At 46.3% G+C, this 71,786-nt stretch overlaps 2 protein-coding genes and 1 long non-coding RNA gene across 11 annotated transcripts in view; 2 read left to right on the top strand and 1 right to left on the bottom strand.

The window, feature by feature from the left end:
* The window catches only part of LOC101936734 (urotensin-2 receptor), a 5,126-nt gene extending 2,898 nt beyond the window's left edge, over positions 1-2,228 (top strand). For 3 of the 6 annotated variants that reach the window (XM_005297576.5, XM_065563376.1, XM_065563378.1), the window contains exon 3: positions 466-2,228. In XM_005297576.5, the coding sequence (XP_005297633.2) occupies positions 642-1,790 (1,149 nt within the window). In that variant the 5' untranslated portion in view covers positions 466-641 and the 3' untranslated portion in view covers positions 1,791-2,228. The remainder of the gene's footprint in view (positions 1-465) is intronic. The other 3 variants (XM_065563375.1, XM_065563377.1, XM_065563379.1) reach the window with 1 other exon arrangement.
* A 15,546-nt stretch (positions 2,229-17,774) lies between these two features.
* Positions 17,775-68,562, top strand: LOC112058986 (uncharacterized). 4 transcript variants are annotated; one of them, XM_065563372.1, is made up of 4 exons: positions 17,775-17,857; positions 17,990-18,159; positions 52,548-52,721; positions 57,882-68,562. In XM_065563372.1, exon 4 carries the CDS (start codon positions 59,874-59,876, stop codon positions 60,843-60,845), a length of 972 nt encoding a protein of 323 aa, XP_065419444.1. In that variant the 5' UTR covers positions 17,775-17,857; positions 17,990-18,159; positions 52,548-52,721; positions 57,882-59,873; the 3' UTR covers positions 60,846-68,562. The 4 variants fall into 4 exon arrangements, with proteins under 4 accessions (XP_065419444.1, XP_065419446.1, XP_065419445.1 ...); XM_065563374.1 differs by lacking the exon at positions 52,548-52,721; XM_065563373.1 differs by lacking the exons at positions 17,775-17,857; positions 17,990-18,159 and adding an exon at positions 41,621-49,618 and having other exon boundaries at positions 49,661-52,721.
* On the bottom strand, positions 34,672-37,443 carry LOC122172266 (uncharacterized). The gene is made up of 2 exons (XR_006172398.2): positions 37,282-37,443; positions 34,672-35,290 (listed from the first exon to the last, which is right to left on the bottom strand). It is a non-coding gene; the product is annotated as an uncharacterized LOC122172266 (long non-coding RNA).
* Positions 68,563-71,786: the final 3,224 nt, after the last annotated feature.

Raw genomic sequence — 71,786 nt, 5'->3', positions numbered from 1 at the left:
AGAGAGATTTGGTTGCAGATCGTTAATTGAAGGCTTGCTATCCCTCTTCTCGATAGCTTAGACTCCTCCATATTGGGAAGTTTAAGAATTGCCAGAGCAGACTGGTTTCATAGTGGTGATGGCTGTTAACCCTCAGAAGACCATTCTTTTTCATCATCAAATAGAAGCCTGTCCAGTCTTGTGGTAGTGGTTATAAAACCCTTTAGTGATCTGCACGTCCTCCTAAACTTCCCTCTGACTAGCAACCTGGGAAATGGCACTATAGTGAGGGGTAGGGCCCTCCACAGCCTGATCTTGCAAAAAATCACGTGCATCTTTGCACACGCAAGTAATCCCATTGCAGAACATCTGCAGCCTGCACAAGCAGTGCAAAAATGTACCTCAGAGTGGGGTGGCTACCACGTAATAATCTCTGTCATTTTGCCAAACATCTAACTCACTGTTTTTCTGATACATTTTGCCTAGTGTAGAAACTGGGATCTATTGTGCAGATCATTGTCAGGGAGTCCTTTCTCCATCCGATGAAAACCTGCTAAGAAATGATCCTGCTTCTCGTACCTGTTCAACTCCGCCGGCTGAAAAGAACTGACCTGGGAATGCCCAAGGTATGAGAAGAGCCGCTGAGTTAGCTATTCAAGAGGATGTCTGTAAATGAAGAGCTAGAGAGCAGGTTTTCAGCAACCACCACGATGGCCATGGAGGCAAGTGAAGGGAGCCCATTCAAAATCAGCCCCAACATTTCCTACAATGCCACCTGGGACAGTGCTCCAGCTGCCAGTTCAATGGAGGACATGATAGCCACTTGCACCATCGGGACTATCCTCTCCATTATGTGCGTGATCGGTGTGACAGGCAACGTCTACACCCTGGTGGTGATGTGCCATTACATGAGATACTCTGCCTCTATGTACATTTACATCATTAACCTTGCCTTGGCAGATCTGCTCTACCTGCTCACCATCCCTTTCATCGTTGGGACATACTTCATCCAGGAATGGTACTTTGGAGACGTCGGCTGCCGCATCTTGTTCAGTCTGGATTTCCTTACCATGCACGCCAGCATCTTCACCCTGACGGTCATGAGCACAGAGCGTTACTTCGCGGTGCTGAAGCCCCTGGACACGGTGAAGAGGTCCAAAAGCTACCGGAAAGCCATTGCCATCATCATCTGGGTGGTGTCTCTGCTGCTCACACTCCCAATGCTCATCATGATCCAGCTGGTGCAAAGAGACAGCAAAAGCATCTGCCTGCCCACCTGGAGCAAGCTGTCCTACAAAATCTATCTGACCATCCTCTTCTGTACCAGCATTGTGGGCCCAGGGGTGATCATTGGATACCTTTACATTAGACTAGCCAGGACCTACTGGGTGTCCCAAACAGCCTCTTTCAAACAGACCAAGCGGCTGCCTAACCAAAAAGTGCTGTATCTAATTTTCACGATAGTGCTGGTCTTCTGGGCTTGCTTCTTGCCCTTCTGGATCTGGCAGCTTCTCTTCCAATATTACGAATCCTTCCCGTTGTCCCCCAAGGCCATGAGGAACATTAACTATCTGACAACCTGCCTGACCTACAGCAACAGCTGCATCAACCCTTTCCTCTACACCCTGCTGACCAAAAACTACAAGGAATACCTGAGGAACAGGCAACGCTCTTTCAATAGCAGCAGCGGGTACTTCCAGAGGAGGAATCGATTTCAGAGGATTTCTGGGAGATCCCTTTCCACAAGCAGTCAGCATTGCACAGAGACTTACGTGCTCACTCATGTTCCTGTGGGAAACAACAGTGCCTGAAGGTAAAACACATCTCCAAGGAAAAAAAAATCAATATTGACTTCAGTGTTGCGTTGCTTGAAAGTGCAACATTATAAAGGCAAAATCTTAGCAGATTCATAATGTGTTAACGCTGAGTCCAGAGATTGTGCCATCGCAATCTGCACTCATTTATTTCCAATGCCATTGATTTTGTTTCTCACCCAAAGCCTTTTGGTTTTTTAATTCTTTTTTTTTTTTATGGTGTATTGATGTATTTCTCTCCCATCTGTAATGACAGCCTGTAATATTGACACTTTTTTATGATTACAGCTGTCCCACAACATTTTAAAATTAAGTTATTGAAATATTAGTTTAGATGGTTTTTTTTTTTTTAAGCAACAATGCTAGACTAGACGTGGCTGGTTGTATAAGAAGTGAAAACAGTACAATTAAAGAAAAAGCAGCTTGTGTTTCTGACATGTGTGTTAATCCAGTTTGAATTTTGTAGGGAGGTTACTGGAGGGTTTGAGGGAAGCGTGGTTGGTTCTGGACTAACTCACCCTGGTTTTACAGTGGTATAAATCCACAGTGCCTGATTCTCCTTCATTCTAGTTACTGTAATGGTTACTGGTAGTAGCAACCTACTGGTGTACATGGGAAGAGAATCAGGTCTCATGCGTGGGTCTTACCCCATGCTTTGGTCAGGGAACACACAAATGAGAGTCCTCAGCTGTCTCCTGTGCACTGAGTCAGAATACTCGATGGTCCAAGGTGGGATGGAGAACTTTTCACTCACCCCCCGGGTGACCTTTCCTTCCCCTCCCCCAGTAATTCTCCTCCCCCATACACAAGTGAGAATCAATGGCAGCTGACACCATTAGCACAGACGGGCATCGTCAATGTTAGTAACACCCCTCAAACCAAGCACACGTCTCGGAGAGTGGCATTTTGAGCTTTCTCCAATGGCGCCTAAGACCAGCTTCCCTTAGATGCTCACAGAACGAACACAGGAGTCCTCCTATCGCTTTGACCCCTGTGATGATAACGCTATGCCATGCAAAAGGAATTGCAGCCGAAGGACAGAATTAGAAGCAAATTAAAGGCATGGGGCCAAACTCGGAGCTGCTGTGAGCGAGGAACATTCCGCTGGTATGAACTGCACTCACTTATCCAATGTAGCTGGTAACCTTCTGTTCCCGAACAGAGCATTTTACACTGTGAGTGGGGATAAGAGAAGCTGTATCTATAACACTTCTTGCGCATTTTTAAAAAGAATTCTCTGCATGGATCTAGCAACCCCTCCGCTGAGGTCTCAAAGCATGTTACCAAGGAGGGGAAACATTATCGTCTCCGTGTTATGCACAAGGAAGCCGAGACACAGCGTTTCATTGACTTGCCGTCACACAACAAGTCAGCTGCTGAAACAGGAATAGACCCACATCTTCTGAGTCCCAGTCCCCTGCTCTAGCCACTAGGCCACACTGTCCTTACAGATGTAGAGGCTCTTCAAGGCACAGCAATTAGTGCTCTTCATAACTCGCTCTTCCCTGATTTCAGATAGTGAAAGGACATAATACTAATCCCTGGATCTTACATAGACCCTTTAATCTGTAGCTCTCAAGGCACTAGACAAAAGAGGTCAGTATCATTATCCCTATTTTACATATGGGGAAACTGAGGCACGGGGCCGTGCCGTGGCTTGCTCAAGGGAAGCACTTTATCCTGACATCTACACGGTGCTCGCTCATTTTACTTGTGTCTTTATCAAGGGTCAAGTTTTAAAACATGGCCTCGAGTTTGGAGATCCACCCCCATTTCCAGGTGCACCTCTTGACGGCAAAAGGAGGCTCCGACACTGAGCACCTCTGTCAGTCAGGCTCCAGATTTTCAAGACGGCGCAGCTCCCATTTAAACACCTCCATAAAATGGCCAGGGTTTCCAAAGGTCTCAGCTCCCAGCAGCATTCATTGTCCTAGATGGGAGCTGCCAGGTCCTGAGCACACTTGAAAACCCAGCCTCTCATTCAGACACCTCAGTAAGAGCAGTTGGGTGCCGAATTCTTTTGAAAATCTGGCCCAAGGTGTCTAACATTGGACATAGGCCCAGTTTTCCAAAAAAAAAAAAGGCCTCTAATTTTCTATCAGGCCTCTGCAGCCCAAAGGGGGATGCTGGAGGGTGGTTATTAAAAGACAGAGGATCAGATCCTCACCTGGCAAAAATCAGCATAACCCCATTGCCCTCAATGGGGTTGTGCCAAGAATCTGGCCCACTAAAATCAAAATGGCTCCAAAATATCCCACCCTTCATAAAATACCGAAGACCTAAAACATCCAACGCTCCCGTCCTACATGCAACAAAATCTGTGCGCCACCGAATGCTTGGCTGACCCAAAAGCCCTGCTATGTAACGTGAAGCTAGCCAGCTGCGGCTTTGACGGGCAGTCTGCGGGGAGCAGGAAGTGCTAAGTTCTCCTGATTTATGCTGTGTCTCCTGGCTGTATTCTGGACTGAGGCCTCATTGCATTCTTCCCCACAGTGCTCCCAGGGGACAGGACAAGATGCGCTGTGCTAGGATGACATGTGAAGGGCAGCAGCCCCGCTGTTTTCTATTTCTAACCAGGCTGGGGTCTCAGTGGGAGGGTCACAGTTAAAGCAACATGGACACAAAGTGACGAGAATACCAGACCCCTGCAGACAAGTGAACGATCACTGGTGACATTTCAAATCCAAGACACTTCAATGCCCAATGATGGCACGTTTTATCTGAACCTTTAACCTTCCTGGGCACTCGATCTACTTGACACATTCACATCTATAGCAGCTGCATGAGGGTATCGAGGGGAGATTACTCTGTGTCTACAAAACAAATGTAAACCTGTGACCAGTCTGGTTATCCCCATACCGCAGGTCCGTTAGGTTTGCACCCCCCAGGAATTGCTTGTGGCATCAGTTGCACTTTGATGTAGTAAAATGGATGCCCGGGCTTTGCTCAAAGCCAGCAGGCAGTAACTGGAGAGAGCCTGCAAGCGCAAAGGACAACCCTAGCACCCGAACAGTTTATTACTGTCTGCGAAGTACAAAGAAGGAGCTGCCTTCTTGTAGACGGACATAAACTATTTGGTTAATGATATCTGTAAAATCACTATTGTGCCCTTCTGGCAGGAATCTATGACTATTCAAATACTTAATGGCTCAGTTCTGACCTCATATTTGCATGCACGGATCACACACACTAGAAATCAATGGGAACTCTGCAGGGGGATGTCCCAGAAGTTGTCCGCACAGCTGTATACTACTTGATCTGAGTCCCCATTCCATTGGCTCAGACCAGGAGCCCTGTCATCCTCCTGAGGTCTTACATTTTCACCTGTTCTGCTGGGGGTTTCTGCTCTGTGGTGGGCATTGCAGTGACTAGAACTGCAGGCCAGGTGGGGGCCTTCATGGGTGCAGAACTACCCCAAGCCAGGAGTGTTCCCAGGAGGCACTGGGGCTCAGAGACATCCCTCTGAGGCAAACCCCTCTTCCTGCGGGAGGAAGGAGGGGTAGTAATTTGCTGGTGGTTTATACATGCAGTAAATTACACCTACACACATACACACATACACACACACACACACACACACACACAGTAAATTACACCCACACACACACACACACACCAGTGTGGCTGTGCTGGTTGACAGACTGTGGAAGTGGATCCAAGTGGCCTGGGACAACCTGGTTCGAGTCCCTGATTCAGAGCAGAGACTTGAACCTGGACCTCCCCCATGGTAAGTGAGTGCCCTAGCCACTGGGTTTGTTGGCTGTTCTGGGTCTCGCTCTTGTTTTGACCAGAAATTCCACTTTGGACCTGAGCTACTTTTCCAATGAAAAATGTTTCATCAAAAAATTCCTGCTCGGCTCCAACCAGGACCCCACTGTGCTAGCCACTGTGCATACACAGACCAAAAAGACAGTCCCTGCCCCAGGGAACTCGCCTTCTAAGGAGTTCTCAGAACAAGAACCCATCCATCACCGATCATCAGGCATGTCAATGTGTGACAAACAAACCAGGAATGAAACCAGCCAGTTCGCTTGCCCCTCTGCTACCCCAGAAATCAGCACGTAGCGTCTTTCCGGCTGTGAAGGTGAGCTGAGCTGTGAACTCACAAAGGTGTGTGTTATTTATCAAACATATACCTGTATATATGGTATGAAGAGACCTGTGTGCTCTAGACACACTGACTATAAGCTGGCGGATAACTCTCTGGCACCCATGTGATTTGTTGGCAAGAGGAGATGTGCGCTGGCTGTTATATCTGCCAGGGCTAGCTGAAATGTACGCTAGGGTGTGCTAGGTACCATGCATGCCTATGCATGCCGTGAGTATGCTGTGAATCACAAGGACAAAAGCATGTCCTTCGTGCGCGCCTGCTGTAGGTTTTATTGATTTAGGTTAGTGTCAATAGACAATCAGTGCATGGGGCCAAACTCTCTTCTCAGTCACACCACTGATCTCCTCCACTTTAGCCACCACTGAAGTGCTGTCACGAGGAGAATCTGGCTGCCTGACTCCACAGGCCTTTGACGGCAGCTGTGAATCTAAGCCAGGCCCCTTTTATTTCGGTCCTTAAATATGGATTTAGAGTCCAAAATTTAAGCACCGAAGTTTGAACACTGCACATCTGGCCCTTCGTCTTTTATAATAGTGTGTGCCCTTCAACGTACGTAATGGTTAAGACGGTTACTGGAGCCCAGGAGGGTGTTTACATCTTTCTTCTGAAACACCTGGGCCTGGCCAAGATACCAGACTTCAGGGGCCATTCATTTCTCCAGCCATTCCTACAAGGAGCTAAAAACTGTTTTGCTGCAGCTGCCTTTCGCTCTCCAGGCTGGAGACTTGGAACACGGGAAAACCCAAACCAGCTCCCAGCGGGAACCCCAAACTTGCAGGGGTCTCACTTCACTCCCCACGGGAATTAAAAGGGTGGGAATCCTTCCGAAGCTCATTGCTAAAAACACTTGGCTCTTGCTCCTCGTAGAGAATTTGGACAAAAATAATCAACCTTTATAGTTTTGTTTCCTTTCTTAAAGCCGGATGTTCATGGAGTGGATGGATTAGGAACAGGGATCTACAGAGCCTTTCATCTCTAGGTCACTAGTTCAGTACCAGGCTGGGTCAGTGGTGCTACCATCTGGATGCTGATGGGTGGCCTGTATTGAACAAATTTGTGATCTCAATCCATTTCTGAGTGGGGAGGGGCGCATGTCACAAAACAACCCACACTATTTCATTCGCCCCTTGCTGGCAGTCTCCGTGCAGCAGCCAAGGTCTGAATGGGCCTTGGATACCAAGCTGTCCCTGGAAGAGCCATCTGGAGAAGCTCACTCCTCCTGATGTGCTGTCCCTGTTCCACAGATACATGGTTCAATATTCAACTTGCACGGCTGTCAGGCTGGGACTTGTCACCACCATTAAACCAGCAGCTGTATATAAATACACACCAGCCGTGACTGTGAACCCTAAGCATGAGGCTGCCTCGTTGCTTTAGTGTGCACATCTGGCTGGGCTCCTTTTTTATTCTTCTTCAAAATACAGGGCCAAACCCCGAGGCCCTCGCTCTGGTTTTCCTCATTCAGTCCAAACTCCTCCTGGTCTGGGTAAGGGCTGATAAACAACTTCAAGACCCGTGTCCCTTGGTAAATAAAATCTGATTGGCCATTTCTCTCCGGGATCAATGCAGCCCTGGAATTAATCAATCAGAAGTGCAATCTCTTCACAGTTCTCGAGCAATTTATTTTCAAGTGAAGTGCTTCGGAAAGACAGGGGCCAGATCCTCTGTTGTAATAGATCAGCTTTGCCTTAAAGCCTCCTTGGCATATACCCATCCCTTATGAAGATATGCCGAGTGCTGCTCCAGCCACAGCTGAGATCTGGCCCCACCTATTTGTGTTGCTTTATGCCACCTGTCTATTTCATGTTGTATGAGACACTAGAGATGCTGCCAATGGCAAACAATGCCAATCATTCTGCACTTCCAAATTTAATCTCGTGGGTGCCAATCCCTGAGAGGTTTTATGCCAAAACATAGCATCTGAGTTTTACAAAATGGTTGCGAGTGAAAACAGAGGCTGGATTAATCCCTGCAAGGATTCTCCCATGGATTTGGAAGGGATGGGGCCCCATACAGTGACCATCTCCTCCCTCTGTCCACTTCTCTCCCAGCTGTGCCCAGCCTCTCAATCCCCGCCCCTCCCTTTGACCACAGGTGTGGGAGCTTGCACAGAGTCGGGAGGGGGTAGGATGTCACTTAGGCAAACTCTTCCCTCCACTCTCAACTGAAATCAGGGCATTTCCCCTCTGTGTTAATAAATTGAAGGGGTGGTCTGCCCAGTTCCATGGCCACCATGGCTAATTCATCTTTACACACACACATACACACACACACACACACCCCTTGATCGCACGTCCCCTGAAAATGCTGCTATGGGCCTTATCCAAAACTCATTGAAGTACATGGAAAGATTCCCAATGGATCAGGCTCTATCAGTGCATGTGGTATGATCCAAACCCCTTCCCCAGCAGCCACCCCAAGTAATTTGGTCAGATGCTGGGGAAACTCCATGGGGACAAAAGCAGACGGAACCCTCCCAAGCACATGGAGCAGGAGCGGGGCCATTACAGCTTAAGGGGGAAGACCAGACGATACATATAACAATGAACTCTCCAGTTTCTGTCCAAAGCTACATTGACTCTACCAGCTAGGGAGTGAGTCCCAGCTTGCGTACTCGCGCTAGTGCTCATATGAGCTGGCATGATAAAAATAGTAGCAGCACAGGCAATGGCAGCATGGGCTAGCCACCCTGAGTACGTACCCACAGGGTTCAAGCGGGTTTGTACTCGGGGGACCTAGTACAGTGCTGTCGCTGCCCGTGCTACCGCAGCTACACTCCTATTTTTAGCATGCTAACTCCCATGAGACCTAGCGCAGGTAAGTGTACACGAGCGGGGAATCACAACCACAGCTTGTGGTGTAGATGCAGCCAGAGAGTCAAGCCATGCAGCCCACCAGAGCTGCGAGTGTAGACCCCATTCAAGCTCCTGCAATGCTGCCCCCTACCCTGTACAGCAGAACCACAGCAGATCCACTGTATAAAGCCCCCGCCCCCCCTGCACCCCAGTCTGTGATGCAGGGACAGGTTTGCTCCAGGCTGAATGTGCAAATGTGGAGATTAAACTGAAATCCCTTCCTTGTGCTCTCCCACTGGAGTTCCACTTCGCAGTGTTAAAACAAATTATCCATTTAAAATTCATATATTCCCCATTTTTTTTTGCATGATTTAAACTTCAAACTCTACAGCCTGTAGCTAAGTGTCACTCACAGCATCACAACGGAGAATGAAAAGAGTAGGCCATGTTAAACAGTTATTTTAAATGACAGTTTGATTTTATTTTGGTTTGCCCACAACAAAGCATCCCATAAGAGCATCTCTGACTAAAAGGAGCGTTACTATAACAGCTGGGAAATAATTAGTCAACACATCACTGAATTAGATTAAGTTTATGTCTCAAAATAGGCTCTTACTGCTCAACTCGGGCCTTCCAACCATTTTTCATCCAGAAGGCTGGTTGTGTGTCCTGGGAAGTCATGGTTTTGCCAGGACAAAAACAATTGCCAGCATCCCCAAGTTAGTTTTAAAAAGGAACAAGCCATGGCAGTCAGAACTTTAATTGCTATTAGTTTTAGCGTCTGTTAGCTAAGTGGTAAGTGGCTGCCAGTAACAGTTTTAAAATGTCTCTAAAGATCACAAAATCCCAAGTTAACAACCAAATATGTAAAAGTCAAAGGAAAAGCCTTGCTCAGTAATAGGTGCAGACAACCATTGATATTTTACGTACAAAGCTGAGAAGTCCAAGCTTTTGTCATGGAAATTCTGGCAGTAACAAACATATACCCTGGTTCGCCAATAAAAACTGTTGGAGAACAAGCGTGTATGTAACCTTCAGAGCGTGAGACAATGTTTTGGCACCAAGGGCCAATTCTGGATGCCAGCCTGGAGACACGTGAGGCCTGATTTTTCAGGTTTGTGAAATACTAAAGTTGACTCGAGTTGGGCACCCAAAAATGGAGGAACCCCTTTTGAAAACGTGAGCCGAATGTTGGCATCTGACTGGGAATGTGGGTTAAGAGCTTTCAGACCCAAGGGTGAGAGGACAGTATTTAACTACAAATTAGTATTTCCCCTCTTAAACCTTGGGCCCACTCTTCAAAAAGAAACCTCAAGGCAGCTCCCTCTTCTACAGCCTATTGGCAGAGCCAATCCCCATTCCTTGGGAGCTGAAGGCAGCATCTCTCCCTTTCAGGCCATGTGCATGTTCCTTTGCCAGAACAGGTGCTTGTTTCGATTCCCAAAGGGTGATTTCGCTCTATGCCTGAAACTGACAAAAAGCAGTCGGCAGAGGGCTGGCTGTGCTGAATGGTTTCCACATAAGCAAGGGTGCACTCAGCCTCCATTTTTCTGGGGTTTGTTTATCCCCAAAAAGCAGAGAGATGTATCCACCCAGACTCGAGCTGATCACTTTGTCTGCCTACTTCATGGCTTCCTGCTCGAAAGAGCCTAAAACATTAACTACCAGCATTTTTCAAATGGAATTGTTGCATGCAAAATGGCTGTGAGGGTCTGTGAGTCACTGGTATTCTGTGATACCCCCTGGACTTGAGTCCTAGTTCTGTTTCCAGAGTATGGCTTGGAGAGAATTCAGTGCCGAGGACAATGCAGCTGAAGGTAGCAATGCAAAGCACTCTTAGAATTGGAACAGCTGGAATATCATATTTTGGTATTTTCAGTCAGCAAACCATCTTTCTGAGGGCTACAGCAGTGCGACGGTGTAGTGCACTAGACTTTGGAGATAGTGGGTTTGAGACTTCTGAGTTACACCACAGTGAGAGAAGAAATGCCACTGAAGTCAAGAGAGAAAAATAGGCTGGTGGATCTCGTCCTAGTCCTTGCATATTGGAAAACCTCCAGATAATTTGGCACAACTGTAGACTCAGCCAGGGGTGATGGAACTGGGGGGCTAGTGCCCCCACAATGGACATATTGGGGTGCAGATCTATGTTTCCATGACCCTCAATGTTTTCCACCTCTACAATATCTCACAGAGGTGAGAGAGGGACTCGGCTACGTTCCACCCCCTCCCCCCCACACACATGCACGCAATGGGGTGAGTGGCAGAGACAAGAGTGGGACCTGAAGGAGGGGCTGGACCCGGAGAGGCCCCCATGATTCAAAAAAATCAGGCAGGACTTCCTGCCCCAGCCTGGTCCCATCTTCCAGCCACTGTGGGTCCCATTGGAGACACCCAGCCCAGGGGAGGGGCAGGAACTTGCATGCCAGCCACCAGGGGAACAGGCGATGGGGGACAGGACAATGGCACCTGGGTGGGAGGCAGGGGTGTCGGAGCACAGGCAACCAGCTCCCAGGGAGGTTACAGGGTACCAGTCACTGAGGAACTGTCGTAGGAACAGCAGTAGGAACTACCAGGACTCCCTTCCCCCCACCCTGCTCGCTGTCAGTAGCTCCCCTCGCTCCCCCTGCTATCCTCTGCCCCCGCCCCCCCATTCACAGGAAGCTTCCCCCTTCCCTGCACTATGCATGAAGTAACCCACGACTGGAATAACAGGGGGGTTATTCAGCTAGTGTTGGCTGAAATGTGTGGGCCCAGGTCTGGAAAAGCAGGTCATTATTATTGAGGGACGTTGGCCAAGCTGTCTGGGGAGACCAGGACTAATATACAAGGCATAGTACAGTACATGATCAAGGGGCATTAGCAGATCCAAGTGAGTTTAAATTTGCATAGTGCCTGCTTATGCCATGACTCAGACCAATGCTATGAGTCCCTTACTCTCATAAGCACTATATTCACCCAGAAAACCAAGGAAAGAGAAAAAATGGTTTATGGGCCAAATTCTCTGCTGGCCTAGATTAGTGCTTCTCCACTGGAGTCAATGCAACAGTACCAAATTCATACCAGACCAGAACGTGAGCCTCTCTCTCTACTAAATGCACCATTTCCCACTGTTCTATACTGGCTCAATAGAAAGCATCATTGGAATACAAATATCCCTTGCAGTGATAACAGTCATCTTGGGGAGTGATAGAACAATCCATTCACTGTGAACTGCTGCATTAATATGTGAGGTGTGGCCATAAGTCACACACAGACTGAGGTACCTTTGTACCAGAGTCCAAAGAGCTCAGCAAGATGACAAGCCGAGTGACATTACAGCAGACAACAGCCTTTCCAGTCCTTGTAGTATCAGAAATCCGTCAGCTCCAACTTCGAGTTTCCTCTCTCTGCTGAGAGCTTATATCACAATTTATGATTCCAAAGGAACCTGAGCTGTTAAATTCTCCCAGGCCTTGCCCTTACTTCCTGGATTGTCATTGCAACAGCATGGTGCACCTGCCTTCATTAAGAACATAACCAGGGCCAGATTTACCCCTTTCACGCTCCTAGGCACAACATCTTCAGTGCACCCCCTGCCTACAGCTGACCTTCATGTTGTCTTCATGTTCAAAAAATTAATTGAAAAGAAATATAAACACAGCCTCCCTGGTAAAGCATGAGACCATCCGCCAGGCATGGCACTCCCGGCCAGAGCCGGGATGCAGCCCACCTGCCCCACGTGAGGCACAATGGGGGGGGACTGTACCTCTCCCCACAGCGAGCATTCCCCAGTGTCTTCCCTCCCACAGCCGGGCGTGGCAACCACGCTCCAGCTCTGCCCATGCAAGTGAATGGGGTTTCGGCCATGCTCCTCCCTCTCCCTCCCCGGCATGGGGCGGAGGCAATGGGGCAGCCATGATTGGGAAGGGGGCTGAGATGCTCCGAGCACCTTTTAGCAGCCGCCCCACCCGCCCACAGCTCACAGCGCCCCCAGGTGGGCTGACTCAGACACTCACCCTGCTCCAGCCCCACACACTGGGCAGCCACCAACCCACGGCAGGAGCCCAGCCGCCCGCAGGGGAGCTGTATGTATTAACTTTTTAACTTGTAGGTGCCCTAGAATGCCAGTGCCCTTAGACATGTGCCTACTGTGTCGAATTGGAAATACATCCCTGAGCATAACTATGTCCCTTGTTTTGCTGGCGGACCAAGGGTAGTAAGAGCATGTTCCCATTTAATAACCGTTAGTTTGGCTTGTATTCAGTAGCTTGATTGCAATTTAATTTGGCTGCTCCAAGCTCTTTAAAAAGAAATTGTGTTTTTATAGCTTCCCGGGGCTTGATTCATGTTCAGCCATAAAATGCTTGCTTGGCTCGAAATTTATGTCTAGGGGAAAAAAATCTGTCCTTAGAACATGTCTTGTGTCTGAATGTGAGCACTGAGGGTTAAGCCTGTGGGCCTACAGTCACTGTCTGCTTTCAAGCTACAGAATGAGCTGAGCTTTCATCTGCACTGCGCCAGATAACCTAATGGACCTGGAAACCCAGATAATCTCTGAGGGAAAACATCAGCTTCATAACTCACTGACTTCAGACAATCTCACCTGCCTTCCTAGGCATCTGATCTCTGGGCCTGGCAGGATGGCGTGAACCTCACAACTGATTCACACTGCGTTTTTCAAAGGAATAAAAAGTAAAGCCCCAATCCTGCCATTAGCCCAGTGTGGGCGGATCTCTGAACCCATGAGGTGTCCCACCAATGCAGGGATTCACCTCCATAGACCCCACTACAGGAGTAGGGCCAAAGGCTCCTTGACTAGACTGTGGAATTGCCATAAGCCCGGAGCAAGGGGCATTGCAAACTGCACTGCCCCAGGATCTGGCCAGGGAGAGTCACATTTTGGTGCCTGGTTTCTCCTTGTTCCAGGGCAGTTAAGCAGCACCAGCCCTTCACCTGACACAGCTCACTTCTCCATAGGTGCTGGCTTGCCTGTGTTGCTTTGCATCGTGGACTTGGGCAAGTTGTGGCACCTCTCTGAAAGCCTTTGTCTGCTGCCTATTTAGACTGTAAACTCTTCAGAAAGGGCTGTCTCATCATGCGTCTGTACAGTACCTAGCACAATGGGGCCTCGGTCTCTAGCTGCTATCACAACAACAACAACATGGGACCCCTTTGACTGAGGAGTTCAGCACATGAATTTTTATACTCAGCCCTTGATCCAGGTCACTTACAGTCCCACTAACAATAGTCCCATGTCCTTACATCAGGTCTCCAGCCCATGACTCTCAGCCCCATGGTCCTCATGTCTCATGGCTTTCCAAGTCCATATCCCCTTATATCAGGGAGCTTCACATCTCTTTCCCCACTGGCTAGTAGAGAAACCCAGCCCCTCTGGTTCCAGCCCAGAGACCCCGTTTCACCCTGCTACCTCCTGAGCATCTTTCTATCTCAGTTTGTCAGCAGGCCTCTGCCACAGCTCCTTCCTGGACCCACTGAGTACCCGCATTTCTCTCAGGCTCCACAATCTCTCTATGTTCTCAGGCTCCATAAGCCCTCTAGGCTCACCCTTCTTCCAGGGCTGGGGCTCACAGGGTAACCCCTGGAGTCCTCCAATAAATTCCAACTGAAAATATAAACTTAACCAAACTTCTGCCCTCCTTGGCTTGACGTTTCATCCCTCTGAAATTTCCCTTGCCCTGTTCCTCCACTGAATGCCTCCCAGGGCTCTCCCCCTGGATGTCAAGATCCTGCCCTTTTATCAGAGCTCATCACAGAAGTTTATTCCACCCCAGGGGCTGCTCTACATCTCTCCTGACCCTTTTCCAGAGCATCTTCTCAAGACAGCATCCCAAGGCCTACTCTCCCCTTGGGCTCCTCTTCTACCTGCAGTATCTCTACTACCACGAGAGGGAGGGGAGCCCAACCCAGCCCCTCTACTTTGGGCTTCCTCTCTGTATACTCACCACCCAGCTCTTCCCTCAGATGGGACTCATCTTGAATTGGGCCTGGCCCTCTCTCCAGGTTCACTAATTAAGATCTCTAGCTCCCCTTAGCCCTGGCAGTGCCAGTGTGGGGTTTACACCCCATTGTAATTGATAACAAGGGGCAACATACATACACACTTGCCCACGTTAAAAAATATCAGTTGCAGCAAGAAAGATTGCCCCATACAACTCACCAGCCCAAACCATCCTTGGAACACTTCCTAAAGGTTGACACTCTCAGACTATAGCAGCCCCACAAGGGGAGCAAATCCCAGATTTAAGGATCCTCCAGTAACAATGTTCCATCTCCAATCCTCAAGAGTTTGGATATAGGGACTGCCAACAGCTGTGCCTCATTTTATCTCAATACGCATAGGGAGCCATGCAATCCACAGATAGTCATGACCAGAACATGTAGGGTTCTGGAGAGAAACATCAGAATGTGGGAAAGGATGCTGGTAATGGCTTTACCATCGTTTGAAGTGTATAAAGTGATCCACCTGATAACCCGGAAAGCAACATGAATAACAGAAATCCAGTTTTAGATATACTTGTGCATGGATTGCCAGGTGAATCCCCATCTCTGCATCATGAACTAGAAGTCTGAAAGGACAGAACAAAGATCGCGGAGGAGCCTTGGAAGCTCAGAACTGGATTACAATGACACTCAATGTATGGTGCAGGCAGATGCAAAAGTAGTAAGATTGCCATCAAAATGGTGTAGGTATCTGAAAGGGCAAAGACACTCCACTTTTTCAGGCGGGCCAGCCACCATGATTCTGTCTGAGCACCATTCAGTCTGACATTCTGCTCTCAGTTGCTCTAACGCAAGGCAGTAGCACTGAGGCCCTTGTCCACATGAAAAACATTTGCTGGCATCGTTATGTCAGTTAGGGGTGTGATTTCTTTTACCAACACACTGATAATTATATTCAGGATTGGGAAGGAATTTTCCCCCAGATTGGCAGAAACCTTGGGGTATTTTTGCCTTCCTCTGCAGCATGGGGCATGGGCCACATCCCAGGATTATCTGGTTATATCTCACTTAATCAATTCCCTGCTACTGCAGGCCTCAGGCATTGATACACCTCTATCCCTGCTGTTCTCTGCCTGTGGTCTCTGGACTGTGATACTTTGGTCTAATTCTAGTTGTTGCCTTTGTTGTAGCAGAGGCTGGGAGGTGTTTAATGGCCTGTAATGTACAGGAGGTCAGAGAGGATCTCCTGGTCCCTTCTGGCCTTAAACTCTGACATAGCTATGTCAGCAAACACCCTAGTATAGACACAGTCATACCAATAGAACTCTGCTTATGTCGGTTTGGGGAACCGGTGTACACTGTACCAGCATAAGCGCAGTTTTGCCAGTATGGCTGCAGCCACACTAGGAGCATTTTGCTATACCAATAAGGCAAAACCTTCCCAGACAGTCTCAGCTTTCTCAGTAGTTAAGGAAAGTTAAACTGAACTTCATCAGTCACTGATAACTTCAGGCCAAATGGAAGCTGAAGGGGACTTAGAGATATGGAAAAGTCAGGCTCCTCGCTAGCGTGCTGAAATCTCCTGGGGGCAGCCATGTGTGAGATGTGATTAGGAACAAAGCAGATAACCAGAATTATCCTTGCTCCACTAGGAGCAAGACAGAAAAAAAAATGCCCTTGGTTAATATCTTCTGGCGCTTAAACACAAACACTTCTCTTCTGAAAATAAAAGAAATATCAAACAGTCCCCAATCCCAAACGGAGCTATGAATTCAAAGCCTGAATTCCAATATATCTGCAAGGGCTCCGAGAGTAACATCCTGCAAACCACTCATACTCACAGAAACATCTGACAAACCTTAAGGCATGCAAAGGGCTAGGCATCAAAGCTCTACTGCTCACAGTACTCATGAGAGTGAAATTTAACAGTCATGTTGGGGCGACCAAAGGAGACCAAAAGAATGCCTTTTTCCTGTTCTCCTATCTACCAAATCAAAGCACTTCATAGAAAACATCACCTCCTGTGGTGTGCTGCCCAGATTTCGTATTGCCTGAGGATTTCTTGGATGTTTTGAAAATACCCCCTTTAGATATTTTTACTGGGGGGAAAAATAGGTAGGAGAATATGGCGGTGAAAGGTTAAAACTCTACAGCATAACCTCATGGCTGAAATGGCAAGAGAACTAAGGATAATTCCAAGCGACAGGTTCGCATTTATTTCTCATACTTACACAAACAGTTCATTTCTTTATGGAACAAAGAGGAAGGATGATCTTGTGGTTATGCAAGATTTGCTAGAGATTCTGGATTCAACTCTTGGCTCTGGCCTGGTCCACACTAACCCCCCACTTTGAACTAAGGTACGCAAATTCAGCTACGTTAATAACGTAGCTGAATTCGAAATACCTTAGTTCGAACTTACCGCGGGTCCAGACGCGGCAGGCAAGCTCCCCCGTCGATGCTGCGTACTCCTCTCGCCGAGCTGGAGTACCGGCGTTGACGCCGAGCACTTCCGGGATCGATTTATCGCGTCTAGACAAGACGCGATAAATCGATCCCAGAAGATGGATTGCTTACCGCCGGACCTGGAGGTAAGTGTAGACCTACCCTCTGACACGGACTTCCTGGGGCTCTTAGACAAGTCCTTCTGTGCTTTAGTTCCCCACCTGTAGAACATACTTCCTTTCTCCCACCCTGTGTCGGTCTTGTCTGTAGACTTTGTGGACAGGGACTGTCTGTCTCTTCCTATGCATCTGTGCAGTTCCTTGCACGATGGGGCTACTGTCATGCAATTCATGGCACAACAGCTAATGTCGTGTGTGTGTGTGTGTGTGTGTGTGTGTGTGTGTGTTTAGACAGATGAGCTACTCTCGGTAGACACATCATTCTAATACAGAGAAAAGATGGAGAAGGGGTGTCAATCAGTTATATTTGCAAGGGTTAGCAGGGAGCATCAGAATCCCTGAATGACAAAGTAAATGCAGGAGTGTTGTTATGTCTGCAGCAGGTCAGACTCTTGCTCACACTGTACAGTGTTTATTCTTGTGAACGCCGTTGGAGTGCTCATATAAGGACTACTCGGCACGAGTAAGTGTTGCAGAGCCGGCCCCGTGGTCCACGCATGAAGTCATGTGTTATTTAAAAATAAAGCAGGCTCTGTGCCCTACTGAGAGAAGAACGGACTTCTACGAATGTACGTGGACGTAGCTGGTCAGGTAAATCAATCATATGTATTTTGAAATGCTGCCTAAATAGCTCGGCTATCACTTTCCATTTCCTGGCGCTGGTAAGTGAGCTTGTGTTACACGCCCTTAATGTTATTTCAATTATGTCGTTTCTCCTTCCAGAGGAGGGCCCAATTTTCAGCCTTGGGAGCAGCAACCATTCCTGAATTTGGAGTGTGGTGCTGGGCACCCTCGACTCCCACTCCCTTCTATGGAGCTAAGAGTACACAGCACGTCCCAGGAGGTGCTCAGCGCCTTGCGGGGTCGGGCCGTTGGGCACTGAATCAACACAGGTAACTAACATCCATTTTAAATACTCATGTTCCATTTTGTGCTTCGTTTCTGAGATTAGTTACAAAAAGTGGGAGCTCAGATGGGAAAGGACCTTTGCGACTTTCACTACAGAGTTTGCTCCTCAAGAACATTACAGTCTGAAGAAGAGGGGTCGATTTCTGCAGGAGCCTATTAAATTCCTCCTGAGGCCGCACTTCTCAACGTGCCAAAGCCCCAGTGTGTGACAAAGACCTAAAATGAGAGACACAGCATGTTATTCATTCAGGAGACCAGGGTTCTATTCCCACCTCTTCTGCTGCCCGGCTGACCTAACTCTGAGAGGATGCCAAACTTGTTGCGTCACTCTGGGACCCAAAGGAGGGAGACTTGAGAGACCTGCTTGAGACTGAGCAAAAGCATGCTGGGGAATGGCTGCACCCCACGCGGGTTAGCCTCTCCCCTCTGCAGGAACCTGGCGAGGGTCTCTTGCATTGGCAGCGTTAAGAAGAAAGCTGCTCAGGGAGGCAGCTGAAATGCAAACTCCGCTCAGCGTGCTGGGGCTCCCGCAGAGGCAGGACAGCATGTGATTCTCTTTGGCAGTGCTCCCGGCGCTGAAGTGGTGGTTATAAGTGAATGAAAAATATAGACAAGCTGAGTTAAAGGGCAGATGTTTCCTTACACTGTGGCAGGGACGGCAGAACAGGATCGCACTGGCACCACTACCAAGCCACCCTGGTGTCTTAGTTTTTGGCTGTGTAGATCCTTCAGGACAGAGGGTGGGAGGGGGAAGCACAGGCTGTCATGCAGCCCGCTGACAAGGGAGACGTGGGAGTATGGAGGGGGGAGAGGACACATGGACAAATTTCCACATGACCAGCTATAGGCAGTGCCATCCGTTAGCACATTCACTTGCCAGGGAGGTAACATCGAAGGGACGGCTCACTGGCGTTCAATGGGGCACTGTGTTCTGTGAGATGATGACGTTTGCTTAGGAAGTTTGCTCTGCCCCGAAGGACTATGCTGCAGCAGGAAGCAACGTCAAAAGCAACGAAGCGACGTCCCAATGCAGTGACCCCGAGGACATGATATTGGATCCAGAGTAACCCAAGTTGCTTATGAGCATGTTTGTTTGTTCACGGGGGCGAGAAGGGAGATGTGAGTGTTGGAAGGTTTGAGAGAACAGCTTGTCTGCTTTGGAGAGAGAGGAGTGAGTGTGTGAGCAAGTAATTTCTCCTGTACGTGTGCGAAAGACGACAATATTTGGAGGAAGAGAGTCTTCTCCTGTAACTAGATTTTGGGGAATCACAGTGTGAGACAATCAGGATTCACCAGCACTGCTGAATTTCATTCCGGGGAGTTCCCAGCACTTCCATGACTAAAGCTGGTAGGCCCTTCCTAGGTAGAGATTATATACTATATGGATAATATACTAGCCTAGTCATTTTCAGGCCTCTAAACAGCTCCCAACATGACATACCAGTTCAGCTCATCTGCATCTTTTTTCCGAAAACAGGAGCTATTTAATAACAGCCCCTAAAATCTGCAAAGGGGCAAAGCAATTTGTCCATTATAATTCCTGTCACATAAAGCTAACACTGGCTACGATGGATTTCTGTGCTTGCTGTGGTTTTTTAATTGAAAAACCAAAAAACAACAGGCAGCTAGTTACACATGGGTGAATCCAGTCCCCCAGGCCAAGCTGAACTGGTGAGGAATTAGTGCCTGAACCAACGCACTAAGGGAAAAGCAGTTCTTAAGCACCTTCCTAAATCTGAGATAATAGGAATGCACCTAAGGATTTGAGTGGCTTTCGGCTCAGGGCCAGACTAAAAGCTCTGGCTATTAAGTGGATGCAGAATCCTCTCAGCTTCTCCATCCGCTGCTCCTGAGAAGATTAACTCAGTGTCCATCACCTTCCACCCTTCTCTTTTTGTCGGTGTCTCCTATGGGTTAGGACGCCCCTAGGCCTTTTGAACAGGGATTAGACATGGGGGTCCTAAATTGCGGTATGTTTCTGAAGGGCTGCTGGCCTGTCTCCCTAGCCCAGGAAGGATTAACTCTATGCCCGTCTCCCCGCTTAGCACACAGTGTATTAATTAAAACAAAACCTCACCAAAAAAAGCTATTCCACTGCCTGGCCCAGCAGCTTTCACTCTGCCACAGGAGCCTCTTCCAACTGGACTGTCTCAGCCTGTTCACAGGCATCACCTGACCCCTTCCCAGCTGGAGCTGATAATACACCTGGCCTCAGACCCCCTCACTCTTAAAGGGGCAGAGCACCCTGTTCCAGTGTACCCTGGGGTACGTGAGCATGAAATTCCATCCATTCACTTCACGACCATTTTTTAAGAAAGTGACATGGGAACCAATAAAGTTTGGGAGCCGCTGGACTAGACCGTTATCCACACACAGCTCTAGGACAGGTTAGGACGGCGCAGAGGTCAGACTATTGGCATGACGGAGCAGTTGATTTCATTCATACCTTTGCAGCTAGAACCGGAGTTACAGAAATCTCGGTTTGCTCTGGAACCCAGTATACAACAGGGATACTAATCCCATCATAGCTAGCAGCAGCCTGAAATCTATGAGCAAAGGTGGCGACAGCAGAGCAGTAGCATCGACATCACACAATACTTGCAAGATGCTGCATCTTGCTCTGCCACGACACAGTCAATGAGTGTCACATCAATATGTATCACAGTGCACGCTGTCCCTGCAGCAAGTCAGCCTAATTCGACGCACAATACCATCTAAGCCCTATTCAGAGCCTGAGGAAGTCAATGAAAACTTTCCCATTTATTTCAATGGGCCTTGGATCAGTCTCCAAGCTACTGCGTGTTCCTGCAGTTTGCAGAACTTCCCAGAGTTCCACAGAGCACAGGTACATCTCAAATGGCCTCAGCCCATTCATGTGTGAAATGAACGCTCCCCAGCGCTGTCCAGAATACAAATGAGGACAGCAGGAGACCATACAGAGTAAGAGCACATTATTTGTTCCTCCTGAGTGTTTATGGCAATGATATCTTGTCTTCCAATGCACACACAGTTAGAGAAATTGACTGCGCAGGCAATTCGAGAAACAGAAGATCTGTGTGGGAGAATAAGCACCCATTCATTCCTACACTGGTGTCATATCTGGAGCTGGATATTAGAGACAGGTGGTAATGCCAAAGCATGCTAATGAATTTCATCACAATTACAGCTGGAGGGATTAACTGGACACTTATTACACCAACATCTACAAGTAGGAAACTCATGTTTCACCTCTTACCTATAATGGATGGATGGCATGTTCCTATGGATATTCTCATCCACAATCAAAGCTCTCTCAAAAACTTGGAGATTTGTCTATCTATTTATACAGCCCCCATCACAGGGGTTCGGGCATGGGTGCTCAGCACTTGCTGAAAAACACGTTCCTTTCAGGGGTCTCAGGTTGAACATCCAGCTCCCAAACTCCTAGTCCCCTGCTCTTCTCACTATGCAAAACTATTTAACGTGGTCAAATCACCGCAACAGTCTAGCCAAGTAGTTTCCATGTGCTAAAAAGTGGAATCCCATCCAGCTTCAGAGAAACATTCTGCAGCAATTTTATGACTGTTATAAAATAACCTGCAATTTTATAACCTACAAATAACTCTGAGCGTTTGTCAGCATGACCTTCAATACAGGGGTTTTTAAAATGGGCTTTTTTATTGTTTGGTCTTTCCTTGGACAACTGTCCCTAAACTAGGCGTAAATGCCAAAACTCTTTCCTGCCCATCAAAGTCAGCTCGGTGTTCAGACATTTTTAAAGAGAAACAATCCAAACTCTTTAAGCAAGACTCTGAAATTGCTTTGGGATTAAATCCCTCCATTGAGCTGCAGTATTTCCACTTGGGAATAAAAGTCAGCAGCATTGGTTACTTGGAAGCATCATTGAGTTGATCCCATGGAATATACAGTCCTTTCTATTGAATGCAGGGACAGATTGGCCCAGGTTGTATAAGATGCTGAGAACATGCTGGTCTTCTTGGTAAATGACCTATATTTTTCCTGACTTGAGGGACAAATGATGATTTCAAGGCATGGCACCAGGGAAAGAAACTCAGACACTGTGGCAATAGATGCTGCTATAAGATTTTAGACTGAGATCTAGAAACTCCGGCCATTCAACACTGGAAAATGGAGCACTGGAATCTTTCCAGTGATGGACAGTTTTTTCTAGCTATGGAGCTTCATGAGATGTCAACCCTTGTAATCACACTGTCCTTGCCTTCTTACTTGCACCATTGGTTTGAACTGAGCTTGGTAGTTTAAACTTTCTCCCTAGTGGACATTTTTCCGTCTTACAAAGTCACTTGCCACCATAAAGTAACATAGTTGGTATGTATAGACAGCAGGGGCTGGCAGAGCCATGTGTGTGAGGAGGAAACCAGAACAGTCCCAACCTCTAACAAGTGCTGCAAGTTCCTCACTTTCACGAGCAATAAAATTTGCTCCAGGTTGGGTTTTTTTTTAATGATTAGGAGTCTCCAATGTGTCTTTTGGTTTTGGTTTTCCCCAGTCAGCAGCAGCAGCTTTTGAACTGTGAAGACTAGAGCGAAAAAGCAGATGGTGGTGGAGGGGAAAAAAAGTATCTATTCTAAATCCAAAAACGATGTCATGCTCTGCTGATAGCTAAAAGAATTCAGTGGCCTGGTATCATTTACTTTCAGAAGGGCAGTTGTTCAAAAACACCCCAGTCTTCTATGTTCTCAGGAATTCGGTTTTGATCCACGCAGCTGATGAGTGGAGCAAACTCCCTTAAGCCCTTTTTCTGTCCATCCCTTTTCAGAATGTGGGCGTGGGGGAGAGGGGTTCATAGAGGTGTGGTCCCCCAACAACTCTGCAATAGTTTTAAGCCTTTCTCAATTTACAGTCCTGAAACCTGAAAATTCCACCCCTCCGGGAGGGCAATTTATGACCCGCAGAGAGAATTCCACTGAATAACACTGAGTTGCTGTCACAGCACAGGTGGAATTCCATTGCTCTAGGATTGCTGTTCCAAACCTGTGTCTCTCTCTGTCCTGCAGTGGGGGTTAATTCCAATTTGCCACTCATTTTTTAGGTTGTGGTTGGGAATTTCAGACCCTCCCGTTATCCTCCTGCTTGGGAACGGGGTGTTCACGTTGACTTAAATGATGCTTTATCTTGGCTCTTTGCACAAGGCTGACTTTCAGTGTTTAGGGGTAGAGGCAATCGCTGGACACTGGAAGTCCAGTATAAAGAAAAACTAAAAAGAACTCACATTATGTGCAAATGGACCTGGCAGCACATTATCCTCCCAGCCTCGTTGTGGGGCATATTCTTCCATTGTTCCACGAGCAAGACTCCCCTTGGCAGCAACAGGAGTTCTGTGCAAAGCTAGAGGATAGAATGTGGGGTCTTGATCTGGTCTTCTACCTCCTGCACAAAGGGGAACATGTAAAGCCACTGGCCCATCTCTCTATCTTGCTGAATGGCAACTGACAATGTTTCTGATGCTAGCCAGATGGTATGGTCCAGTGCCTAGGTACTGCCACTCTGAGCTTGGAAATGTCACATTGCACGGTATAAGGGGAGACTGCAGTAGGATTATCTCATTTACAGAGGAGAAAACATGCATGTTCTCCACATGTTATGGGAGCACACATAGGTTCAGGAATTCTAGGAGAACGTATCATGCAGGATTAATAAGGACAACCCTCTCATTTTATTAGGGAGACTTTACCAATTTGATAACCATATTATTCTCAGTGAGTCAAACTCACCCTTGTGCTTAGGCCTAGCAAAAGGCCTATGAATCCTGTCCCACAGCACAGAAGTGAATATCACCCTAGAAGAGCTGGTCAAATAATTTGCTACTAAGAACTCATCTGACAAATTTTGGCATTATGCATCCAATAAATTGTCTCTCCAGATGGTCAGATAATATGCAGCAACCAATTTATTTAGCAATTTTTTCCATCAGTCATCCAATATACTTTATTTAGCCGTCACTTACCTTTGTAAGAACAAAGAATGGCCATACTGGGTCAGACCAATGGTCCAGCTAGCCCATTATCCCAACTCAGAGAGTGGCCAATGCCAGATGCTTCAAACAGAATGAACAGAACACAGCAATTTCAAGTGATCCATCTCGTCGTCCAGTCCCAGGTTCTGGCAGTTACCGGTTTAGGGACACCCAGAGCGTGGGGTTACGTGCCTGACCATCTTCTGTAATAGCCATCGATGGACATATCCGCCATGAACTTATCTAATTCTTTATTGAACCCAATTATACTTCTGGCCATCACAACATCACCTGGCAATGAGTTCCACAGGCTGACCCTGCATTGTGTGAAAAAGTGCTTCATCTTGTTTGTTTTAAGCCTGCTGTGTATTAATTTAATCAAGTGACCCCTGGTTCTTGTGTTATATGAAAGGGCAAATAACACTTCCCTATTCACTTTCTCCATTGATGATTTTATAGACCTCTTATCTCCCCCTTGGTCGTCTCTTTTTTAAACTGAACAGTCCCAATCTTTTTAATCTCTCCTCACATGCAAGCTGTTCCATACCCCTAATCATTTTCATTGCCCTTCTCTGCACTTTTTCCAATTCCAATATATCTTTTTTGAGATGGTGCAACCAGAACTGCACACAGTATTCAAGGTGTAGGTGTACCCTAGATTTATATAATGGCATTATGATGTTTCTGTTTTATTACCTATCCCTTTCCTAATGGATCCTATCATTCTTTTAGCTTTTTCAACTTCCACTGAACATTGAGCGGTTGTTTTCAGAGATCAACAATGACTCCAAGATCTTTCTTGAGTGGTAACAGCTAATTTAGACCCCATCACTTTGTATGTATAGTTGGGATTATTTTTTCCAATGTGCATTACTTTACATTTATCATCTGCCGTTTTGTTGCCTAGTCACCCTAGTGAGATCCCTTTGTAACTCTTCAGAGTCAGCTTTGGACTTACCTATCTTGAGTAATTTTGTATCATTTGCAAACTTTGCCACCTTGCTGTTCACCCCTTTTCCCAGATTATTTATGAATATGTTGAATAGAACAGTTCCCAGTACAGACCCCTGGGGGACCCCGCTATCTACCCCTCACCACTGTGAAAACTGACCATTGTTTCCTATCCTTTTTCCCCCTTGATCTTTTAACCAGTTACTGATCCATTAGAGGATCTTCCCTCTTTATCCCATCACTGCTTAGTTTGCTTAAGAGCCTGGATCGCCTTTGTCCACATGCTTGCTGACTCCCTCAAAGAATTCTATTTAACTTTTCCCTCAAATAACATTCTACTGACTACCACTTTAGTAGTAAAAAAACATACTCTGCTCATATGGTAGACTGAGAATTACTGGCTTAAGAGTCTGATCCTAAAACCATATTGAAGTCAATGGGAGGCATTCCATCGATCCCAATAGCTTTGAATCAGGTCCTAAGTGATTTGGCAAATTTATAAAAAAGGAATATTCCTTTCTGGATCACAAAGCAAGCAGAATTCAGAAAGATGTGCTCTGTATTTCTGGAGCTTCCCCATCAGTTGGTTTTTATAAGCTGTCTCTGCATATCAAGCACCTCTCTTAGTTCACTCAGTGTTGTATATTCTTTGAGCATGCATATATTACATGCTGTGCTTTTGCATTTCTTTTCAGATTTAAAAAATACAAATTTTAGACCAGAAAAAGCAGCACTAGCCAGAATACATAAGTACCTATGTAAGAAAGCTGTAGCTTTGTGACAGTGCTCTAACAAACAGCGGGATTGCCACTGAATTTAAAAACCCATTCAGATATCTTTAGGGCTGAACATTTATGGAATCCGTGATCCCTGGGGGGGGGCTTCGGAATCCCCATTCCGTCCCTCCATTAATCAGGAGCACAGAGATCTTTCCTCCCACAGAGGGACGGGATAAGAATTTCTCTGGAGTTTAATATCACTACTCAAGGGTGTATGTACGTGGGATGCTCAGGAAAGTGACGATGAATTGCATAAAGTGGTGAAGTCAGAACACTTTAAACCCCAGGGTGGATGCTCTCATTCAGAAGTAAAGTGGCCTCTGTTTGCTGTAGCTTAATCTTCCTTGACAATGAACCAGAGGGCTCAGAGTGACTGAGAAGCTGAGTGTTCTGAGGCTGGGCGAAGCCTGCTGGGCTCCCTGAGGGCTCAGCAGATCATTTCCCAGCCCCTGCTGGTCTAGGAGGCAGAGCTGGGCCTTTGTTACATCCTCCTCACCTGACCACTGGGCTCATTGTTTTGAGGTTCAAGTCCCACTGGACAGCAGAGAGCAGTGTGATCTGAACAGTGGATTGGGACACAGGAACTCGCTCTTTAGCATGGGGCAAAATTCCCCCCAGTGCAGAGTTCTGATCACCACATACATGAGGGTTTAAGGGTGCGAAGGCCTTGCCCTGGCTCACTGCAAGGGAGCGAATCTCATCCTTAGTCTCTCCCCCAACACATAGACTCCCAAAGAGAGGTTAACAATTCCAGCCTTGCAGGGCTGCTGGGTTAATTCATGCCTATAAAGGAATTTGAATATGAAAGTGAGTAGTACTTACTGCGGACTAATAATAGGATTTAGGAATGAGAGGGGCAGCCTCTGATAAATCCTGAAACACCTAATGAGTGAAAAAACAGGTGGTACCATACGGTCTGACTCAGGTGATGTGTCTGATCTTGAACCTACTGCAAGCATCTCATAACAGCTTTAAATGTTGCCATGAGCCATACACACACAGAGCACGTGCTGTTGAACATAAACACAGTTTGCTGGTGACATTTGTATTCCTTTCTCAAGTATTTACTGAAGGATTGTTTTCCCTTTTGCATTTGAGACTCTTGGAGTCCATCAGAAAGTTACATAGGGAGGTGTAGCTTGCAGTATGAACAACAAATAAATCCCTCTTGCTGCACAGCCACCTCTGCCTCTTCCCATAGGAGCTGATTAGGAGCTGTAGGTTGTCTTGACCTTCCTTTGTAGAGAGGGGCATTGCAAATACTTAAAATGGGACCACTCGTTCTTTTCCACCCCCTCCTGCTTGATCTTCTCTCAATAAGCTCATCCGCACTTAGAGACAGACACCAAGACACTCATTAAAACTGCCAACACAGGGAGTCCTCCCCGTGTCCCCTCACATAATGAGGGAATGACAGAAGGACAGTGGATATGGAAACGGTTTGCAGCTGCTCCTGCTGCTGGAGAGATTTCAGCCCCCTCCATGCTCTTGGCAAATGGCTCATTAAATCTACATTCGACCTGACAAGATCCAGTGAATTCTCCCTCCAGAGTCATTCCTTATTTGCTTTAATAATGGAGACAAAGAACAGCCCAGGCCAGATCCTGGACTCAATTCTCTACTCCATTATGTGATTCCATTGCAGGCGAGGGAGTGACCAGGGCATAAAAATGGGTGTAATGGGATGAGGAATGAGGCCCCCAGTGTTCTCAGACTGCAGTGAGGGCAGGATTGGGCTCTGGACCAGTAAGCTTGCTAGCATGGGTTCAGTGTGGAGAGGGCTTAAGAGGAAGGTCCTAGAAAAATGCCTGCTGTAGCCCCGTTCCTTTGCAGCATGCTGTACAGAGAGGCTGTTCTCTGCTCTGCCTCACACTAACTGGATACATCCTGCTCAGGAGCAGCTCCGCTGGCATGTAGTCATCACAGATGGGGCAGGAGACAAGCTCCCACGTAGCCGCCTTTCCCCGCCACCTGGCTTCCCTGCACCATTGCAGCAGGCGTGTGGTGGCTTCACTCCCTGCAGTGCTGTACAGCCAAATGGAGCATTTGAGGCCAGTTCTTTTGTTATACTGGAATTATTTATCGTTGTTAAAAACCTAGCGTTAGAACTGGCTTAGTTAACAGGGCTTCAAATTGGTTCCGCTCTGTAGTTCAGTGAGGAGGCAGCACAGACCATTAGGCGCTGGCTCCAGGGTACAATGACTCGCACTCGTGAACCTGGCTTGCTGCACTCAGAGTGCAGGCTGAGTGAAGCCTCAGTTCAGGAGGAAAGAATGGGTTGGTGCTTAAGACACTGGACAGGGACCCAGGAGACATGGCTTCAAGTCTTGGATCTGCCACAGACTTACCATGCAGCCTGGGGCAAGTGAAGTGATCTCTTCACTTCCTGTCTGTGAAATGGGGAGAGTAATTCCTTCCTACCTCAGAGGGGGGTTGTGAAGATCAGTTCATCTAGTGGTTTGTAAGGCCCTCAGGGCCACATGTTTAAAGGTACCTGGATTTCAATGGGAGATAGGCACTTCAGTCCTTTTGAAAATCCCACTAGGCACCTACCTAAATCTTTAAGTGTTTTAATACCTGGAAAAATCTGTCTTTTAGCTATTAATGTGATGGGGAATAGATACTACTGTGTTCACTATAGCTAGCTACTCCTGTATTTACTGATTGACAATGCCGTTCTTAAAATAAAATCCTACTAAGTCATGGCTAAGCAAGCTTCAGGAAAGTCAGGGAACAGAATTCTTCCCTACTAAAAAATATTCATCATCACTAGAAATCACTAGGTGAGACCTGATCGGCCCATTATATAATAAAGCAAATCAAAGCTGTAGCATTCTCTAAAGAATATTGAGCATTGTGTGTCTGTAAAACTAGTCAGGTGACAGCATCTTCTTTAACATCCACTGACAGTTCTCAGATGAACTGGAATATAGGATGAAAGTGTAATTATATCCTTGGATATTTGGATGGATGTTTCCGTCTGTGGTTTTTTTTAACTAGTCCAGCGGTTGATTGACCACAGGACTGGCTGCCTATACCAAGAAAAGAGGAGAAAAGACAATAGGTTTGAGTTCATCATTCAGTGTGCAAGAGGTTCTCTCCCTCAAACAATACATTTGTCATTTCAAATTGTTCCTTACTAGTTATGGGGAACGGTTAGTACTGAAGCTGGTGTGTTCAAGAGTTGAGCAAATAATTCATAAACTATTTGGGCAATCAATTTAGCTTCTTTTTCTCTTCATCGCTTGGGGAAGAGCAATTTATAATTCTCTCTGATGGACTCATTTTTCAACAGATGCTTTCTGCAAATTGCTCTTGATCTGTGAGTTGCACAGGAGCAAATTCATTGTGAGGATTTCATATGCAAAATCTGAGCTGTATTGCTAGGTTTGGACTGGACACATGGATCACACAGATTGTGTTCCCCAACTGGACAAGAGGTGCTCTTAGAATCAGGTTTCTGGTGAGAATACTCACATTTAAAAGTTCAAAATTTGCTTTTGCAAATGATCTCTAATGTTAGCTTTTCCTGAAAACACTCCTGCTAGCAAACTGGTTGGCTCAAATATTCACAGAATGTGAATACAAGGGGCGGGGGGGCATGAACACAGCAGGTGCAAATTCAACATTACATTTGAGCAAATAGCCACAGTTTTTGGAATGCTGAAATATAGAATAAATGTGAAAATACTGAGATATTTGCCCAGTTCTACCATAAGCTATTGAAGTAGCCACATTCCACTCGAAGGGTGAGTGCATCTCAATGTTTGGCAAAGCAATCCCTGGATACAATATGTTTATAATATGGGAAGACATTTTATATCCTTCAGAATGAAAGGCAAGAAATCATTATTATCCTTTTGTGGTATATAAATTCACCCCAATGCAGAGGGCCAGCACAAGACGTATACAGCACAGAGGTGAGGCTTAAGGATTAATGTTCCCCACTATGAATGATATTGGCAAGAGTGTGGAAACAAGCAGTTTGAGTACTAGCAAATTCATGTGGAAAACTCTAGCAGAATTCTAATACAAGTGTGTTAGCAGTTCCTAGTATTGGTCCCAGAACCACCAGTACAGGAGCTAGAGGACATGCTTAGCCTTTCAGTGGTATCTTTGATGGTGTCTGTCTATTCATGCTAAATCATTGCATTCTGTCTCTCTGCAGTTCATATTTTCTCCATTGTGGCGGGTGATGTTTTCTTACTAGCTGCCTCAAAGTCCAGCCAACTGCAGGGAAAACACGCCACAGGACCCACTTCAAAAAGTCACCTATCTGGAGGAACTCCCAAAATTATTAATGCCATTGATCAAGGGGATGGGGTAGCTCTTGAATCTTTTTTTTAAGGGTCCCTCTTCAAGGAAATCATTTCATGTGTTAATGTAGATTTGACTTAGGAAAACATACCTTCTGCTTTGGATGAGGTCCCTAAGAGCACAGCCATGAGGTAAATCAAGGGAACCCTTCACTATTTGGTTAGGTCGGGAGAAGCAGACACTCTCTGAAAGGAGATACTGATGCTGTTTGAATGCCGGCTGTAGGAAACCTGCTTGTGTTTGCAGAAAAGCCAGAGTCAGATGAGGAACCAACAGCTGTGTTCTGTTTTATTTCCTGTAAGGCAAATGGAAGCCACTTGCTAAGAAGATGTCAACTTTGCATGAACTCTATATATCTGTCTTATCTCCTGTCTAGGCTGTAAGGATTTTACTAGTTGAGCGGATGAGATACACTGCACTAAAATCTAGTTTGGCATGGTGTGTAAAAGATGAACTTTGGATGAAGTTCCCCAATTTTTATATATACACACACAGGAAAATCAATCAAAGTTAATGCTTTAAGCACCATTGCAAGTTATATTTCAGTGAATTCTATATCTACTGGGGAAATTAATGATAAAGTTCATGCCTATTATTTCATATACATTTAGAGGAAAGGTAATTAATCCATAAAGCTAGAAGTCAAAAATTATTTTTAAAACTATGTTCCTCGCTCTGCATTAGCAGGGCTTTTGCCCCATTTCACAATGATGTCAAAGGATAATATATGACTCAGATGATTATGATATAATCGCTCATGCAGTCTTGGTTCCTTTGAAAAAATAGCAGCCAGAGAGATCATCCATGTACTTTATAGTACGTATATGTGTTGCCAACTCTCACTATTTTATCAAGAGTCTCCCAATATTTGGTGTTTTTCTTAAAGCTCCAGCTCCCGGAGTCAAGGGATTACATGAGAATCTCAGATCTCATTTTTAAAAGTTTCTAGCCCTCGTGGTTACAGAGAAAAGCTTGTAGATGTGAACTCTAGTGGCTACAAGCAGGAGACACACAAAACAGACCAAATCGGAAGATGGGCACAAAAGAACCTGGATGAGTGGGTCTTTATGACATGGTATTTACTCAGTGAAATATAAATGGTCAGGAGGCAATTTGGCAAACACGTGCTAATTTAGAGTGGACCTGAACATTTTTGAACTATGCGGTGAGAAACCTGGACCCAGACCTGAATATTGCAGTTGAACCTCAGACCCAGCTTCATTACAAAATGTAGCCAATGGTGCTGTATATCTTGCATTTAATGCCTGACCTCCCTGGGCCAGATCCTTCCTGCTGTATATGTGTATTGTCATAGCTCGATTGAAATCAATGGAGCTATGCAGATTTGCTCCAGTTGGGGATCTGCACCCGCCCTTCCTCCCACCTCTCCCCCCCCCGCCCCGGTCTCTGGAGCAGAAAGGAGCCAAAAAGTCTTCACATAAGCTGAGGTTTTCTCTGACTGGAAATGCTGCTGCTGTTATTTCAAACAGTCTGTCCGCACTTGATGGCATAAACGGCCTCAGCAATACCGTCCTGGAATGTGAAAACAGGGTAGTCTGGCCATTAGCCCTGGCTTTGCCCTGCAGTCTCCTTGCCAACGGGTGTCCGATGGCAGCCAGAGAGAGGGGTAGAAGTGCAAAAGAAAACAAGCATTCGCTGCAGCAGCCGGCCACGTTCCTGAGCAAACAGGATCATGCCACCTGACTTCAGACACAGAGCTGTGAAGTATGAGCAGGGAGAGCCCCCCCTCCCTGCTAAAGCACGCAGCTGAGTCCTCAGCTTATCATAACATAATATACACTCTGAGCCATATTTTTTACCACATCTGGTCTTCATTTGGATGCTGAGCCAAAGCCAAATGATTGTACCTCCTGAAACAGCTGGCTGGTTCACATCAAAAGTGTGATGTCTGCAAGAGTGAATTCTGGGTGAGAAGAGCTTAGCTGCTACTAAGTTTGCATGGGGAAGGCTCCTTTTTGACTCCCGTTGTCAGGTAGCCGCATACAGACCACAGGTATACCGGTTTGAATCCTGGCTGGGGTAAGAAGCAGGACACATCACACACACAGTAACCCCCCCAGCCAACAGATGTGAACTCGGTCCAGCATAGCAGCCTGTTCTAGTGAGTGTCTGGCTGCCAGATGTTAGCAGATACAATAAACATCTTTGCACTGAAGTACTAATTGGCCTTGTCATCTCATCTGAACAGCCCCATTTTTCTCCCCTACAGTCACCCCTGACTAGCTATTAAGGGTGTTAAATTGCATCCATGCTAACTTCAAATCCTGAGCATAGGTGGTTAACTAACACTTGTTTTAGTAATGGCGAGAAATCAACAAGGACACAGTTAAATAAAGGTAAAGGGCCAGAGCATCAACCCCTGCTCTGGCGCCTCTCCCCTTGAAAGAAACAGGCAGACCAGTGTTTCTGGCCCCAAGAGAGATGTAATTTTTTCTTGTCAATGTACCTTTAAGAACATACCTCTTACATTGCTCTTTGTGTGCTTAACATTACACACTCTACCAATTCAGCGGTGCCAATGCTAGTGGGTGTTCAGGACAAATTCCAACTCACTTAAAGTTTCCCCATACCTAATTATACATCAGACCCTAAAAGTAACTAATGGGAGCTTAGATGAGGGCCAATGCCAGAGCGATGAAGCTAATACTGCGACTCCATGTATCCCCACAGAAAAATGACTGGGCAGCTACTGAGTCGATAAGTAGCAGTTAAAGACTAATTTATATTGTGCTACATAGTGACAAGTGTAATTATGTTCTACTCAGGTTACAGATCGGATAATAATTGCCTCTGGCTGATTTTGGATTTCTACCTCATTGAAAGGGACTTGAATGATATAACCAAAGAGGAGATCTTTGCTTGGAAGTTTCTGACTGGCTAGAAGATCCTGAGATACACCAACAGCGACTCTCGGCTTTCCAAAGGGAAATGCCACCTCTGACTGATCTCCTCTCCAGAAAGGTGGTCTGGGTCTGGTGGGAGAAGAATGGGTATCAGACAAAATTCCTAAGGCAGATAATACAGGAGATTATTCAAGTCACTGTTTCAGTGCAAGGACCTGGTCCCGACTGTGTACACAGATATGAATAAAATACATCCCTGAACAAGACTTGCCCTGCCAAGAAACTACATGCAGCCAGGGTCTGGTAAGGGTAGGATTCCACTAACCCTGTCGCCTTCACTCCCCCTCCAAAATTATATATATATATATATATATATATATATACACACACACACACACACACACACACACACACCCCTGTGGGATTACTATAGGCTTTCAGATAAAAGACCCCACATTTTACTTAACCCAGAAGCCTCTGTAAGGAAATTTTATACCTGCTCTCCATGCACACTTATAGCCAGGACCAGTCTAGCATCTGCAGATCCCTTGCAACTCTTCCTAGGACTCTTGTCTGATCTTTGGTTGCTCTGGAGGAGGAAGCTAATCACAACTCACAGCAAGCCACTAGGGCTAGTATAATTGGTCTGTGTTTAAATAAAGCTCTTGGTCCTGAAGTGAGCTCAGTGGCAGCCTGGAGTTGTAATAAACACTCTCCTAGAGAGACAGCAGCAAACCAAAGTGTTGTAGGAGGTTTTGGAAGGTCTTGAGGGCCGGGCAACTCTTCACTCTCAGAGACCCCCAAACCGAGCACAATATCAACCACCTCCCAGAATCTTTTGCATGTACAGCAGACCTTTAACTCTGCCTGCTCCCCACACCTCACACTGGGCCCTTTGACCATCCCCAGCCAGGAGTACATCTCTTCCAAAGCAGGAGTGCTGGCAGGCCGTGGGTGCAGGGGTGGTCCCTGTGGTAGCGTCGATGGAGGCCAGCAGGCTGTAAGCTTGTAATTTGCTGCTGTTTAGTTTGCTTGCAGAGTGTCTGGGGACACCATGGTTACCCTTCTTCACACCTCACCTTGAAGCTAAGCAGGACCTAGGCCACACATGTAGGTTTAGGAACAGGATTATGAGAGATGCCAAGTTCTCATCTAAGGCACCTATGGGCCAAGTGTACACTTTTTGACTGTGCAAAGGTTGAGTATGCCTTTCTGCTCTGCATACAACTAACACCGAGACCCAAACTGCTTTCAGGAGGAAATGTGCAGTGGCCATGAATATTCACAGGAAAAAAAAAACCACATGTGAAGTGTTGGTATGGAGACAGACACACAGCATGGTCCCTGAGATAGCAGGGAGTGCTGGCTAACCTCTGCAGCAGACTTTCAGCGTAACGAAGTCTGGCCGGCTGAGGAATGCATGTGCACTTCTGCCATCTATGGCAAAAATCCACAGTCCAGTTGTTTATGCTGCTTACCGAGCCTAATTCTTGGGGGTTTGGGTGTACTTGTGCAATGGCCAATTGTGCCGCAAGAAACCAAAGAATAAATCAACATTACAACACAGTCATAAAACCCTTTTCAATAATACTTTGCCTTGCAAACTAACCAGTCTCCCCATGTCTTCCAGATTACATCACCTTCAGCAGGGGAATAGCAACTTTTAACAAAGGCAGTTTTGATTAGGGACCATAAGGTGACTCCAGTATCCAAGTACGGAAATACAGCAGCTGTAGGTCTGTGATTTTAGAACAATGAAACAATCAAAGTCACTTTAATTAAATCATCCTCTCTGTTGTTTAGCCCTCTCTCTCGCTCACTCTGCTGTCAGGAATAAAGAAAGCAGGGCATCATCTTCTGAGTCTTTGGTTCCTAGCTGGAAGATAGTTTGAATTATCCTGCAAAGTTATTATTCTTTAGGCAAAATGGATGCAGGTAAATCTATCTAGACTGTTTTAAAGATGGGTCAGCTGGTCGCAAGGATACAGCAGGCTACCGTGGTAGGAGATGCCCATTTCACCTGGCTATCAAGCTCTTCTTCTTCCTACCTACCCTCAGCAATGGTCTGGTTAGGTTAGTTGTCCTAACTTGGGGGCACAGCTTTCTTCTTTTCCAACAGTCCAGTCTGTTATCATTAGATTTAGGCTGACTGGTCACGAGTCAGTGTAACACATTTTCCTCTTCTGGCCTGAGCCATTAGCCAATATTTCAGCTTTGCAGGTTGTTTCTGTTAGGAGGAGAAATTGATGATACGAGTCAGGTATTTCTAGGGTGCAATCCTGTTTATTTACAAAGAATGTACACAAAGTCCTGTTTCCCTGAACACAGCAGGAACCAGGACAAGGTGGTTCCCTTCCTCATAGCTCCAAGCCTGCCTTTCCAGCCAGCAGTCTGCCCAAAAGAAGCTCTCTCTCTCTCTCTCAGTTTTCTCCCAGGACATACTACTGGTGCTTTTCTGGCTACTTTTCTACTGGCTTTCTGTTTCTCACACACGGAAAACACAGGGGCTGGAGACTGACTGAATTGCAGCTGTGTGTGTGGGGCTCCGGCCACATGGTTTTGCTTCTACACCAGCCTTGCCATGTTCATCCAGCATTCGGGTGGTGGTTTCTATTTTTCAGCTATCATTAAACAAAGGGGCATTTAATTGCTCCTTCACTTAGGCTGAGTTAAAGGTAGCTGGAACACCCATCAGCTTCAAGGAGGTCTGTGACTGCCCAGATCGTGACCATGATTGCCACACACATGCTGGCTGCTACCAGCCCCACCCAGCATAACAGCCCCCTCCTGGAATGAAGCCTGGATTTTCAGTTTTTGTCTGTACTACATTGTCTGCATCAGAAACAGTAAACTCATTACGACAGGGAACACACCTATTTATGTACGTACAGAACTGAGCACATTATTGATGCCACTAAATAGTAACCTTATACCTTCAGGGTACTCAGATAAGTACAAAGATGGCATTCTGATACTCTATAATCATTACAATTCCTCTCTGACTGCACTTAGTTAACAATTTTATCTTACATTCTTCCTCTCATTCATATTTCTCTTCCCTTCCTTGAAGTTCCATGCCCTTTCTTCATATATTGATAAGGAATCATAGAATATCAGGGTTGGAAAGGACCTCAGGAAGTCATCTAGTCCAACCCCCTGCTCAAAGCAGGACCAATCCCTAGACAGATTTTTACCCCAGTTCACTAAGTGGCCCCCTCAAGGATTGAGCTCACAACCCTGGGTTTAGCAGGCCAATGCTCAAACCACTGAGCTATCCCTCCCCCAAGGAGTAGCAAGCTACCTTGGAAAGTTTTGGGAGTGTGGATGCTATTGGTTTTAGTGTGGGAAGAAAATCAACGGGTTTTAATAAATGGCTTTTTCTGCTAGTTACTTCAAATAAAATGTTTTCTCTTTAAAGGAACCAAAATGCATGCAGCAGTCAGACAAAAGTCAGTTGCAAACAAACAGAAACAGACACTGGAAGGATAAAGAATGTGATGAGTATAAATAACAGATAAGAACATAAGAACGGCCATACTGGGACAGACAAAAGGTCCATCTAGCCCAGTATCCTATCTTCCGACAGTGGCCAATGCCAGGTGCCCAGAGGGAATTACCAGAACAGGTAATCATCAAGTGATCCATCCCGTCACCCATTCCCAGCTTCTGGCAAACAGAGGCTAGGGACACCATCCCTGCCCATCCTGGCTAATAGCCATTGATGGACCTTTCTTCCTTGAACTTATCTAGAACATGGCTGATATTACCACAATAGACTAAAGATTATGTGCTTCTCGGCAATCATTATTGTACAGGGACTCCTCACTTAAAGTCGTCCCGGTTAACGTTGTTTCGATGTTAAGTTGCTGATCTATTAGGGAACATGCTCGTTTAAAGTTGTGAAATGCTCCCTTCTAAAGTCGTTTGGCAGCCACCTGTTTTGTCCGCTGCTTTCAGGAAGAGCAGCCCGTTGCAGCTAGCTGGTGAGTGACTGGAACCAGGGTGGACCAGCAGTCCCCTATCAGCTCCCCCTATCAGCTCCCCACTCCCCTAAGTTCTCTGTGCAGCAGCTGTCCCTCCCCCCACTGCCATGTGCTGCTCCTGCCCTCTGCCTTGGAGCTGCTCCCAGAGACTCCTGCTTACTGTATGGGGGGGAAGGAAGAGGGGAGCTAATGTCAGGGTGTCTCCCCCTCCCCCCTCCTCCTGCACCCCTCTTACCCCATCTTCCATAGAGCGGGGGGACACATGATGGAGGGAGGGAGCTTCTAGGCAGTAGCTGCCTTCTCAGGTCTCAGCAAGCTGATTTAATTAACAAGGCAGTGTACTTAAGCCTGGGGTCAGCTACTTAAACGGGAAATGCGCATTTTTTCTCTCACACACAATGTGTGTCTCTCTGTCTGCCCTCCCTCCTTTCCTGCTGCCTTGTAGAGTGTTGTGAGAGTTAACCCTTGAGGGCTCAGTCAATTGCTAGTTCATTTATCAGTAAGGCATTCCCTGGGAAATATCCCACCCTTTGACTCCTCTACCTCAACGAAGCTTCACAATCATCATCACTGTGTACCAGTATTAAATTGTTTGTTTAAAACTTATACTCTGTGTGTGTGTGTGTGTGTGTGTGTGTGTATAGTCTTTTGTCTGGTGAAAAAAATTTCCCTGGAACCTAACCCCCTCATTTACATTAATTCTTATGGGGAAATTGGATTCGCTTAACATCGTTTCGCTTAAAGTCGCATTTTTCAGGAACATAACTACAACGTTAAGTGAGGAGTTCCTGTATCCTTTTGATGATCCTGCTGTCCTGAGAATTTAATGTTGTATTTGAGTATGGAAAGAACTAGTGACTCCTTGAGTCATATGTGTTTGTCTTCTTACACTGTTATGAAAAGGGAATTTTCCTCAGACCAATTTAGAAAATAATTAAAATTTGAATTGATTATTTCATTGTTAGCATTACTAATGCAGATTGTTAGCATTACTAACTCAGTTAATAATTAATAATAGAATCTCTATAGTAAGTACAAAACCTTTTACTCAGGTTAGAAAATAATTAGAAAGAGGAAGGCTGATCTGGTGGTTAAAGCATTGGATTGGACTTCAGAACACCCGAGTTCAGTTCCTGGCTTGGTCACAAACTCCCTGTGTCATGTAACATCTCTGAGCCATGGTTCCCCAGCTGTAAAATAGGGATAATACGCTTTCCTTTATCCCACCCTTTATCTTTTTTGTCTGTCTAGATTGTAGCCTCTTTGGGACAGCGACTGTTTGTTATTATTGATTTGTATTACAGTTGTGTTTAGATGCTTCAACCAAGAACACTTATAAAATGCATAGGAATAAACTCACTACACATGGCTTTATAATGAGTGCATTTAGTGCTTGTCACCTGGCTTTCCAGGAGACCAAAGCCCTCTCTCCATAGTACAGGAATCTTTCCCCATACTGCAAAGCTGCACTGAAGAGGGACTATATGGCCCATTCAATTGTCTCCCATGCAAAACTACCAGCAAGGGGCCAAACATTGCCAACGGTGGTTGTGCGTGATACTGACAACTGGACTGAGACAATAGCTCATTTATAATAATAATAATAATCCCTAGCTCTTATATAGCACTTTTCATCCATAGATATCAAAGTGCTTTACAAAGGAAGTCAGTATCATTATCCCCATGTTACAGATGGGGAAACTGAGGCATGAGAAGCAACGGTCACCCTGCAGCAATGCTGGGAGCAGAACCCAGCTCTCCTGAGTCCCAGTCCAGTGTGCTACCCACTAGGTCCCACATTGCACACAAGCCATGAAACAATTGTCAGATGGTAGCAACTTTCCACCACTACTGACCTGTGGCTGGACTGACTAGGTGATCTAAAGGGGAAAGGCTTTATATTCCATTATCACATAATTCCTCCAGTTTCAAATATTAAATTAATCCCTGTCTTTTCAGATCAGCTCAGTCCATTCTTGAAATAAATGAGGTATATAACAGCTTGAAATCAAAGAAGAATTCAGATCAGCTGTTAAAAAATTCTGTCATGGTTGATTAATCTATGAATTATTCATCCCAGTGGTAGCTCTGGATTGTTCAGCAGAGACACACTATACTGATGGTGAAGTACCTCACCCAGCAAGGTGGAAGAAGGTAAACCAAAACAAAGCACATTTACTATCCACAGGGCCAAGTGATGTCCACATAAGTACACCCACCTTCCCACAGGTCCCTGCCCCACCCAGCTTCATAACAACATGCTCAGAAGTGTCCTGTCCCAAGGGTCATAGAAAATGTCCAGCACAGTGTCAATCAGTCAGCATTTCTGCCCGGCTGCCCCTCCCTTCCCACTGCACACACTGATGGTGAGGTTGGCTCAAGCCAATATAATAAGATGCATGGTTCACTGCACACAGATATAGCAAAATCCCTGGAACAATAGAAGCAGGAGACAAAATCTTAGGGCCAAGTCCTGTCCTCACTATACTAAGCCATTTGCAGTGTCCAGCAACCAGAAATCCTATAAAAACCAGGACAAACACTGCATATTTCTGAGTCCAGTCTACCAACACCTTCGCTATTAACTATTTACATATCTACAGACATCTCCTTTTTATAGCACATCCCCAAAACATCTCTCAGACTGTAGGGAAACAGAATCATTTCAATTAATTAGATACAGCAGTGATGGGGGCAATATACGTTATTTCAGATATATACCAGTCTTTGGAACGGCCGGGGAACTTTACAGCAGGGAGTGGAATGTTGCACGCAGCCATTGATGAAGCGAGCCAGTGCCTCTGCAAAGAATCAAAGCAGTACAAAGTCTTTTAATCTGATACCATGCGAAGAGCTGATGTAAAGAGCTGCACAGAATGCTCCATTTGCAGCACAGGGCAGAAGGAAGTTTTATTGGTCCTACAGAACTCTGGAACAATGCTGCACATTCTTATGCGTCATCTACTGGTACCTTATCTACTAACTAACTAATTTACAGATATCTCTTTTATATAGCACCCCTGTAACGGTTTGGAACTGGCCTCAAAGCCTGCAAACTACATCCCCTGGAGCCCTTCAGCCAGCCCCCTGTCCCCAGCCTAGTGCTCAAGAGAGCATTCGGCTGGAATCCATGGGGGAAAATGAAGCTCCTGGGCTCGGTTGCCCTCTATCCTTTTCCCCTCCAGCCACTCCACACACGCACAAAGCAGAGCAAGATTTTACTCTAACTAAACTTCAGTAAATCTCTTGTCATTTTTTACTGCTTAATTGCTGCCTTTCCCCAAATTGCCAGTTTTGTTTCCTGCCAAAAAAAAATGGTACTTTTTTTCCCTTTCTGCGAGATCACAGTTATAATGACCCAATTATAGTGATTATCCCTTAATAGCCTGCCAGCAGCCATTATAGACCTCTGAGTTTTTCATGAGATAATCACAGCCCTGGGGAATTTGAGACATTCAGCTGCTCTTCTAGCCATGTAAACATCCTCCAGGGCTGTTGGTTATTTCCTGGCCTTCACCAGGATCCTGTCAGAGGATCGCCTTGGGCAACTTTCAAAATGGGAGTTTTACCCTGTGCCTCCTCACCTGGAGCCTCCTCCAACTCCTACTGAAGTCAGTGGAAGTCAGGATGGAAGCAGGACCCAAGCACCATTGTTCCCAATGATTGATCCATAGACCAGTTTTGGTAGATCAGGCTTTTGTGATGGGTGATAGGCTCACCTCCTTGCTGCTGGACTCCACTGCATTGTCACTGCCCACCTCCCATTCATTTCTAACCAGCCCAAGACTCTTATCACCATGTCTGGGGTTTGAAGAAACACTGTGGGTTAAAGTGCACACAACTGAGTCATTGTTATGTATATTCCAGCAGTGTCCTAAAGCCTTCAATCAGGGATCAGATTGTGAAGGAAAGACAGTTCCTGCTCTATGAAATTTACTATCTACAGCCCTGATCCTGCAGTGAGCAGGGCCGGTGCTACCATTAACACAAACTAGGCGGTTGCCTAGGGCACCAAGATTTGGGGGCGCCAAAAAGCGGTGCCCCCAATTTTTTTTTACAGCGTTCCTACGCCTCCTCCCCGAGCGCGCGGTCACCGCTCCACTGCTCCCGCCTCCCAGGCTTGCAGCGCCCATCAGCTGTTTGGCGCCGCAAGCCTGGGAGGGGAGGAGAATTAAAGCAGGGGCGGTGCGCTCGGGGAGGAGGCGGAGCAGAGGTGAGCTGGGGTAGGGAGCTGCCGCACGGCTCCCCGGGCTGGGGGGGGGGAGCTGCCACGGGGGTGCCTCAGGGTGGGGTGGGGAGCTGCCGCAGGGCTCCCCACTCCAGCTCACCTCTGCTACGCCCCCTCCCCGAGCACGCCGTTGCTGTTCCACTTCTCCCGCCTCCCAGGCTTGCGGCGCCAATCAGCTGTTTGGCGCCACAAGCCTGGGGAGGGGAGGAGAATTAGAGGGGGGGCAGCGTGCTCAGGGAGGAGGCAGAGCAGAGGTGAGCTGGGGTGGGGAGCTGCTTCACGGCTCCCCGGGAAGGGGAAGTTGCCACGGGGGGGGAGGGGCGCCTCAGGGCGGGGGGAAGTGCACACACATAACTGGAAAAGGAAAAAAAAGGTAAATTCCAGAAAAATCTTAGAACTGCAAGAAAATTGCTTTCAACCCAGAGGTGTTTCCTGGTTTCACACCTAATGTCACAAGACACTAAGCTATGCTGCTGGTTTGTCCCTTGGCCGTTCTGATAATAGATCAGAAGCATTTTGACATCCATTTGGACAACCCACAAAAAGAAATGGCCACAAACTGGCCAGCACATTGCCAGAGGGGATCGAATGTAAAGCAGCCTACTGTCTTCAGGGCGCCACGTTGAGACAGGACGTTTTATAAGGGCTTTGCAAGAGGAATTATGAGGTTTCCCATGCCATTTGTGGGACGATTAGGCTGTTTCAAGGGGAAACAACCATTTGTTTAATTGTGACCATGATTTATGGAGCTGTTTGCTGAATGCTCCCTGGGAGAAAGGCCACATGCAGAGCACAATTGATTTGAAAATGGGATTCATTGAGGCCTCAAAATCAAGGAGGGTAAAACTGAGGGCTAACTTTGTCCCAGCCTTTCTGTGGAATTTATGACAATGGCTTCTTGTTTTTTAGCTGGGAGGGGCTAGTTAAGTTTCCACGCCCCTCGCTCAGGCCTGGAACAACAACAATGGGTGCAGTAATTGACAGTTGGGAAGGGTTTTATTTATGTGGATGCCTACTAGGAACATGAGATGGGCCTAATCTACATAGTTTGAATCTTCTCTAGTGGCAGGGGGAGTTGGGCCTATTTCTTCAATGAACTTGATTGATACCCACCACGCTCTCAATTGTTTGTTCCTTTTCAGGGTCATTCATTCCACTGCAAGGTTTTAAGACTTATCATAAAAACACTTAGGGCCAGATCTGTAAAGGTAATTAGGCACCTAATGCCGACAGATGCCTAATGGGATTTTCAAAAGCAAAATGGGAGTTAGGTGCCTTTGAAAATCCCAACAGGCACCCAACTGCACCTTTAGAAACCCTTTGTCTTAGTCTAACAACAGATGAACATGCAGATCTAGGAGATCTGAGAAGCCCAGAGCATTCACCCTGGGAGACAATAGGGTGTCTTCATCCCTGGTGTGACCCCACCAAACCAATGTGCTGTATGTGGCTGGTGGATTATATGTGCTGTGCTAACTCCTCAATCAAAAGCAGGCAACTGATCACTTTGTTCTAACAGACGTGTTCAGGGAAAAGACTGTTCCACACTTTCCGGTGAGTCCCTTTGAGGCCTATTTGACTCAGTCTCTTAAAGGGCCTTGCAGGCGGAAAACCAAACCCTCCACCTGCTCCTTGAGGTAGCAAATAGTTCAACCCTTCACACGGTCGGGAAAAGGTAGCTACGCCCCCACCCCATCTTAAAGTCCCCCTCCCAATGCAAAGGGGTGCATGACAACACCACTGGTGGGTGGCATACGAGGTCAGAACAGTAACTTTTATCTCTCCAGCCTATTTCAGCCCAAAGAACCCCATAGCACTTTAGTACCATAACAACAATGCAGCCCCCTCTGGGGTGGAGACGAACAGCCCAGGGAACAACCAGTGCATAGCACACTGCAGAACAGTGAGGTGTCTAGAAAATCTGGCCAAGGACAGACAAACCCCTACTGTTCCCAAACGCGCCAAGGCACAGCGTGGAGAACAGCCTGACTGGAGCTCTCATGCGAAAGACCCTTAACAGCATGATCCAGCTCTGAATACCAAAGGTCTGAGGCAGCTCTGCTAGACTCTGAGCCAGTGGCTCAAGGGAGTCTAGGTATTTCAAACTGGATGTTTAGCCCACTAAGCCAACCGTCAAGGCTACAGATGAAGGAGCTAGAGGTGGGTTGGCCTCAGCGTGCTAATGAGTGAATTGCCTGTACCCTTGCAAAGGTTTTGTGCCAAGTTCTGAGCTGGGAGAACAGTACGTGCCCTGACAGCTGTTTTCAGTTGTCCCCAGTCTCCCCACTCCAGAGACGGAACGTGGCACCTGAGTGAGGGTATAATACCGATGTCAGAAGAGTTTGCATTACGGTAAATTCTTCTGTGCGGACAAGAGACTGGAAAACATAGCATGTTTTACTGAAAAGACCTTCACCGCAAGACTGTCTATGGCACGCGGGCATCACAGCAGGTCCGTGGGGACAGCACTCTGCCAGCACAGCCTGCCGTTGATCATTCATATGCTGTTTGACAGGGAGGGAAACAGATCCCTGCTGTGTCACCATGCAGAGTCTGATGAAGAATTGCCTGCCCTGTATCACAAGGGGGCAACATACAAGCACAAGGGGGAACCTCTCTCTCCTCCTGGGTCAATAAATCCCAGCTTGCATGTTAGCAGAGGTCACAAGGCTCTAACACCCAAGGGACAACAGTGTTTTGCAGCACGTGGGATGAGGAGCCCGGCCAGCAGATTGTTTTCAGTGCAGCCTGGAAATCCCATTAAGAGGCGTTTTGGAAGAAGACATCTGCCAATCTCATTATCCTGCACATGGATTTCTGTCCAGCTCTCTGGCTGGGTTTTTTCAACAAGGTGTCTCATTAGGTAGCCCAAGGGAGAATACAGGAGTAAAGAACCATTTCCAAATACATCGTAACCGAACCATGGTCACCTAGGACTAGGTCATTTATCACTACCCTGCGCTCTGGACTTCAGAGACAGCAGGATAGGAACACGGATCCGTCCGCTCCAGAAACACCAGCTAAAGGAGAATCACCTTTCACTACAGGAGAACTGGGGCTCATGACACTTTCTTGGTTACACTGTACTCAACAGTCCCCTCCCCATGATGGCTGAGTCCAAGCCAGGACTTAGGGAGACCCAGTGCTGTGACAGCGCAAGCTGTGTTTTAGTTAGTCTGTGAGCTGGAGAGTCAGAGAGAACCACAGGGTCCTCCACCCCCATGGGCAGAGGCCTCAGTACAACAAGCCCCTTTGTTTTCATTGCAGCAGAGTCCTGCCCCTTCATTTCCACAGTACATTAGTAATGAAGACACAAAGTCCTACACACAGAAACAACAGCAACAGCAGCACATCTGAGAAACTGCACTGGGCAGGTCTGATTCCGTCCAGTAGTGGCAGCCGTTCAACAGACTGGGATTTTCCAAAGAACGAAAAAAGAGTTCTAAATGCCTGAGTCACACTGAATTTCCATGAGACAGCAATACAAAACCCACCTCCCATGGTAACAGAGGAGAGCAAAAAGGAGTTGGGTATCAGCTGTCAGCATTTCAATCGTTTTTTACTCTGGCCCCAGAGGTTAAATGGACACTGCCAAGTACAGAGCATGTATTTTAAAGCATTCCTCTCCTCTGTTACCGATGGCACTTTGCATTATGACAGCCGAGGAAATATAATTTCTTGTGCCTCAAGGTAAGCATCATAACTAGGGGGGAGGCTCAGTTGTTTTGCCTAAAAGCATCCAACATCCTGGTTTTGACTCTGACTAAGCAACGATTGGGTTACTGACTGGCCTGCTCAGGAAAGATGGTGAGAAACAGAGCAGCGGAGGAAGGCGAGAGAGATGTACAAATGCAAACCCAGAATCAAAACTGAGCGGAAAACAGAAGGAGTAAAACACAAAGAGAGAGTGGGAGAGGGAAAGAGAGAGAGGCGGACAATCTGCTGAAGGAACAGATGGTCTACATGAGGCGCTGAGCTATGCCTTCAGAGGTTGGGGGGATAGGAATGTTGTTTTGCCTCTGCTTGTATCTCCATTGTAAATTGAGCAAGGTGATGCCAGAGACAAGGGAAGCTTTATTGCATCTGAGTCCGCAGGAAAAGCAAATTGCAAGGAGGGTGAGGAAGACAAGATGGCATTGACTTCCTGAAGTACAAGCAGCATGGGACAAAGACGTTATCTGGGGGTATATACTTCAAAAGAACACATTTCAAAAGAACAGGAGTACCTGTGGCACCTTAGAGACTAACAAATTTATTTGAGCATAAGCTTTCGTGGGCTACATCCCACTAAGCTTATGCTCAAATAAATGTGTTAGTCTCTAAGGTGCCACAAGTACTCCTGTTCTTTTTGCGGATACAGACTAACACGGCTGATACTCTGAAACCTGACATTTCAAAAGGTTTACTGGACTAGAAAAAGAAGAGGAGAGAAGCCCTTAGTTATCCAGCCATTCATGAAAGGTGGATCCCTCAACTATGTGGGTTAAGGAGGCCAAGAACTGACTGTAGGTGAGAAATTTCCAGAGACCAGGTGTGACAGGTTCCCCCTGGAGTGCCACCTGGAACTGGGGTACCGAGTCCACTGAGCCACAAGCCTGGGCTCCCTCTCACACTATACTGCTGTGACAAGCTGCAAAGCCCTCCAGACTGCACTTTTACCAGCATTCACACAGGAAGGGACACCCAGCTGCAGTTACACGCAGGCTCTCTAATCACTAGCTTTCTAACCTGGGACCTCAGAGCAGTACTGTCCTGCCCTGGTCAAATCTGGCCAGTATATGGGTTTAATACCTGGTCCACCTCTCCCTCAATGTGAAGAGAGCAATGCACACTTGTGGTAACCAAGCAGAGATTTTCCCCAAGCACTCCAGTCAAAGCGCACTGGTTTAGCTTAAAACAAAAACAAGTTTATTAACTACAAAAGGATAGATTTAAAGTGATTGTATGTGATAGCAAACAGATCAAAGCAGATTACCTAGCAAAAAACACAAATTAAGCTTAATATACTAAATATATTGGATATGAATTAGCAGATTCTTACCCGAAGAAATGATACAAGCACGCTGCAGACTCTTAAGGGGCAAGCTGCACTTTCTTTACAGCTTGGAATCCCCATGTCTTTCATACACAGGCTAGAAATCCCATTAGCCTGGGTCAGGCACTTCCCCCAGTTCAGTCTTTGTTCCTCAGGTGTTTCCAGGAGTCTTCTTGTGTGGGGAGTGAAGAACCCCAGATGATGTCACTCCCTGCCTTATATAGCTTTAGCATATGGCAGGAACTTTTTGTTTCAAAGCTAGGTTCTCAGAATAGTTAGTGGAAAAATACTGACATCCCAAGATGGAGTCCAGAATTATGTGGCCTGGTCACATGTCCTTGTAGAGTCATAGCAGCCATTACTTACAGGCTGTCTGTAGCATTCTCAGGAAGGCTCATCAGGTGGGAGATAAGCTTCTCCTAAGGTCTATTGTTTTTCCTAATGGCTCATTGCCCTGAATAGGCCCTTCCCAACCAGCTATCTAGACTGAAAGCATCTTGTCTAGTGGGCGTTACCCAGGTGTAACTACATTTGAAATACAGATACACAGTCAGTATTTATAACTTCGGATATAAAAAGGATACATGCATACAAATAGGATAATCATAATCAGCAAATCATAACTTTTTCAATGACACCTCACATGATTTATCTTGTACAAAATGCATTATAATTATGTCATAATCATATCATCATAATATCACTATGAAGAATATGGGGTGCAATGTCACACCGGGATTGCAATCGTTAAATTTTAGACATTAGAAGGCGTGTTTTATTTTGTTTTCTTTGTAACCATTTCTCTTTCTGGTATTTCTGCTTAGTATCATTTAAATCTCTGTTCTTTATTCATGAACAGGCTCTGTGCTACTCTGAACCATCTCAGTGCTGGGTATTAAGGTAAAAAGTGTCCTCACTCCGCTGGGCTAGTGTATGTACTGTCTCTTTGGAGACAACAGACAAGGATTCCTGTGAGTGTCCAGTGAGAGGGTCTGGACACAACGGAGAGCCATCTCTGGGGATCTGGGGATCACTGAACGTTACCCGCAAGGCAAGGTTTAGACTGGCAGAGTCTCACGGAGTTTGCTGGTGAGGTGGACAGACTGGTGTGGCAGGGAGCTAACACACAGTTTATGCTCCAGCAAGCTCTTTCTTGCTCAGGCAGGGGGGTAACACAGCAGCTTATGGTTCTGGGTGCCCAGAGGAAAGCATCTCACAGGCTCATCTACTCCTAAATACAAGTTCTTAACTTGGGGATCCACACCCCATGGGGAGGACATGAGCAGGATGCAGGGCATCATGATCACCTTCCCTTTCTTTATGGCAGACCCAAAATCAAAGGAGGGTGGGTCCAAAACCCTTTTTCTGTCGCACTATGCAGCCATGGGATGGAACAGTTGATAATCACTGCCTGGATACATAGTATAAGGTGCCCTGGAGCTAGAAGAACTTTTAACTTATTAACTGACTAGCCTTCTGGGAAGAAAAAGGCAGAGCAAAAGGGCAGTCAGAAGGTTTGAGAACTCCCATTGATTTTGTGAACCCAAAAGTAGCTTGCAAGGTCATACATTCAAATTTTCCAAGGCCGGAAGGGACCACTGTAATCATGTAGTCCAACCTCCCATTTAACACAGGCCAAAATAATTCCTCTCTCAACTAGAGCTATCTGTTTTTTTGTTGTTGTTTTTTTAAAGTCCACAAAACCTTCATCTCCCAGCCATAGTCTGAGCAGAGATGAAAAAAATATCATCCCTGGCGTCACCCCATTGAAATCCCTGGAGTGACACAAGGTATGGATTTGGCCCCATGAATTTATAGATGTATCTTTTAAATTCCGCTAGGATCTCTCAGACCCATGCTTGACCCCAGAGGGGCTTCTAAAGATCACAGCTAGCCTGTATTTCAAATCTCCCTCAGCACACAGCTTTCACGTGAATGTGATTTCTAGGTCAACGGATGGAGAGTGGCAGTTAGGCCTGTACACTGCTCTGTGATTGGCTGGCAAGCAAGTCATTACAAACAAATTAAATCCCCATTGGCTGCTTCGTGATCCATCAGGGAGTATCATGAAATGTCCTAGCAGAATGCTACTGAGTAGAATGGAGTCCCTCTGTGGGCTTGTCTTCACTGCAGAGTTTACTCAAGTTATAACTTAGTGTTGCCCCTAGCTAGGGTCTTATCTACACACAAAAACCCTCAAACTAAGTGTGTGGTGCTGCCTTTAACTCAAGTTGACTAGCATGTCAGGGGTATAGGCTGAAGCTCAAGTTAGCACAACTCATCAACTGTTAACATGATCAGTGGATGCAGGCTAGCTCCACTTGAGCCCTGCTGGTCCTTCAATGCCACCCCACAGTTCCCCCATGTAGTCAGAGAGGACAGACAAGTTCTCCCACAATCCACTGGGAAATAATCCATAGAGTTGCTCAGCTTACTGCTGTGCAATGAACTATGGGGTTATGCCCCCAGAAGTATGAGTGCCACACACACAAGTGAATGCAGCACCAATCTGGACATAGTAACCAAAGAGTTATTTTACAATGTGGTTGCTCTTCCTCAAGGTAGTAAGGCAAACGTAGCTAGCCTGAGTTAATTCTGCAGTGAAGGCAGACCCAGTGACATACTGTTGGATCTCATGGTACATTAGAAATGCAACAGAAGGACCAGTCCAAACCAAACCTCCACTCAGACCTAGTCCTGTTATGCAGCAGGGGTCAGCCACAAAGCTCTGCTCTGGGTCTGTGTTCTCTCACACTTCCGGGCAGTTGGGATCCAAGGTTTTGGGTCAGGCCCATCTGTTACAAAGTAGAAACTGTGAAGTCAATCTGTGCTGCTGCACGTTCATATTAAATGACACAATCTCGCTGCCTGTTTCCCTTACCCTCACATCGGATCCCCCAGGAAGCATTAGAGAGCTCCCTGCCCCTGCAGCTAGCCCGTAGGTCTCTAGCTTGGCTTCACACACTGCATAATGCTGTTTCTTGGCCAGTCACTCCTTTTGCTGCCTATATAGCAGCAGTTCAGAACTCTCTCTTGGGGAAAGCTGAGTGCAGTGTTTATTCACAGAATGCAACAAAGCATTTCCCACTGTGCGGTGATTTGAGCTCCCAGTTCCCGTGGAAACAATTCAGATATTTTATTTGTTGAGAATGGCTAATTGTACGATTGTACAAACCACAAAAACATCCTTCACGTCATCACAATAGGCTGCAGGTCCAGTGATTAAATAGGAACAATTCATAAACCTTGGTGACAAGCACCTGGAAACAGGAGTGCCACCAGCTTTTCTGCCACCCTAGGCGGCGGAAGGTCCTGCCCCAAAATGCCGCCCCCCCACAGAGGCGGCGGAAGGTCCCGCCGCCGAAATACCACCGCGGTCACCGCCCCCCAAATTGTAGCACCCTAGGTCGCCTAATGGGTTGCGCCGGCCCTGCCTGGAAATAAATAGCCAGGTGGCTACAGCAGACAGATAATATAGGCCCAGTCCACTGATGCCATGCTTGAGTAGCCAAGCTTAGCACAGTGAGATACGACCCACAATGAGGGGGAAAGAATCCTTCCCCATGGCCAAATGGTACTTGGTGCAGCCAAAATGTTCTGGGGAGTTGATTTATACAAATCTCCTTGACAGTACTAGCACAGACTGTTTGTGGACTAACACAGTGTGAGATGAATCTTCCCCATCCACAGTCTCTGTCATGGTAAAGATTTAAACCACTTGCAGGTAAATTGCCAAAAGCTTGCACAAGATTTTAGCCACATGACTCCCGCTGGCTTGGGGATAATGGCACAACTAGTAAAACCTAATGGACTGAATGGGATGTCACATGATTCCCCTGGTACTAGGGTTACCAGAACCTTGCAGAACCTCAAAGCTACAAGCTACTTCAGTAGAAACAATATTTTAATCCAAGAGAAAGTGCCTTTGGACACAAATACTAGTGCTTTGAATGGAAAGGTATTTGCTAAAGATTGGCCTGTTCCAATATGCTGGATCCAAGACACTCTGAATTTTGTATCAGAGGGATAGCCGTGTTAGTCTGGATCTGTAAAGAGCAACAAAGGCTACGTCCTCACTACGGGGGGGGGGGGGTCGAATAGCGTAGCTGAATTCGACTTATCGGAGCCGACTTACCCCGCTGTGAGGACGGCGGCAAATCAACCTCTGCGGCTCCCCCTTCAACGGCGCTTACTCCTACCTCCGCTGGTGGAGTACAAGCGTCGATTTGGGGATCGATTGTCGTGTCCCGACGAGACGCAATTATTCGATCCCCGAGAGATCGATTTCTACCCACCGATTCAGGCGGGTAGTGTAGACCTGCCCAAAGAGTCCTGTGGCACCTTATAGAGTTCAGGTCCCAGTCTTATAGTTTCACTACTGATTCATGATTCCTGGTTCCAAACTGACCCCATTCAAATCCTGTGCAGTTTGAAATGCCTCTTTCAAACAAAGAGAGTCTGGGTTCTGGAGCCCATGCTGTAAGCAGATTGCAGTACATTCTACCAGCTGTTTTCCTCCTTTCACGGCCATGTTTTATCTGGCAGTGGAATAGAGTGACTATTACCTTCCTCACTCAGTGTCACAAAAGTGAATTTGTAAGTGATGTCTTGTAAAGCAAATAAAATAATCTCAATGTGACAAATGGCCCAAGGATATCAGACTTAAATGTTAATTGCCAAACAGCACACACTATCTCAAAAGAGGTATCTGTTATAAGCAGCAAAACAGGTTTGGGGGGAAAAAGCTTTATTGGAGAGGATTCTTTTATTCACATGCCATCTAGACACATTTTAAAATTTGAAACCTGCTCTATAGAATCCTTTTGCTATGGAAGGTCTAAATTGTTTGCACTCTAAGTGGCATGATGAGCAGGTGGCATTTGTGTGGCACTGCCGTGTCCTATCCAAAGCTAATCAACACAGCTTGAAATTCAGATTGAGCATTTGTTCTTGTGCCGTTCACTGCAATTTACGGACCAGACGTTACTTGGTGAACAGCTCTGAATCACAAACATATTCAAGCAAATCATAACTGCTCCTGCACAACTTATTAACAGAAAAGCAAAGTTCATCCAATAAGTTATTGGAAGCAAATATTTCCTCTTGTCCTCGTTTTGAGTTTAATCAATGAATGAGCTTAATCAATGAAAGAATCAAAGTACTTTGAGCTCCTGGAATGAAAAAAAACTATGGATGAGAGCAGAATTTGGGATTTTTATGGCAAGTATGCTAACATGAAGCAAAGTGATAGACTAGGGCCTTCTCTGAACTGTAGATTAGCCCCAATTTCAGCCATTGGTGGAAGCACTGCACTGGGATTCAGAAGATTGGGTTCTAGTCACAGCTCTGCCACTAGCCTTCTCCTAGCAAGTCACTTCCCTTTTCTGTACCTCAGTTCCCCCAGCTGTGAAATGGGGATAATGATGCTGACCTCCTTTGTAAAGTGCTTTGAGCACTCTGGATGAAAAGCTCTACATAAGAGCTAGATATTATTCCCCAATAGTCTCAAGCCCTGAGCCTAGCCAGGGTCCTCTTGTTTGTGTTCATAGCTCCTTTATGCTTTTAAAGAAAGTCCCTTCACTAAACAGTAATGAGGAATCAAGCAAGTAAATGAAAGCCAAAGTACAACCCAGGGTCATTATCTGCTCCATAAACTTTAAAGGCTTACTCCACTGAAATTGTCAACATCAGTAATATAATTTCTAAGTCTATTGCCATAATAAAGTTCCAATATTTCCCCGTTTAGGTACCATTAGCCTTCATCTGAAACAGACCTGCTGATCCAAGTATGGTAACCTAAGTTTGTCCTTGCAACTTCCAGGGGAGCGAGATTTGTCATAATTTTGACTGCACTCTCTATTCTCCAAAGCTATCTTGGGTTGCTCGTCCATCTACAGGGCTCCCCTGATGTAGATAGGGATAGTGAGGAAAACAAATGGCTGACAGGCACAACTCTTTATACATGGTGAAGAGACTGGGGCTGGTGAGTACGTCTCCAGTGCCTATGCAGGGGAGTGAGATATCAGCACAAAGTCTTATGCCCTGAAGCCCCACTGAGCAAGATGGCCTTGGGGAAATCAGCCAGCTCACTGTATCAAAGGGAACCTCGCCACATACTGCTGGTTCCACAGGAATTTGTGGAGTTATATAACAGACTCATTTTTTTTCATGGTTCTGGAATGCAAGACAATAATAACTAATCTTTTTTTTTATCCTTCTTTCAATATTCTTGGCTGAGTTTGCTGCTTATTAAAGTGGCTTAGAGAGACTTAACAGCACTGGCTAGAACCAAGAATAGTGCAAGCCGGCATTGTGCAAGCTTCACATGCACGGATCAGCTGCTGAACCTCAATCCAGACCTGCAGCAGCCCCTCTTGTTCCAGTTGTGAGCCTCACTTGATCACAGACGGAGGTAAAATTATGTGGTGGCTTTTGTGATATAGACATATGTTTACTTGGGGCCTAGACTGAAATGAATCAACCTCATTTTCACCAATAACTTGGGTTGACACGCTTCACAAATCTGAGGCAAAGACAGAAACACACAACAACATTGACACATTGGAATGTCAGAATTCCTGTGGTATGACATAAAATATAGGACTGGAGCATCCTGGGTCATCATGTCCAGTCCCGAGACCGGTTGAAGGTATCTCTACTCTGGTGTTCTGTTTCACAGTAAGACATAAAACCCTGCTTGTGTAAAACAGCTGGAAATTTTTCTGATCCCAGCTGGTTTATATCCTCATTAACAGCCCTTGTCATATTTATGTTGGTTAATATAAATGTAGTTGGTATTCTATGCCCTGAAGTCATGATGCACTTATCACAAGGCTCCCAGCATCAGATTTAAGCTTGAGGGAAGGCTGTGTGCCAAGTAGGTCAGGGATTTGGAGGTTACAGAGCTTAAGCCAAAAGGAAGAAAAGCAGGTTGGTACCATATTTGGGGAGAAGGAACAGGCTAATAAAATCAAGACTCCAGATAGTCCAGAATTAACTCACTGCAACTCAAGTTAGACCTTTCCACTGCCTACTAATTTTTGTGCAGTGCTGGCCTCTAGCCACACCAGAGATGAAAAAGGAGCCTGAAAATCTTTGTATACTAGGAAACTGGTATTCAGTTAACTCCAGGATGTCCACATAAGCAGGGTTGGAACTGGTTGCGGCCTCAGGCTGCCACAGTGTTTCACTCTCAAACCCACCGGGGGGCTAGCACCTCTGAGGTCTTAGCAGCTGAAGTGCCTTCAGAGCTTGCCTCTGAGTCACAGTACACCTAGCATGCTGCTGGGGAGGTTTGATGTAGTCCAGCACTAAGCCGCTGTAGTCATTACAATCCCGTCAAAGACAAATCTACCAGCCTTCTTCCCCAGAACCAACAGGTCCCTCCCCAAGTCACCGCTTTCCTAAAGCCTTTCCCAACTGAGGCTTCTCCTGCAGTTATGGCTTTCCAGACTTTCTACCTAGCTGGTAAATACAATAAAGCAGCAGCCACTACAACCCACTTACCCCCTTCTCCTAACACTGAGTCTCTTGCCTCTAGCTCAACAGGGTCCTTTTTAAAGGCAGCACCACCCCCACCCCACCAGGCTGCCATCACATGAGCCTTGGTCACCTGACTCAGCTGCTGGCCAGAGCCTCAAAGCAGGTGATAGTCATTTGCCCAAGGAGCAGCTTGTTGTTCCAAGCTCCTGAGAGGGCCATGCAGCTGTGGCTGGCAGAACACTGAGGTCTGCTTATTAACAGCCTTTTATTGTCAGTGCCTTTGCTTGGGCAAATAGGTTTCTATTCCCCATCCCTTTGTTCTCTTGTCTTCTTTAACCTTGGGGCAACTACTTTCTCTCTTCTTCTGTTACTGCTTGCCTACATACGCCAACTCCTTCCCCCCATTTATATCCCGATGGGCTGATGGCCTCCCCCACTGTTCCCCCCAGCTTTGCACATGTCCCTGGTGTTTAAACATCAGTCGCCTGATCCACTCTCAAGGCTACTGAAGCAACATGGTCTAGTGGTCAAAGCAGGCAACAGCGTATCCTGCTTTCTGACAGCCTCATATGGTGCTGGATGGTTTCCTGATGATTTTCCCTTTCACGGGAGCGTACGGATATAGAAGGGCTAAAAGCCCTGAGCTCCTGCATGAAATCTATCTCCATTCAGAAAACACAAAGGCAGAACTTCCCCCAGAACTGTTGTCATGTTCCTAATTGGACTAAATGTATTTAATCACTCTGTGCTTGTTGGAGGGCCCTGTTAATCCACTGGAGGATAATGACACCAAGTCGACTTCATCTCTCTCATTTGTTACATTCTGAGTGATAACAAAACAAATTAGCAAAAAGTCAATTACAAAGGATGATAAATAAATGGCACTGGAATTAAACAGTTGGGATTTGTGACAGGCAGGGGACATGGAACCATAGATTCAAGCCTGCAACCAAATTCTGTGCCTTTAGCTTGCCCAGTTAGATTTTAAGCATGTGTGAGTGAGGTCTGGGATAACATGGTAAAGGGAGCATGAGTCTGAATCTTCACTTTGAATGTCCCTTGTGTTGTGAGCTTGTCTTTAATAGAGCTCCTTTGAGAGTGATAATTTCCCTTCTCTTATGCTTGGTCTACCCCTGAAGTTGTACAGGTTTAACTAAAGGTCTGGTTTGATACTGATTTAGTTAAACCAGTACTACTTTATGTGTGGACAATCTTCTATCAGTTTAACCCTGGTTTACAGGTGTTTAGCTTGCATGGGTTAATTTACAAATATGCGCTGCCCTAATATCCCCAGTGTTAAACTGAGAGAAGAGAGTGCACACCAAAAGTTGCACCTGTTAATTAAATCAAATTGAGTTAAACGGTACAATCGTGTGGACAAGCCCTTATCGGGCTAACCAGAGCATAGGAGAGACTTGTGTCACAGTTCAGGGCAACTGCACTGTATCGCCCCTCAGCGGTTCAGAGGAGAGGAAGTTTATTAGCACGCCCTCCTCCTACTAGAGAAGGTCCATACAGTCGAACAACAACACATCAGTGGCACGTTTACACAATGGACCCCAAAGGTATTAACTTTAATTCAGTAAAGCTTATCTTAATTCCACAAGATTTGTTCAGGATATTACAGGATGTTGGCAGTCTATCACAGCCTGAACCCTCGGCTCCTTGACCAGGTATATCAGACAGTAACTGTTCCATCTAGAGAGGGGCCCAAAGCAAACTCTGGAACCAACCCCGCAGGCTTTGCATCAGATTCAGGCCCACCCCTCCTTCTGTCAGTGATGGTTGTGTATTTAAGGTTAGATCATGGCTTTAAGCCACACCCCACAGCAGAACGGTGGGCAGAGGATTGGGAGCTGCCGGGGCTAGGAAACACAGAGGGACTGCAACTCCAGCTGCCCCCTTGGTGGGCCCGGTGTGACAGAGGGCTGGGCAACAGCACCCATTGAGAACCCAGGTATGGGCAGGTCCAAGACCGCCCACATCTGAAGGCCCTTCCCATCGCGTAAGGGGAGAAGCTACCAGACCTAGATCTCAAGCAAATTCGGGGGACAGCAAATGAAAAACAGGGATGGGAGTGAGGGTCACAGATTCAAAATCAGGGATCCAGAAGGGCACATGGAGCAGAGAACCCCGGATAACGCCCACTGCTCTTCGAAGGTGTCTAGGGAGCCAGCGGAAACTGCCCAGAGGAATTCTGCCCAGATGTGTGAAACAAGAGAGGAACAGATGTAGGCCCCACAGTCGCAGAGCAGCTCCCTGTCCAGCATCCTCCTCCTGGTATGGCAGGCGGCCACCTTGGCCAGCACCAGGAGGCAATTAACCAGGAGGTCGCGCAGCTGAGCCAGCACTCTAGCCACTGCAGTTCTAATTAATTACCTCAGAGCAGGCCTCATTAAGAAGAGCTGTGCTGATTGATGAGCTGAGGAGAACTAAGAGGCTAAGCAGGCCATTAGGCAGGTGATACAAAAGGCACAGGAAGGAAGTGGGGAAAAGGAGGAGGAGGAGGCAGAAAGAGAAAGGGGGAGGGGAACTGCTCTTCCCTGCTCGCCTCAGGAGCTGAGGGCTGGGACTCTAAGTGTGAGGCCATATAATGTATAAGCGTGGTAGAAACTAATGTTGTAAATAAACTGCACTGGGCATTTTACCAGCAAGGAGGTCTCTGAGCTGTTTGTGGATTTGAGCAGAGGTCAGAGCAAGCAGGTCCTGCCTTTACCTCATCCCTTTTCATCCCCTTTGGGGAGACCAGCGCTGCTGTAGCCTCAGGCAGTCCTTGCCTCTGAGCAGGAATGCCAGGTGTGCAGGGAGGGGAAGTCCTCTGCCTTGCACACCTCCCAGAGCTAGTGCCAAGCTCAGACTTGGTCCGCTCTGGGGCTGTCCAGGGTGGGCCAAGAATAGCTTGTCCATGCTGGTCAGCACTGCAGGAGGCAGGGAACAGCAGTGGACGTGGAATAGCTCCTACCTGAATCTCCCTGTCTCTTTCATGCCATGCTGCTTTCCCCTCAAACAGACGTGTCAGGGACTCACCCTCTGGAATGTACATTATAGATATTTCAGTGGCCTTTCAATTTTTCCTAGTGAACTCCATGCTGGCAAAAGGCACCAATACAGCAGGACCAGCCCCCCAAAAAGCTTCCCCACACTGCTGCCAGACAAAGCCTCCCACTCACTTCAAGCCTGGGCCAAACACATTACAGTCAGTGGAAAGATTCCAATTGACTTGAATGGACTAGGGCTGAGAGAGCCCCTAAGTCTATGCACATATTGCCCTGGGCCTCTCTGCTGAGATGACTCGAGTGGCATAGTTATTCTTGTGGGGGATCAGGGTACATTCCTGTATCTTCCCCATTAAGCAATCAGCAATGAGTTCCTCCAAGTCTCTTATCTGCACGAATGGAGAGCAGCTGGCAATGGAGAGCAACACTTGATCTGATGGGAGATCAGCTCAAGTGGGCTGAGCCCATGACTGGGAGCCAGGAACTCTTCTGTTCTATGCTTGCCTGTGACACTGGCCAACTTTGTGGCCATGAGCAGCTCACTTAAAGGCACATTGCCAACAGGCCAAAATGTGGACGGGAGGTCGGCTTATAAAAACCCTGCTCTGGAAAGAGATGTTTTCATGGCATTTTAAAAATTGCAGTGGGAGCCAGGAGAATTAGTTTTTCCCCTCCTGGATAACCAGAAAGGAGGAGGGAGCGTCGGTTCACTTGGTCTGGAGAGTAAAAGCAAACAATCAACACCACGAATGACATGGGTGCTGGATTAAAACCTTCACTTCTAATGGTCTCAGGTGCTAGTAGTAACAGAGGTGGTCATTTTTTCAGTATATGTTTGATGTCGACTGTGGAAAACTACCAAAAGCACCTGTTTCACTGTTTCACTAAAGGACAATTCTTTAAAGCTATTTAGGCACCTAACTCCCAGTTATTTCAATGGGAGTTAGTTGCCTAAACGCCTTTCAAAATCTGTCCACAAGTGAGTTAGGCACCCAAGTCCCATTGACAATTGGATTTAGGCACTTAAGTGACATAGGCACCTTTGAAGATTTTACCCAATCTCTCTAACCACTTTGCCTTTTACTTCCTTCTAGAAACTGGAGACAGCCTACTTACTCACCTACCTGCCAAGGACGTTGTGAGGGTGACTCTGTTAATGTGTGTAAATTCCTTGTCATTAGCAAAGGGACAAGTATCATTATTTATCCTTCCAACAGAAAGAGGGCAGCAATCTCAGAGGGATGACTATGCGACAATGAGCATCTCAGGGACATGTGCCCTTGATCAGATAAATGATGAGAGCTCTCCATTCCAGGGAAAACCTAAAGGCAAGATTTCATTACCCTGTAAGCTTCAGCCAAGCCTCCTCGTTACACAGCAGATCAGCCAAGTCTCCTACATTTCCCATCTTTTTCCTACTGGCTCCAACCTGAAGTAATCTTTTTTTTCTTTTAAAGGTGTAAAACCCTGACAATCTAATTTAATGTCTCCCTGGTATTTTATGCTCTCAACACCTTCGAAATAGTTTCTCTGAATTTCACTGCAAGCAGAAGTGACGGCTTGTTATTTAAAGATAGAGTCACTTGCTTATGGCATGATTTGCCCCAGGGAAATGCAAGCTTCGTTGTACAGAGAGTGAGGTGGTGCCATACAAGACAGGGGTTACACATCAACGTGCTGGAAAAGAACATTCTGATGGATGCGGGTGGTTGAATGAACAAAAGGCTCAAGGCAGGCACCAAAAGAAGGAGCTGAGCATCTTGCATATGCATCGACACCAACTTTTGTAATAAAAAACAAGGTCCGCTTGGAGAGCTTAGCACGCAAAGCCCACACTCCCAGAGAGGCTGGAGATCCTGCACTCTGCTGTGTTGGGTTTATTATAGTCACAGGAACAGTTAAAAATGTGAATGAAAAACCTCTGGGAAGATTGACTGCTTGTTAGAGGTCAAACGCCTGAGGGGGCTCCTTTGCTGTTTAAGTCAAGGACCTTCTTTTTATTAACAAAATCTCTGGCTGTAAGAGGGATACAAGGAAAAGAGAGAAGACCCGAGAGATCTCAAGGTGAAAGGGGGTGGGGAGAATCTGGAGGGGGAATGAAATGATAGGGAGAGGCTTAAAGACCAATAAGTGTAGTAGAGAGATGTTGCAAGTGTGAAAGTAAAATGAATTATATTGTAAAAATAGAATGGATTAAAGAAATGCTGTAAGTACCTTTAAGCAGAAATAAGGAATGCTGAAATACAGGTGTCAGGAAAAGGAAAATTAAGACATAAACAATGAGTCCGCTTAAGCTAATGGTGAAACATCAGCCGGAGATCTGTAAAAGTTAATAAGAAAATTGAATATGTATGTCTAGCCTCGGGTAAACTTGTCAGTTCTGCTTTCTTTGGGTATGTCTACACTATGGGATTAATCCGAATTTACAGAATTCGAATTTTGGAAACAGATTGTATAAAGTCGAATGTATGCGGCCACACTAAGCACATTAATTCGGCGGTGTGCGTCCATGTATCGGGGCTAGCGTCGATTTCCGGAGCATTGCACTGTGGGTAGTTATCCCATAGCCATCCCATAGTTCCTGCAGTCTCCCCCGCCCATTGGAATTCTGGGTTGAGATCCCAATGCCTGATGGGGCAAAAAACATTGTCGCAGGTTGTTCTGGGTACAGCCTCACCCCTCCCTCCATGAAAGCAACGGCAGACAACCATTTCGCGCCTTTTTTCCTGGGTGAACACAGCAGACGCCATACCACGGCAAGCATGGAGCCCGCTCAGCTCAAGACAGCAGTCATGAACATTGTGAACACCTCGTGCATTATCGTGCAGTTTATGCTGAACCAGGACCAGAAAAACGAGGCAAGGAGGAGGCGGCGACGGCAGCGCAGCGACGAGAGTGATGAGGACATGGACATGGACACAGAATTCTCTCAAACCGCGGGCCCCGGCACTTTGGAGATCATGTTGTTGATGGGGCAGGTTCTATCTGTGGAACGCTGATTCTGGGCCCGGGAAACAAGCACAGGCTGGTGGGACCACATAGTGTTGTAGGTGTGGGACGATTCCCAGTGGCTGCGAAACTTTCGCATGCGTAAGGGCACTTTCATGGAACTTTGTGACTTGCTTTCCCCTGCCCTGAAGCGCCAGAATACCAGGATGAGAGCAGCCCTCACAGTTGAGAAGCGAGTGGCAATAGCCCTGTGGAAGCTTGCAATGCCAGACAGCTACCGGTCAGTCAGGAATCAATTTGGAGTGGGCAAATCTACTGTGGGGGCTGCTGTCATGCAAGTAGCCAAAGCAATCATTGAGCTGCTGCTACGAAAGGTAGTGACTCTGGGAAATGTGCAGGCCATAGTGGATGGCTTTGCTGCAATGGGATTCCCTAACTGTGGTGGGGCAATAGATGGAACCCATATACCTATCTTGGCACCGGAGCACCAGGGTACCCAGTACATAAACCGCAAGGGTTACTTTTCAATGGTGCTGCAAGCACTGGTGGATCACAGGGGACGTTTCACCAACATCAATGTGGGCTGGCCGGGAAGGGTTCATGACACTCACGTCTTCAGGAACACTACTCTGTTTAAACGGCTGCAGCAAGGGACTTACTTCCTGGACCAGAAAATAACTGTTGGGGATGTTGAAATGCCTATAGTTATCCTTGGGGACCCAGCCTACCCCTTAATGCCATGGCTCATGAAGCCATACATAGGCAGCCTGGACAGGAGTCAGGAGCTGTTCAACTACAGGCTGAGCAAGTGCAGAATGGTGGTGGAATGTGCATTTGGCCATTTAAAAGGTCGCTGGTGCACTTTACTGTCTCGCTCAGATCTCAGCCAAACCAATATCCCCATTGTTATTGCTGCTTGCTGTGTGCTCCACAATCTCTGTGAGAGTAAGGGGGAGACCTTTATGGCGGGGTGGGAGGCTGAGGCAAATCGCCTGGCTGCTGATTACGCGCAGCCAGACACCAGGGCGATTAGAAGAGCACACCAGGAAGCGCGGCACATCAGAGAAGCTTTGAAAACCAGTTTCATGACTGGCCAGGATACCGTGTGAAAGTTCTGTATGTTTCTCCTTGATGAAATCCCACACCCTTTATTGACTCATTCTCTGTAGGCAACCCACCCTCCCTCTTCGATCACAGCTTGCTTTCAAAGGAAATAAAGTCACTATCGTTTAAAAATCATGTATTCTTTATTAATTGATTATAAAAAGAGGGAGAGCTGAGAAGGTAGCCTGGGTGGGGTTTGGGAGGAGGATCGGAGGGAAGGAAAAGGCCACTAAAAAAAGGTTAAAATAATGACAGCCTTTTGCTTGGGCTGTCCACTGGGGTGGAATGGGAGGGTGCACGGAGTCTCCCCCCCACACCCCGCGTTCTTACACGTCTGGGTGAGGAGGCTATGGAACATGGTGAGGGGGGAGGGTGGTTATAAAGGGGCTGCAGCGGCAGTCTGTGATCCTGCTGCCGTTCCTGAAGCTCCACCATACGCCGGAGCATGTCTGTTTGCTCACGCAGCAGCACCAGTGTTGCTTCCTGCCGCCACCTCTCATCTCGAGCGTCCCTCCTGTCCTCATGGTGGTCCCTCCTGTCCTCATGTTCACTGGCATCTTTCCTATAGTTTGAAACCGTGTCCTTCCATTCATTCAGATGAGCTCTTTCATTGCGAGTGGATTCCATGATTTCCGCGAACATCTCGTCTCACGTCTTCTTTTTCCGACGCCTTATCTGAGATAGCCTTCAGGACGGAGGAGGGAGGCTTGAAAAATTTGCAGCTGCTGAAGGGAGGAAAAAAAGGAGAGAAGTTTTTAAAAAGATACATTTTACAGAACAATGCTTATACTCTTTCATGGTGAACACTATTCACATTACATAGCACATGTGATTTCTGTGCAAGGTCGCATTTTGCCTCTTAATATCGAGTGCCTGTGGCTTTGCTGCTACAGATCATAGACGCAGGTCCGGGCAACAGAATTCGGCTTGCATGAGGCCATGGTAAGCCATTGTCTTTCGGCTTCTGCGCCCTCCTTTCCCACATACCAAGCAAAGCTCGTTGAGTGCTGCAGTTTTCCTGTTAACCTTCAGCAGCAGAAAACAAACTAACCCCCCGCCCATCCAATTCTCTGGGATGATCGCGTTATCCCTCCCCCCACCGCGTGGCTGGTATCAGGGAAGATCCCTACTAGCCACACGTGAAAAGCTCAGCGCCAATCCTCTCCTCCCTCCTCCCCCCCCCCCCATGCTTGGCTTACTACAGGGAAGGATTTCTTTTCAGCCACAGGCAAACAGTCCAGTAGGAAGGGCCACCTCTGTCCCCTTAATTAAATTCCCGTATTTCAATCAGGTTACCATGAGCGATATCACTCTCCTGAGGATTACACAGCGAGATAAAGAACGGATGTTGCTTGAATGCCAGCAAACACTGGGACCATACTCTGCCAGGCTTTGTCATGCAATGATACCAGATTACTTGCTACTAACATGGCGTGGTCAAGTGTCCTACCATGGAGGATGGAATAAGGCTGCACTGCCCAGAAACCTTCTGCAAAGGCTTTTGGAGTACCTCCAGGAGAGCTTCATGGAGATGTCCCTGGAGGATTTCCGCTCCATCCCCATACACGTTAACAGACTTTTCGAGTAGCTGTACTGGCCGCGAATGCATCCCAAGTCCTCAGGGCAAATTAATCATTAAAAAAGGCTTGCTTTTAAACCATGTTTTATATTTTAAAAGGTAAACTCACCTGAGGTCCCTTTCATGGGGTCATGGTCTTGGGTACTGGCTTAGGAGGGTATTTCAGTCAGGCTGAGAAAAAGATCCTGGCTGTTGGGGAGAATGGAGTGCTGTGTGCTCTCCGCAAGCTTGTCCTCCTCCTCCTCCTCTTCCCCGTCCGCAGAATCCTCAGGTGTGGCTGATGAGATTACCCCCTCCTTGGAATCCATGGTCAAAGGTGGGGTAGTGGTGGCGGCCCCCCCTAGAATTGCATGCAGCTTAGCGTAGAAGCGGCATGTCTGCGGCTCTGACCCAGAGCGACCGTTTACCTCCTTTGTTTTCTGATAGGCTTGTCTGAGCTCCTTGACTTTCACGCGGCACTGCTCTGAGTCCCTATTGTGGCCTCTCTCCATCATGCCCTTGGAGATTTTTTCAAAAGTTTTGGCATTCATCTTTTCAAACGAAGTTCTGCTAGCACTGAATCCTCTCCCCATATAGTGATCAGATCCAGTACCTCCCGTACGGTCCATGCTGGTGATCTTTTTCGATTATCGGCCTGCATGGTTACCTGTGCTGATGAGCTCTCTGTGGTCACCTGTGCTCTCCTGTGCTGGGCAAACAGGAAATGAAATTCAAATGTTCGTGGCCAGTGTATCCGAGTTCAGATTGCTGTCCAGAGCGGTCACAATGGTGCACTGTGAGATAGCTCCCGGAGGCCAATACCATCGAATTGCGGCCACACTAACCCTAATTTGAAATGACAATATCGATTTCGGTGCTACTCCGCTCGTCGGGGAGGAGTACAGAAATCGATTTTAAGAGCCCTTTATTTCGAAAGAAATGGCTTCATTGTGTGGACGGGTGCAGGGTTAATTCGATTTAACGCTGCTAAATTCGAATTAAACTCATAGTGTAGACCAGGCCTTAGTTCTCTTGTTAAGTTCGCGCCCTTTTTATCTGTATAAAATAAGGTAGTGTGGGTCTTGGAGGGTGCTCACATTATCTGGGTGTTATTAGCAGAGCGCTGTGCTAATAAAACAGAGTGGTCTGACAAACTGTGAGTCCTGAGTCTAAGGGCAGGTCTTCACTACGGGGGGAGGGGCGGGGGTCGATTTAAGATACGCGAATAGCGTAGCTGAATTCGACGTATCGGAGCCGACTTACTCCAATGTGAGGACGGCGGCAAAATCGACCTCCGTGGCTCCCCGTCAACGGCGTTTACTCCTACCTCCGCTGGTGGAGTAAGTGCGTCGATTCGGGGATCGATTGTCGCGTCCCGACGAGACGTGATAATTCGATCCCCGAGAGATCAATTTCTACCCGCCGATTCAGGCGGGTAGTGTAGACCTAGCCTAACTTTGACACAAGCAACCAGAGCATGGAATTTCCACCTTACTTGTCTCAGTGTGGATTCTGCTGGAGCCGCATTTGGTGCTGCCTGAACTGAGGCACATGGATGGGGCAGGCTGTGTCAGCTGTTTGCAAGGTATTCTGGGATAGCTGGGCAGCAGTCCAGGAATATGGTTTCAGTAGCAGGCAGAGTAAGAAGTAGATCAGAGAGAACATTAAACCTGAAAGTCTGAAGCGCATAGGAGGCATTTGGTTTTGTGAGGGTCTTGTTCATTGTTATCCATGGTGATGTAACACAACGAAAACGTCGGCATTCCATGCTTCCAAACAGGGGTGAGCAAAATAAAGTCAATATTATTTAAAACTGTTCCATAAACATGCAGATAAATGACTGAGCAATTTATTAGGTAACCCCGCAATCAGCTCAAGTGATGCAAACGTTAGCTTGCTCTTTTCTACACTTAAGGTCAGCCCCTATACTGCTAATCACCAAATTGGTGAATGGGGACGAATCCAAAGAGCGACAATACCTTAGTGTTTACAGGTGCTGAGAGAATTTAATTGTAAAAATTCTGCCTATTTTACAAACATTTTTGAAAAAAAGTAGTAAGATTATGTGCACAAATTTGTGGAACAATGTCCTGACAATTTTCCACAGGCCCTTCTTCCTATCACCAATCCAAACTGGACAGATACCTTCTTTATACTGAATGTGACTTTATTTTGCGGAGCCAAAACCTAGAGACGTCTTAGCTTTCCATTAGCTCTGACTTGTGTAATGCCTTCAAGGGCCAAAGAAAACTTGGACTGCTGCAGTTTTTGTAATTGTCTTGACCATGTTCTGGCATGCACGGGAAGCGAGAGGAATGGGCAAACACTCAAGAGCAATGAGATCAGATGGTGTTATATGAGGTTATACCATATATCTTGCAAGCTCAAGTTTCCTGCAACAGTTGTCAGCGATCTGTTAAATTCTGAATAGGCATTTTGATGTTGGCCCAGTCCACTAGTTCAATTAACACTTCTATGATATCCCAGATCTGGACAGCTGCAGTCTTCTAGCATGAGTCAGTTTACTGAGTTTAGATATCACTGCGATAGATGTCTGAGAAATACCGTGGACAGATGGATGACAACATTTCAGTTGGACCAAGCAAATAATTACAACAAACAGTTCATCAAACTTACATTTTTTTCTGTTCTTGGTGAAGTGATCACACACTCCTGGAATGCATTTGTTCTTCGGAAGGGTTCAATAAACTTGTTCATAATATTTTAAAATCTCACTACTGAAAATAAGATATTGGAGCTCTAATGGTTAGGTGTGATTGGTCAGATAAGACACGTGGTGTTGCTTCTTGTTTCCTGACTGGATGAGTGTGTAAGGACTTTTCATTTGAACACACACGCAAATCTAAAATTGGACTTCAGTGGGGATTTATGACTGCACGATAGTTCACTTGCATGCAGCCCATTGCAGGATCTGGGCTTTAAGATGACTGTAGCCTATGGTTGTTGAGTTTTTTAAGCACTGATAACTAGTTCTTGGTCAAAAAAATACTTTGTCTTACAAAGTAGGTATAAAGGGCACAATGACAGAGGCTGCCGGGTGTTGTTTGGGTGCCTCAGCTTTGAAGCTCCATACTTCCAAATATTTGGATTTCTTTTTATGAATAACCTAAACTCTGCCCTCCCCAGCTTTGTTTGCGTCTCTTATGCCTACAGTGTTCTATTAATATTTGGAACTCTCCAGTCTGTGATCGCACTTCCAACCATAACTCCAGCTGAACAAAGCATTTTCACCTATTCTCCATTTCTGTGAGTGGATGTGTGGTGTATATGTTAGAACCAGGTGCTCTCCTGAATTCTAGCCTTAGACCCTCCATGGACAGTTAGTGAAGTCACAACTGTAATTTACCCATCTATGATTAATACCTGCCTTACACATTCTGACATAAAAGATGCTATCTAAGGGATTATGAAAACCCTATGAAATCTCCTCCTTGCAGTTAAATAAAGTTTATGCACTTTATCTTCTGTCAGTGTAAATCAGCAAAGCTCTGTTGAAGTCAATGGAGTCAGGCCAATTCGCAGCAGATGAAGATTTGCCGCTTTGTGGTTTCATGTGTGGATGAATTTTAACCTTATTGTCATTAGTTGTCAATTGTCATTCAATCAGCAAATAGCCATAAAACCCCCCACCAATTTCAGACCCACTTTGAGGTCTAGAGGGATGGAATGAACTTTCACAAACCTGTATAATGTATGAGATGCACCTTTTAGTTAATTCAACAGTCATTTACAATTTTGCATTGCAAATAAGAATACGCATTTAAATCTTCAGTTTAGACTGTGGATTAACATTTGTGTGTTTGCCCTGCAAATTATTCTTCTCTTTCAATGACTCATGAAGGCACTTATCTGACAGGCCTATTGGTATTATACCTCTGACACCAAAATCCTCTGTTACTAGAGAACTTAATTCAAACTGCAACCAACTGTTACAGTATAATTTCTGGGCCCGATGGAACAACCAGTGTTAAAAATTCTCATTTGGAATTCAAAATCCATGGCTGCTTTGTATGATAAAATAAGCCACATAATTCCATGTGAAGGATCCAATTTCAAATGCATGAAAGTGAAGAAACCAGCATCCAGAGGCTGGCCCCTTTAATTTTGTCCTCTTGTGCATAGGTGTTGGTAAGGAAGTTTGGCACTTATGGTATTAAGTTTATGTATGATTGTGGGCTGGGATTGTAAGTAACTACCTTATGGGGGAGATGTGACAAAGTTTGCAATCCTATGCAGTATCTTTGGGTCCATTGTTTTACACGAATAGTTTATGTATGATTTTGTTCTGCTCTGGGGGAGGAGGGGCACCCACAGCTCCTCCAGGAATTAAATACAGTGTGTGGTAATTAAGGTAAATTAGACAGGTTGTGACCCCTCAGAGAGGTACCACCTCCTGGGGAGACTCAGATATACTAGTTCAAACTAGATTCTCCAGAGACCAACAGACAAAGAAATTACTTTTGGATAAATAGCCTGAGTTCAAACTGACTCACGGCCTTCTTCCTGGTCCAGCAGATGAGCAGGACCTTTTGCCCAAGGAGGCTGTGGCCGACTCCTGAGAAAAGCTTGGGATGCTTTGACCTGCTAAGGCCCCATAAGACTGATGGGTGGTCTCTAGTAAGCTTATTAGCTTGTATGTAAGTTCTTTCGTTGTTTTTAATGTGTGTTATCTATAATGCTTTCACCTCACCTTAAGAATAAATGTGCTTGCTTAGAAAGAGATGTGGGGTAATTTGTAACTGCTGGGAACTGCTCTGCTCCTAAATCTTTGAAGAGAAAACAAAGCTCAGAGGGTCTGTTTACACAGCCTGGCTTGCTGGGGAGCTCACAGTGGAAGTCAGGAACTGTGCAGCCTGGAAGTACCTTGGTCAGGAAGGAGAGAGATGTGGATCTCTACCCAACAGAGGTGATGACTGGGGAGCCTAAAGTGGGTGCCCTTGGTGGACCATGAGTGGGAATACAGTGTGCAGTTGCCATGAAGTGTGATACCATCAAGCAAGAGTACTGTGCGACAAGATAAGATACTGCCAAGCATATGCATAGACTTTTCAGATTGTCATTTAAACTGTCATACAAAAACCTACAGCTAAAATCTGTTTGCTTGCAGTTTGGGATTTCTTGACTCAGAATAATCCTGGATGTCACTGAATTTTCATAGTGACCAAAGAGAACTTTTTTGTAGCACCTACAGTTGTGTCTTTACTTCTAGTTACATCCCAAGCTAGAGCAGTTTATTATAGGCATCTTTCTTCTAGCAGGAATAATTCTCCTCTAGGATCACTGATAACTGGGGAGCAGCTCTTCCCCAAGGGGAGGACAGTCATGAATCAGAGCCACTCTTGCATTCCCCCATCAGTCACAAGCTTTCTCATGGCAACAGCTTATAGACTGTAAATTGGGCATGTAACGAGGTCCTCTATGAGCCAGAGAACAGCTGGATGCATTTTTAATCACATGGATCTTGCAGGCCTGAAAATGGTCAGGATGGCAAAAAAGCAGCAGTGGCAACTTCAGGTTCCTGGCTCCTCTACTAAACAAAATATTTCCTTTTAAAACTCCAACCCAAACATCTCCCCATCGCTATTAAAAACCTGCCCAAGATTCTTCCTTAAACCAATCCCCTAACAAAGCTTCCCTCCTTAGTGAAATGGACAGGTCCCATAAAACAAACATCCTCTTCCAAAAGCCAAATACCCCAGTCACCCCTTGGCTTTTGGAAGAGGATGTTTGTCAAGCTGCGACCTCTTCTTCCCCCTCTTCCCTCCTCTCCACGCCCCAGCACTAATAGCGACAATCCCTTAGACAGGCTTTTTTATTAGATTCCTTATTTGCACAATCTCAGATTGGTGACATCTGGCCTTTACTTTGTCTTGCTTAGCAATTAACAGCATTAGACTGTGCTTTGTGCCCATTATAAAAACATCTATTAGAACAGGCTCACGTTAATGGATTTTGGAATTAAATGGCGGATAAACCCTGTCCCTTTACTTTGCCTCGCTACGTTTGATGGATGAGCACTGTAAATTGACTAAGAAGGAAACAAGCTGCTGCAGCTCACAGCAGTTTATCCAGGCATGATGCTCTTTTGCTGCAGGTATGTGTGAAGGAGGCAACATATCACACTATTAAGGTCTAAGCCTTGCTTGATGAAATAGTGGATCTAAACAGAGCCCAATATAGATTCATTCAGTATTGAAAGAAACCAGTAAAATTCCAGTGTCAGCACCATGTATGTTCAAGCCTCTCTCTCAGTATGATGTGCCCATCCCCATAATATCCAGGTGCTAAATAAATCTAAGATAGTCACCAAATGTCAGTAACAAACCAAAATCCCCTTTGACAAAGGACTCCTTGCTTCAGCCATTGGTACTTTTCTCTCGGTGCCCAGAATTTCCTTGCAGAACTGCTATTCATATTCATTTCACTTCTGGGAGAGGGTGAATGCCATCAAAGACCCATGGCTCCAACAGGAGTTGAGGGTGCCCTCTCCTTGCAGGAGGTGAGCAGCGCTTGGCTGTGTCTAGCTGCACCTTGGAAGTGGACTGGCTATTTTGGGTATGTCGTCACTGCAGAGTTAGCCTGGGCTAACCCCCTAACCCTGGCTTGAGGATAGTTGAAGCCTGGATTAGCAGGTATGGTTGAGGGTATAGACTTGAGTTCAGATTTCACTTCAGCCGGGCCTGGCAACCTGCCTCCTTTGCAGTGAGGATATAGGCTAATCAAGTCTGAGTACCATTAGTCCTCCCATGTTATCCCACAATTCCACATGGGCTGTACTTTCTTGTCTACCTCCTCCCTTTTTCTGCACTGTAAATTGCCCACACTGGCGCAGTGTTTTAACCCTGGTTTGTCTGATGCCAGCTTCTAGTAAAGCTGTGGAGTGATATCAGTGAGACCCATGAGGAAATGGCATTTTTATGTTTAGCTGACAGGAAAGAAACAGGGAGGCAGAGAAGTCAGTTGGATTCACTATGGATCACCTCTGGGCTGCAGACTCAGTTCTTTAATGACATTCTCATTAAAGGTTGCTGCTGACAAATGCTGTTTGCTTTCACCTTCACAACGGTCTGTGGTAATAATGAGTATCTCCTCTTGGAAGTTATTTACATGAAGTATTTTTCTCATGTCACTACCACAGACAGCAGCTCCATACTAAGCAAGAGAGAGCAGCCTGCGAATGAATTCATAGAGCAGCCCAGATTAATGCACCTATCAGAACCCCCACCAGACACCCATCTCAGCACACAGGCTACAGCACCATTGTGGATGCAGTTACACGGGTCTGGCATAGGTAAGGCTTTGCAGTGGGGATCCATCAATGCTAGGCTAGCCTGGGCTAACTCTGCAGTGAAGACATGCTCTTTGAGAAAATAGACTATCGCAATGTTTCAGCATTTCCCGATGCCATTCTGGCCAGAAGTGGGCAAAACAGCCCCAAATATTTCAGAACCTTACAAAGATTGTCTCTGGGCAAGGCAAGAGGATTTGAGGGGACATTATTTTTTCTGAAGAGGTTGCCCACCCCAAGTGGTGGTGTCCAATGGGAACCCCCAGTAACTGACAGCTATCACCCAGGACTCATGGGAGATTTCAAGCTGCTGTAAATCTCACCTGATAACGGGTAGGTACATGGTGATTGCGGCTATTTCCTATGTGTTGCACTGAATGACTACGAAAGATGGGAGAGATTTAAAAACAAATAAAAGATAAAAATCTGTTCAGCTCGTACCCCAGATGGACGCAGAAATTCTCTTCTGAGCCATTTTGCAGTGCAGAAAACCACACTGCATTAGCCACTTAATGACTGAAATCTGCCCAGGCCCAGCTGGTGGGAGAGAAGCTAAGTGGACTCTTTCCCTTCCCATTTGTTGACACTCGCTGTTTAGCTGGCTTATCAGGGCCAGTACATTAGGGAACCTTCTGGCACTTGGAAAGAGCTACTGGAATGAATCGTGCTGAGTTTATGAAGTAGCAGATTGTCCAAGCAGGACTCATTGAGCATAAGAAAACTGAAAGGTTATTCTTAAGCACTATGACATTTACGGAGCTTTCTTGACATTAATTATCAAACAATAGGGGACTATTCTTCAGACCCCAGTTGACCATATTAAGTTATCACAAAATACCCACTTGGGGTTCCCATCCTTCAGTCCTTTACAGGCAAAGCTATTCACTTAAAAAGGAGAATAAAGACTAGAGCTCTGGAGCCAGAAGACACTGGTACATTTTTGAAAGGGGTGATCAGGCTACAAAACTTGGCTCCAGATCCCCACATTCCCAGGAGTGTTCAGATCTGCCTTCACAAAGATGGGGCAGAGGTGAAGGTTGGTTTCAAACATCTCTGAAGTTCGGGGATGGAGGGGAGTTGGAGCTGGGATTTTCGGTCAGACCCTCTCTAGTAAGTATGTTTCTCCTTCAGGGGTGGGGCTCCTTTAGGGACTGGGAATTGCTCTTCAATGACAAAATACAGTTTCACAGGAGTACAATTGCCTGGACCTCTCTGTTTCAACAGACAAATAGGCTGCAGTTATCATTATACCCCACACCAGTCAAAGTTAGGATTCCAGGCACGTATCAGCTGCCTGTTCTAGACTTAAGCTCCAGTCCTGGAACTGTCTCTGTATTGGCTTCCTCTTGTGCAGAGCACCATGGACTAAAAGAGGTTCCATGCCGGTGCAGGAGTCTACCCTCAGGAAGCCCCATGGCAGGCTCACAGTGTTAGTCTGTGAATGCAGATCCAAGCCTAGGATGCCATTTCAGCCCCACCTCCCATTTCCCTTGAATGGGCATTCTGCCTGAGTAAGAACTGCAGGACTGGGACCTTTGATTAGCCATCTAGGTCTCAATACAGTATACAGAGCCATAGTCTGAGAGCCTTACCCAGTCTTTGTTGAAGTCAATAGGATTTTGCCTGAACAAATGCTGCATAAAGACCTCAGCCCTGGACTCGCTTTTAAACTGCAGGAGCTTTTACAAAACATGTCATAGGAACCGAACTCTACTGATGCCTGGCATATCAAAACTTCTCGGGATGGGACGTGGTGTTTCTCCTTGCCCTCTCACCATCTATTTCAGGATAGACTTTATTTTTCTCAGGGTAGTGACTAGACTATGTGGTGACCACAAAAACTGGACATATCAGTTTATCTGATCAAGTGCACATCAGTCTGAAATGTTATCTCACTGGCAGCATAAACAAAACTTGGGCCATTTGGCATTTTAGTTTAACTGTATTAAATAATAAAATATTCCGGACAACTACCAACAAGGAAATAAAACAGATACTGCAGGCTATTTTGAGCTGAACTCTTCCTCTGACCTCCCATTTCCTATAATGCAATAGGGCAGGGATCGGCAACCTTTGGCA

This window comes from Chrysemys picta, chromosome 12 (genome assembly GCF_011386835.1).
Source record: "Chrysemys picta bellii isolate R12L10 chromosome 12, ASM1138683v2, whole genome shotgun sequence".
In the NCBI taxonomy this organism is placed as follows: domain Eukaryota; kingdom Metazoa; phylum Chordata; order Testudines; family Emydidae; genus Chrysemys; species Chrysemys picta.
Note: the sequence above shows the minus strand (reverse complement) of the source record. Positions and strands in the feature narration are given on the sequence as shown.

What these genes read in the sequence shown, in the direction of transcription:
- LOC112058986 (XM_065563374.1), top strand. Translation starts at nt 59,874, where the DNA reads ATGCGTAAGGGCACTTTCATGGAACTTTGTGACTTGCTTTCCCCTGCC.